The following is a 72089-nucleotide window of genomic DNA, read 5'->3' on the forward strand; positions in this document are numbered from 1 at the left end:
AAATTTGGCATGCAGGTTTCTTGGAGAGACTAAGAGAGGATTTCCCAAAATTGCTATGGGAACGGGAAAAAACGGGATTTTACTTTTTACAGTGGAAACAGCGGAAGATAGAGACTTGACATTTATAACGTAGGTTCCTTTGAAGTTGTTAAGGTTGTAACGAGAGCATTTTCATTTGAAATTTTTTTTCCCGCTTAATTACGCGGGAAATGTTGTAAAAAAGGTGAAGGTCCTGAAAACATTCTCCCAAACAAATATTGTTCATGGTTGTTTCAAGTTTTTATTTTGACGATTGTAATTGTTTTCTTCAACATACACTTATCTGACCTTTTTGTGTTGTTATTTTACTGGTAGTGGAAAGGAGATCGAAAATGTTGTAACCAATTTTCAGGATTATGAAAGGAAAATCTATTATAGTAGGGGAGCTAGCACGAAATCCACTGAACGAGAATGATCAAAATTTTAACCGATGGAGTTCCATTTTGCCCTATCAAAGTATGCTAAAATCGATCGTCTGCCGCCTCAGGTCATACGACTTAAGGCGCTGCGGGTACTTCTTGTGCTACCAATTCTGAAAGATTGTTTTTCGAGAAAATAAGTTATACACCAAATGAAAACGTTGATAATAGCTCTTAAAAAAATATTTAAAAAAATCGCGCGCATTTGATAACTCCGTAAAAAAACAATTCTTAGTCGGTTTTTCACGAACTTTCTACGGATATAACTAGGTTACCGTTGGAAGAATGAAGCTGATTTTTTCTACAGACTAATGATAGGTACAGCCAATGACTATGAGAGTGTTTCTTTTTTAAATTTTTTCTCTAATTATAAGATATCTTATAATGTTAAGATAATATCTAAGATAATCTTGTAATTAGAGAAAAAATTTAAAAACGAAATACCGTTAAGTCATTAGTAGTACCTATCATTAGTCTGTAAAAAAAATCAGCTTCATTCTTCCAACGGTAACCTAGTTATATCCGTAGAAAGTTCGTGGAAAACCGACTAAGAATTGTTTTTTTACGGAGTTATCAAATGCGCGCGATTTTTTTAAATATTTTTTTAAGAGCTATTATCAACGTTTTCATTTGGTGTATAACTTATTTTCTCGAAAAACAACCTTTCAGAATTGGTAGCACAAGAAGTACCCGCAGCGCCTTAAGTCGTATGACCTGAGGCGGCAGACGATCGATTTTAGCATACTCTGATAGGGCAAAATGGAACACCATCGGTTACAATTTTGATCATTCTCGTTCAGTGGATTTCGTGTTAGCTCCCCTACTATTAGGTACGTAAGCAAAAATTCATAAGGGAGGTAAAGTTTTGGTCAAAATTACTTTCCGACTACATACAAAGTATGTATAAAGGAAAGTATTGTAATCGTGATACATTTTCGATGTACCAATATTGGGTTTTCTGGACGTTTTGAAGCACACAGACTCCAAAAAAGTGATTTTTAGATTGACGTCTGTGTGTGTGTGAGGGTGGGTGTATGTATGTGGTTCGTTTTTTGTGACCACGATAACTAAAAAACCCCTGAACAGATTTGGACGAAATTTGGGGTGCATATAGGGTCGTAGGGAATCGAAAACGTCCTATTTTGGTTTTAATCCGGAACCATCTTCATGGTTGTTGAGAATATTTAAAAGTTTAAAAGAGCTATAACGGCTTGAAAAAATTTTTTTACATACACTGTCCAAAATGGTTTAAAAACCTGTACAAAAAAGTTCATTGCAATTTTTTTGTGAGTTCCTTTGTTTTTGAGAAGTTTTGAATTGAAAAGTTAAAATAGTTATTTTATTTTTGTAAATTTGCATTTTTCTCTAAAAGTAAGCATCAGAGTGAAAAATGTTAATTATAAGAAAGATGTGTCTTGATGGGATCTACAAAAAAGGGTTCACACTTTTTGCGCCTGGTGCAAAATAAAAGCGCTAGATGACATTTTCTAAATGTTATACTATGACCAAAGATAATTGCAATGACTTTATTAAAAGTAGTCGGAAAGTCAGGAGTTTACCTGACAACTAGTTTGTAATACAGTGTTGTTGTTGAAATTTCTACCTTCATTAAAAACAAAGCCTCAACCCTATTTGCAACTGACTTTTCAGACTGCTGCATCGGGAACGGGAAAAAAGTGAATTAAGACAGTGTCTGCGAGTATGAAGTCGCGGGCAAAAGCTAGTATCATATAAAATACACTTCGGAACTCCACCCTCCCCCCCCCCCCCCAATAATTTTAACTGGCATGTTGGGTGTCACATCAAATTAAAGGCAATTCTCCCTGTGTTGTTATGAACTCAATCGTAGTAATTAAATATTTTTTCTAGCTATATTTTTCAGTTTGATCGGTGCAATCTTTACGCAGCTGGACCCTGTATGCAAGGTGGGCCCCTCTGTCAGCCCCTGTTTCACAGCTTTTAATTTTCACTTAAGTTTTTCTTATTCGGTGTGTTCAGGATAAGATTGGCCGGCATAAGGAAATCGAAAACCATATGAAATGCACAGTCGATTAAATTGCGTATTTTAGGGCATAGTAAAATGACGTTTTAAAAATTCCGAAATTCAGATCAGTTCCCAAGATATTCGAAAAAAAACGAAATTAGCCTTTCTATCCGAGGTCTTATAGCTACTTCCACAGTTTTGAAGATATTTAGTTCGTTCTTTTTGCACTCTATAGCGTATATGTAGATCTGGTACCTAAGCCAAGGAGAATCTTATTTATTTATTTATCATCCCTCTCTGTTTTGTTTATTCGGAGTAGCCGGCAGAATGCTCGAAACTGGTCTACGGTAATTCCCATCTCTGCCACAGATGAAAAATTCACCTCAACCCAGGTTCGAACATCCGACCTCCGGATTTATAGCCCAATGTTCTACCACTGAACTATAAAGCCAGGTTAAATCTTGGCGATTAATCTGCGCATGCGCAAGCTGCGCAATGTCAACTTTCTTATTTATTAATATATTATTTTGTTGAAATTTTAACCATGGATACTTGTGGTAAACATTGTATTTCCTCTATGGTAAAGGCAAAGATATCGCATATAGTAAAAATCATGTCGCTAACTATCACCATTGAATAATCAACACCCAGATCCAGGGAAGTTCACTTTCACAAAAAAGATTATCTGTACAGTATTTGGACGATCTGTGGTCACTGTTCCATAACGCGTATTTGTGCGGGTTCTAGCTTGCGCAAGTAAATCGCTACGTGTGTGGCAATCTTTGTATTGCCATTGAATAGTTTGCACCTCTTGAGACACCGTGAAAATGAAAACATAAACTCGAAATATTGCGAATATTATACTCGTTTTGCCATCTGCTGCCAATAATAGTAACGTAAAGGACAAATTGGGAGCAGGGAATCTTTATGATCGAAAACCATAAATTACAAATGTTGCTCGAGATGGCGGTAGTATTAACATTCCGAGTTCCGATCATGTAGTAAAAAGGTAATGTTAAAATGCCGTCCGTGTATGCATATCCCGCCAGACTGTAAAATTAGTGAACGAAGTGAATGTCAAGTAAAAAAATCCCATGTGCACATTATGATTCAGCGCATGTCTCCCGTTTCTCAGCCAATAGTAAAAAATCAATATCACCTTCAGGTGCGTCACACTCATGAGATAAGTTCAGATATAATTATTTTAAAATTAAACCTTGCACAATTTTTACAAATGAGTTCAGAATTGTCGTTGCGAATGGGAGAATAGTGCGCGCGCTTGCTTCCGTGTAACTCGCTGTTAAGTTAATTGAAGACCTGTGTAATTGCGGATACGCCACTGCGCTCCTGCAAAGTATTTCCTTTCCCTTTAATGAACAAAATCTAACGGAGTATGATCGTCACGCCTTCTGCCGATCAGTAGGCTGAGAAAATAACAAATTACGTTCTCTCCGTCATTTACGACGGTACGTAACATTAGTCTTGAGATTTTTTACCAATTTCTTTGACGTGCGAGTGCTGTTCGCTGATATGCTCTAAGATTACCAAGTGCGGAACTAAAACTAAATTTTAACTTGAAAAGTGAACGTGCCGAAACGAAATGGAATTCAAATTTGATGTGAGCGATATATTTCCATGCTCAATTGTCGAAATTAATCCCAGCCTCATTCCTCCCGGATTCGCTGGCGATAGAAGAGGATTAACGTAAGTGAAATTTAAATATTTATATTCACCCGCCACCGTTTTTGGGCGCGTTCCCATACGCTCAAACTATAAATTAAATTTGGCGCTAATGCAATTGCTTGTACTTAAATTTAACTTAATTGATGCAGAAGCCAAAGCGCGTTAATTACAATTTAAGGTAAATAAGTTGAGCGGAGGTCGTCACTGCCATCGGAAGGTTGAGGTCTGTCGTATTATAAACTACATGAATCATTTGATGATCCAATGAAAAGGCATCTTAATGACTCTCGACAAAACAAAAACAGTGTGGGAAAGTTATAGCTTACATCCGCATTTAGTGTAAATAATTAGATGCATTTGTGCTTACTGCAGCTAGTGAGAGGTCAACTAATGCTTTGCGTAATGTAAATATATGTCTTAGAAAACGATCGCGCGTTATGCCAGTGTAACCTTTCGACCTGCAACATTTTGATTCGTAATTCAAATCGAATTGTAACTTGACAGGTATCTTCTCAAGGTTGTAGGAGCTAACCTCTCTCAAAAATGAGATACACATACCTACTGACATACACCAAGACCACTATAAAGAATACCATTAGAAAAACCAGATTTTTATACGCAAACACTACTGTGAGACTATACCGAGGTATGGTTCACTGAGCAATGTTCTGCACAGGAATTGTATTCCCAACATAGAATATAAACATAAACGAATACAGTGTAACATAAATTTAATAATACGTGATTTATTTAAAGGTATATGTATATAAAATGAGTCATTATTTATCACTTTGGCGTCGATGTTAAGACTAAGACTAAACACAATGCAATTTGCTAATATGGCAAACAAAAAGCTTCTAGAAAATTTTAGACAGTTGGTGTATCATATTTCAACGCAAGAATGAATCGTATCCGCTTTTATTCTTTATCGCCGGTGACCCATCCTTTATCGACTTAATAACTTTCTAGCAGGTTCGTCACAGTAGAATACAGGGAAAATATGGGGAATGTCCCAAATTGGACACCTTTAGGGGGTTTATGGTCCTTGCGGACCGATTTCCAAATGCCAGGGGCAAATTTCAAGATAAATTAAATCTACGTTTTGGATAAAAGTACAGTATATTATTTCAAATTTTGCAAGAGATTAAAAAGAAAAATATTTCGCACGCAAAACGCTGTCCTTCATCAGTGGACCCAAATTAAAAAATTTAAGTTTTCATAATTGTCTAATGGTGAATTATTCTTAGTGGGTCCACTGATGAAGGACGGCGTTTTGTGTCCGAAATATTTGGTCTTCCGAATAAAAATACTGAACGAAGCTTGAATGTTTGGGCCAATTCACCCTACTAACCTTCATCAAATGTATACCATTTCGCTGATTACCTAGATTCAAATAGCGAGGTAGGTATTATCGAAGGTATTGTTCCGTTGCTAGGAGTAGAGAAGTAAACAAAATTTGCACTTCTCTGTCTCTTTTCCGCTTCTTTGCTTCTTTTATTTCATGTTTGTAAAACGAAAATCGTCGGGGGTAGTGCACTGTGCACAAACACCGTCTCAATCAGAGCTGTTACACGGAAGTTGATGCCAACTTTCTTATTTTAAAAAGAACACCCTGTATATTATTTTATTGTTAGATTCCACGTCAAATTCTATATACTTAGATACATTGTATGTATAGCTTCATTCGAGGCTTCATTATTATATTTATAATTTTATTTATCATTTTGATACCTATATTGAATCGCTTGTGACGTATTTAAATTTTTATATAAAAAATGAGGTTCAAAATGACTTTTTTCTACAACTGTCAAAAAACCTGTCATTTTCTGACGGATTTCGAAACGCGAAGTACTAGATTTTTAAACGGTTAATAATTAAGTAATGTTGCTATTGACAACGTGCGCGAAATCGTCAACAGTGAAAATAGTATATTGAATTTCTATTTCGGTGCTTTAATTAATTTAAAAAACCATTATCAGAAACTATAGGGAACATTAGAACTAACATGTTTTACGTTGGGAACACTTTTTATGCCGTTAAGTTTTAGGTTGGCAGCGTAGTAAGACTGACATTTTGAAGTTCAAACATGGAAGTACCCAACGAACTACCTACTTGTACTAACTAGTAACTGCCAACTTAAGAGATGAGTTACCAAAAAAAAACGACTATAATCACTGTCTTTGTACCACTGTTTTCGGCCGAAAACAGTTGTACAAAATCATCATTGTGACACCGAAATAGAAAAAAAATATTGTATATAGGTAATGCTAGCGCGAAGTTTTTTCGCGCGTTTGACTGAAATTTTGACTCGGCTTCGCCTCGTCAAAATACCTTCAGTCTCAATGCGCGAAATTGAACTTCGCGCTTATATAAATAACTACTGCGTGCCAAATCATAATTGCCAATTTTTTTTAAATAATAAGCTGTTATTATTTAATGGGGGCTGGTTTCCTTTTAGAAGAGGCGAATGTGTTGATATTTTCATTATAAATAAATACAGACTACAGGGGGTTCAGAAACTAAAATTAACAAATTGCAGAAGTACAAAAGTAAGCGATTTACAAAAAGAAAAAGCGTACTTTCACGTTAACAGTCTTTTTTCCGAACAAATTAGTTACCCTAACCCAATTCGTTTCAGCCATTTAATTAAAATCGAGATCAAAATGATGAAATTATATTTTGGATACGACCTGCTGTTAATTTCGGAAAAATCCGCCTGCAACTAAGAAATTTGATTTTGCGCATACACTTTCCATTTTTGATATGTGTTTTCCTCGGTGTTTTCAATTGCCTTTCCAAAAAATGTAAGCATACCATATTACTCTTGATATACCTACACTGTGTCCAAGATAAGAATGCATCTCGGAATGCATGGGAAACTTGGAAACCTACGATCTCGCCTAAGACCGAGCCTAAGACTTATAGTCGGTTAAATTAGAAAAAATTTCGTATTTTAGGGCTTGGAAAAATGAAATTCCGATCAGTTCCGAAGAAAAACGAAATTAACCATATTCTCGTTCTTATTTTTTCTGGTCCTATATGAAAAGATATCAAACACTTCCTTATAGGAACTTTTTAGGATCTACGAGATGGTGCCCACAGATTTTCACAGCGACGTTTCTTTTATGAGAAACCACCATCAACTTCATATTTTTGATAAGTACTTATAGGCCGAAAAATAACTATACAGCCTGAATCAAATTCGAGGGCCGCTGTGGGAATCTCGGGAACTGTAAGAGATAGGTAGGTAGTTTAAATTTGGCAAAGTTGCCTATTTTGACGCTTAACAAAATGCAGTTTTCAAACTGAAAAAATTCCGACTACTTTCGGAGATATCCGAAAAAAAAGAAATTTTGCAAAATCGTTTTTATTTTTTTCCGAAGTTTTAAAAAGATATTTCGTTAGAAGATGCTACTTTTAAATTTTAATTTTGACGTTTCGTCTCCAGTCAACCAACCTCAACTTTTTTTTATGGAAGTAATTTTTGCTTTTTGTCTCATTTGATAGCGAATTTTTTTTCTGATTTCAAAAATATAAACATCACTATCTTTTAATCAGAAGTGTTATTAATTCGTAAAAATGCAAGAAACTACGTACGTACACTACTCAAGACAACATTTTCTAGGCTTAAAACTCGGCTTAATAATTGAATTGAATTGAATTGAAGTTATTATTTCCTAATATCCTCAGTTCTTAGGTCCAACAGTCTAAGAGACTTAACTGTCGGTTCCTATGATTTTTAGCAAAAAAAAAGAATACAAGTAAATTCTTATTTTAATCAGTATGTAATCCTGACGCTTAAAGTTAAGTTTTTATCTTTAATTGGGTCTATGCTGTCGCACTACACATCTCATTAAAAGAAAAACTAAATAAATCAGATCGACAATTCCTAACTTAACATTATTCCAATACTACAAAATACAATAGCAAATTAGGTGTACTGCTCACTAAAATCATCATTCGTACTAAGTATTTAAATTATATGTAAAAATTTCAATGAATAATAATAATAATAATAATTTTTCTCTAAATACTTTCATTGACTACTTGACTACAAACTATAAACAAATGCATTTGATTTTTTTATGTATTAGTTCTCTTGAATGAAATTGGGCTACGTGCTTGTTGCCGAATATTATTGAGGAAGTTTTTTTTAAAATTAAAAGTTACTTGAAATTGTTTTGGATGATAACTAACAATAATTTAATTACTGGGCTACCGGGTCAGGACGGGTCACTGAGTAAAGCTGGGTCAGGATGGGTCACTGGGTCAAGCTGAGTCACCGGGTCAAGCTGGGTCACCGGGTCAAACTGGGTCAAGCTAGGTCACCGGGTCAAGCTGGGTCACTGGGTCAAGCTGGGTCACCGGGTCAAACTGGGTCAAGCTGGGTCACCGGGTCAAGCTGGGTCACTGGGTCAAACTGGGTCAAGCTGGGTCACCGGGTCAAGCTGGGTCACCGGGTCAAACTGGGTCACCGGGTCAACTGGGTCACCGGGTCACTGGGTCACCGGGTCACTGGGTCAGTAAACTAACTGGGTCACTGGGTCACTCTATGCTTGACCCAGTCCAACTCTGACTGTAATATCTCCATCAATAACCCAAGCAACCTCACAAATACAACCTCAAGAACAAAGAAACACCATAAATACAAGTAACGCAACATGTACTACAAAGACAGGTCCATCCAATAAAGTTACACGCCCTAGCACACTTAAAAAACACAATACTTCTACTTCTCAGAAACAACCCACTCGTATACAACCGAAGCTCAAAAACCTTAACAGCATCACAGGCTCACAAAATACTGCAATATCTCCACCAAAAACCCAAGCAACCTCACAAATACGACCTCAGGAACAAAGAAACACCATAAATAAAATTAAAAAACACAAAACTCCTTCTTCACAGAAACACACCACGTTATCACAACCCACTCGTATTCAACCCAAACGCAAAGCCAAAGAAACACTTACACAATAAACTCCATTTAATAAAATTACAGGAATTATAATAATGATTTTTTTTGTTTTGTTTTGTTTTCCTCTTTCCTGATAGCGTTGGCGTTGGTAAGTACGAATTACATACTATCCCTAGATGTCCAATGTGAGTGTGCGAATATTTATTTTATTTTTTAATTTTTATTTTTCTTTAGAACCCTACATAACTTCACTAGACACAGACACTAATCGTTACTTGATTTTAATCCGTGCGATTAGTTAACCAGGCTAGACCTGAGTTCTCACAAGAAACACCGACCATAATAATAATAGTTTATTGATCAACAGAAGAAAAGCTTCCAATAACAGATCAAATCCTTGAAAGTTAAAATAAGAACGTTAGAAAAAAATGTAAAATTTCAAATAGCTTCAAATGAAACTAGAACAGCCTAAACAAAAACAAAAATACCAATTAAAAAATGTCCAAGATATCTTTCATATTAGAGTTATGGTATGTCACATTTGTCACAAATACTATTAAATACTCTACACATGTTCTAAATAGGAGAATTGATAAGAATATTAAAGTTAGGTGTAGTATAATAAAAAGTAGAGGACGATCGAGATGAAAAATATGGAACATGAAACTGCAGTTCTTGAAGAAGACACGCACAGTCAATTAGTTCATGGATGATCTTGAATAAGAATGTCACGCTGGTTCTAGTCCTTCTTTTATCAAGGTCTTCCATGTTGAATCTTGCCAACAGCGCATTTTAACAGCGTTTCATTCTATACCTTTGATATTGATAGGACGGCGACCAAACCAAAACACAGTATTCTTAAAAGAAGGTATTTAAACAATATTTAATTCAATCAAATGACACAAAAATTAAACATTACTTCTATAAGAAAAAACAAAGTAAAGATTTATAATTTAAAACTAGCATTTTGTAGAAGGAAAAAAGTTGCCACAATAATGTGTTATTTATTTTGAAAAAATTTTTCACGAGATTTTTCAAATAACTTCTGTACCTACAAAATAAAAACGATTTTGCAAAATTTCGTTTTTTTTCCGGATATCTCCGAAAGTAGTCGAAATTTTTTCAGTTTCAGAACTGCATTTTGTTAAGCGTCAAAATACGTAAATTTACCAAATTTAAAGCGCCTACTCTCGTACCCACGACTCTTACAGTTTCCGAGATCCCCATGGTGGCCCTCGAATTTGAATCAGCCTGTATATGTCTCGGTATATGTACTGTATTGAGTAGCATTTTGTTGCCCATAGAACGATGTACATATGGCACAATATGATTCTGTATTATGTCATTTAAAGGAACCATCAATGAATTATTTTGGCATTTTATCAGCGCCTACTACACAAAAATGATCGCCAAAATGTTAAAAATTGTTTATTACCGTTTATTACTTAAGCCTCGACTTAAGCTAGAAAAACGGCATTTTATTAAATTTTTAACATTTTGATTAAATAGGCATTGACAAAATCTCAAAATAATTCATTGTGTAGGCAAATTTCCTAGAAAATGGAAAATTTGTCCGATAGGTATTCTCCTCGGTATTGTCGCACGATTAGAGCGTTGTGCGCGAGTGCACCATCCTGCTGAAACCAACGGTTTTCAACTTTTGTTTTTTTTATATGCCACATATACAACAAGTTAAAAAGTAATCGTAAACGATTTACATAAAGCGCATTTCCACTTGCATTCATTTCCCATTTATAAGATGCAACTTCTGTTAAAATCGTAAAAATCCGGCCACAAATATGAAAGATAGCGTTGCACATGGGCAATCCATTGTTGACGTGTTACTTCAATTTCAGTTTATGAGAAGAATTTCATTCAATGCTTTTCTAAATAAGAAAGTTGGAACTGCGCATGCGCAAACCTAAATTTTAAAACTAATGTTAGATTTTCCTTTGTTCCAAGCGCCTAAGTATCAAATTTCACTTAAATGGTGCCATAGATAAAAAAGTTGGCACTGCGCATGCGCAAAAGAAAATGTTGAGACTGGCGCTGGATGATCCTTTATTCCAAGTGCCTATGTATCACATTTCATTTAAATTCTTCCATAAATAAAAAAAGTTGGCACTGCGCATGCGCAAAGTCAAATTTTGGAACTGGCGTTTGATTTTCCTTTATCTCAAGTGCCTATGTATAAAATTTCGTGTAAATTATTCCGCAAATAAAAAAATGGCACTGCGCATGCGCAAAACCAAATTTTGAAATTGGCGTTTGATTTTCCTTTATCCCAAGTGCCTATGTATCAAATTTCGTGTAAATTATTCCGCAAATAAAAAAATTGGCACTGCGCATGCGCAAAACCAAATTTTGAAATTGGCGTTTGATTTTCCTTTATCCCAAGTGCCTATGTATCAAATTTCATTCAAATGCTTTTATAAGTAAAAAATTTTGCAATTCGGTTTATAAATGGTCGAGATGCGAAAAGGGCACTGTGAATTTTGAATCGATTCGATTCAACTTTTGGCATTGCGTATTATATGGCTAAATCTATGCCCATATTGAATTTCATGCAATTCAGTTCATAACTAACGGAAATGTAAAAGCGATCGAACATTTCTAAACAAAGTTATCGTTCACACGGACAGATAGATGGACAGACAGACAAAGGAACAGACGGAGAGATCAACCGGCAGGCGAGAGATAGCAATGCAAAATTATAAACGATCTCTAGGATCGTTAATAAACGGCAAAAGTGTAAAATTATAGAACATTTAAAAAACGGTTTTTTGTTTTTTTTTACAATAACTTTTTTTGTAAGCGGTACAGAAAAAATTCCTTCCTTGGTACAAGACTCGACACCATAACGAACCAAAATAGCGAAAAAAGTAGAACAATAGCTCTTAAGATAAAGAACTAGTAGCGTCGCAAAACGAGCGGACGGACGGACGGACGGACAGCCGGACGGACAGCCGGACGGACGGACGGACGGACGGACAAAGTGGCCACAATAGCGCATTTTTTTTTATTTTTGTGGAAATGCGCTAAAAATAAAGTTGATGATGATTGCTCCGAAATGAAACCGAGAATGAAACGTATTGAAAATCTCTCAACTGTATCTTGTGGAGCTCAAAAATCTCGTCACAAAGTGGCAATGAGAAACTGTTTTTCTTTATTTTCAAATGTTCAAATAACATCGGAAAAAAATAATAATACAAACTCAACAAATTTCGGTTTTTCTGGCATATCTTCGGAAGTAATCGGAATTTTAAGGTTTTCTTTAAAGCATGATAACTTTTTAATTGCGCAACTTTTCCCTAATTGCCATTAAAATGGTGGATGCAGACGATACCTTGAAGATTGATTATTTGAAAACGGTTGGAGCTATGGCAACCCATTTTTATCAGCGCATAGAGGAAAATAGGGCGAGGAATAGGGCTTTCTACCCGAGTTTCTATTTCACTTTCCCAGAAACGTTTAACTTAAGCTTCCAAAAGACACTCTGTTGAGGAAAAGAAAGCGATATGAGGCAACAACCGTGAAAATGTAGCGATAAGGAAGTTACTTACTTGACCGTTAAAAACGTCTGACAATTTGATTTATAGAGCAAAATAGCTCAAAAGCGTAAATCGTCTAAATGGGGATTGTGGGGATGTGAAAACAAGTTAAAAAGTAATCGTAAACGATTTACATAAAGCGCATTTCCACTTGCATTCATTTCCCATTTGTAAGATGCAACTTCTGTTAAAATCGTAAAAATCCGGCCACAAATATGAAAGATAGCGTTGCACATGGGCAATCCATTGTTGACGTGCTACTTCAATTTCAGTTTATGAGAAGAATTTCATTTCAATGCTTTTCTAAATAAGAAAGTTGGAACATGCGCAAACCTAAATTTTAAAACTAATGTTAGATTTTCCTTTGTTCCAAGCGCAAGTATCAAATTTCACTTAAATGGTGCCATAGATAAAAAAGTTGGCACTGCGCATGCGCAAAAGAAAATTTTGAGACTGGCGCTCGATGATCCTTTATTCCAAGTGCCTATGTATCAAATTTCATTTAAATTCTTCCGTAAATAAAATAGTTGGCACTGCGCATGCGCAAAACCAAATTTTGAAATTGGCGTTTGATTTTCCTTTATCCCAAGTGCCTATGTATCAAATTTCGTGTAAATTCTTCCGCAAATAAAAAAGTTGGCACTGCGCATGCGCAAAACCAAATTTTGAAGTTGGCGTTTGATTTTCCTTTATTACAAGTGCCTATGTATCAAATTTCATTCAAATACTTTTATAAGTAAAAAAGTTTGCAATTCGGTTTATAAATGGTCGAGATGCGAAAAGGGCACTGTGAATTTTGAATCGATTCCATTCAACTTTTGGCATTGCGTATTATATGGCTAAAGCTATGACCATATTGAATTTCATGCAATTCAGTTCATAACTAACGGAGATGTAAAAGCGATCGAACATTTCTAAACAAAGTTATCGTTCACACGGACAGATCGGATATCGGATTTATGGCTCAGTGGTAAGAGCATTGGGTTATAAATCCGGAGGTCGGGTGTTCGAACCTGGGTTGAGGTGAATTTTTCATCTGTGGCGGAGATGGAAATTACCTTAGACCAGTTCCGAGCATTCTACCGGCTACTCCGAATTAGGTTTTCCTGCAGTTTTCCTAATTCGTAAGGTAAATACCGGAGTAGTATAGACCATCTTAAGACCTTCTGCAGAGGCACCTCTAAATAGCATTATGCGGGTCACTCTGTAATTGGGCGCATGCCTGTTGAGGGCCCAAAACAAGAGAGGGATAATAAAAAAAAAAAAAAAAAAAAATAGATGGACAGACAGACAAAGGAACAGACGGACAGACCAGCATGCAGACGACAGATAGCAATGCAAAATTATAAACGATCTCTAGGATCGTTAATAAACGGCACAAGTGTAAAATTATGGAACATGTAAAAAAACGGTTTTTTGTTTTTTTTACAATAACTTTTTTTGTAAGCGGTACAGAAAAAATTCCTTCCTTGGTACAAGACTCGAAACCATAACGAACCAAATAGCGAAAAAAGTAGAACAATAGCTCTTAAGATAAAGAACTAGTAGCGTCGCAAAGTTAGCGGACGGACGGACGGACAGCCGGACGGACGGACGGACGGACGGACAAAGTGGCCACAATAGCGCATTTTTTTTTTATTTTTGTGGAAATGCGCTAAAAATGTAAGAAAAGAGTTTGTCATATGCAAACATGTTAATAACGAAATACGAACTAATTTGAAATCTATCAAACAATTTCTGTCGAATTCCATGTGTTTTAACAGAAAATGTTCTTGCAGTAAAGATATTCTGGATTTTTTGCGTAGACTAAAATACTCGCATTTATGTGTAGCAGATCAGTGTCGAGATCAGTATTCTATTTTAGCCTGTTTTAACTGCACCATTAATAAGATCTTGTCTAAGGCTACCACATTCCCTTTGTCGATATCCTCTTCCGACGTCCCGTTCACTCGCAATCCACATTTTGGTGGATTTCGTTAAAACCCTCTACAACATTTTTGGGGCACATAGCTCGAGCTTCTATTGGCGATATGAGAAAGAGAGAACGCGATGATTCGAGGTCTAACAAACTTTTGGGCGCTAAAGTCGCCTACCCCTCGAAGACGCGCACCTTGCAAAAGGTTGTTCATTTCGCCCCTAGGAAAAAAACAAAATTCCGCCACGGAGGAGTTGGGCGCGTTTACAAGATCTTTCCGACGACACCAATTTGAAAACAATCGGACTAAAACTGTAGAAGAAGATAAATTTGCAAAAATGCGCTAAAAATGGACTCACGGAAACCTCCTCTACATCCAAAAATGTTTTATTTTACCGAAAAATGTCAATCTTCATAACTCATCGCACTAGTGGATGCTACAAATTCTACTGGGGGACCTAATTTTGAAATAATTGTATTGACCCTCACCTTGATATCTATATTTTACTCGATGCAGGCCACGTTCACCTTTACATTAAATACCTAAAAAAGGTAATCGAAATTCGGTGGGAAAATCCTACAGGTTTTCTCGGTTACATATTCATATTTAATATCCTACTTTCACCTTCAAAACGAACTTGGCGCTTTATAACAAGTGGTTAATCTGCATAATTACACTTTGTTTGTGCGAGAATTCCAATAAAAATGAAATGCCTCACGTTTACGCGAAAGAAAGTAAATTTTTCCTTTCATATTAGAAAATTCTACGTCATGGGGCATTTCATCGTCAAATTCGGGTCGTACCTGTATGGATTCGGTGACAACCTTATTTACGCCGTTTAAAGGGTCCCCCATTCATTATAATTCAAAGAACGGCGAAGCGTGACTGAAGCAGTCTCGTGTGGTTCACCTTCAACATGTAAACCAGAAATCATTTAATCACATAAACGTCTCGATAAGTAGGAGCTGTTTCCGTGGGTTGTAAATAATTCTGAGTAAGTTTATGAAGTACCTTAATCAAATTAAAATGTACGGTAAACTAAATAAAACAGTTATTATCATGGTTTAAAGAAAACCAGAAAATACCCAGAAAAACCGATTTCGTTTTTATTTTTTCCTGATGTTATTTGAACAGATACATAAAGTAAATACACTTTCTCATTGCCACTTTTTGAGCTATACAAGACACCGTTGAGAGATTTTCAATACAACGTTTCGTTACGGAGAAACCATCATCAAATTTCTAGTCAACTTTATTTTTTATATGCACGTAAGAAAAGTACACACTGTATTGAGCATTTTTTATTACGAATACAACGATATACAGCACACAAAAAATAGTGGGAAACTATTGGTTTCAACAGGATGGTGCACCCACGCACAATGCATTATTACCTATCGGACAAATTTCCAAGAAAATAATGAAACGTAAGATGACGGTTACTTTTGCACATTTATGGAAATAGTACAGCGAAACAATGGCGGAAGAGTTCATGGACTAGAGACGCTTGGAAAAATCTATCGCACCGATAAAGGGCAATTAAATACGGTAAGACCACATTCAACTGATGTTTTAGTGAATGTTTTGACCATTCGGCGTTGGCTAATATTTCGTTTGAAAAGAATCATTACAACATATGCATACAGGGTGTGTTACCCTATTCCGTATTTACATCATTTAGGAACACCCTGTATATGCTGATTATTAATGTGACTCCATGAGCGCGTACACTTCGCTTAGAGTTGTCATAACGAAAACGTATGTAGCTGGCTATCTATCATTTCATTCGCGTTAAACAAGTTTTTTATTTTAATGTCAGTCCTCATCCGGATTTAGGTTTAACCGAGTATTTCACTGTGCTAGTCAAGACCTTTAGTAAGTTTAAAAAGTTGTATTTTTGTACATTTGCCACCTAGCTTTACCCTACATTATATTATATAGAAGTAAATTCCCTGCATTTAATTAGTCTTTGTGGACTACTGGGGAGATGATTTCGTTCGTATATCTAGCTGCAACACTTGCGACGAGACTTGCGGGATCCTGGAAATAAAATTGCGACTGTAAATTGGGTGCCGAGTACTTCATAGAATTTTTGAAAGATTTTAACATGGGAAACGATTCGTCTTATCGCTGCCACTTGTTCGCGCTGCAACCACGACATGCGGCCGCCATTTTGTGGACAGTTATCTCTGAAAAGAACTACGTCAATTTATGTTTACATCAGCCGATATTTATTAACCAAACTTGGCACTGTCTAATTGTCTCATTTTGGAATTCATTTAACTAAAATGTACTTCGTATTTGTGATCGAGTATTTAATTACTCGAAGCTTATCTAATTTTATTTCTTACTCGAGAGCTTCATTTTAGAGATTTATTTGCCGTGAGGTTAATTTATTGCAAATTATAGTACCACTAGTCTAGTCTATTTCCAAGTGTAATGTTTTTTCAGGTATATGAAATAAACATCGCTTTCGTAGAGTTCTAGGAAAGTTCGGGATCTCGGTCAGTATTAATCCTATATTGCTTTCTAATTGTTCAATAAAATATGGGGTGTGGCATTTACAAAAAAAAACCTAAATTTGATACGCCACTGGAATACAGCACGTCATTGGTGACCAAAAATATTTTAAAAACATGACCACCGTAATTGTGCACAATTTTGCTCTTACATTTTATTCGATTCGAGGGAATTATTGCCATAAAAAATAAACTTTGAGGCAAAAACGCAAGGTTGATTCCGAAATGAAATACTAAGTGTTTAGTATCAGTGGTTTTGTAATTTTTTTGAATATCGACAGGCGTAAAAATCCAATATAGCGTCCATTTAAAATAAGGAAGTTGATGTAAATATCTCGAAAACCGTCATTTTGAAAAATTGTTTTCTACGCCCATTGAATCTATCCCATCGATTCTTGCAACTTTTATTTGAAACTTTTTTCGATAGCTATCTTTGTTACTGTGACGTACCCAGGCCAGCCCCGAGAGACTGCGTAACTCAAGATTTAAATTCAAAACTTTTTCTCCCAAACTAACTGAACCCCATGGCACATGATCGTCTAGACAAAGCTACCTAACCTGAATAACAAAATACTAGGACCACTTCTACGTTGTGTTTTAGGAGTCGCTACAAGATATGTGTTGCCTGTTGGAGTGAGGATCAAGTAAGGAATACAAAACAAGTACATGCTTTAAAAACAGAGATTTAATCAAAATTTGCATTGCACTATTAAATTTAGAATATGGTTGGTAGTTCGCCGACAGCCAACAAATTAATATTAAACGTTATAGCAAAGTTGGTTATCTGTAATGACATGATGCATATTAGGATGGTTGTTAAGTAAATTAATATAATATCGAATCATAGACTCCATTGGAATTCCTAAATAATTAATATTTGACACATAACATAAAAAAAAACAATCATTAAATCATTACTAATAAATACCCCCAATTGACAAAAAAACAAAAAGGCACAACGAGAACACGCCGTACGCTTTTAGCAGATCCCTGCGCAAGTGATGCCGAGCTTAGCCAGCGCCCTTATGTACGACTAAGCGGTATCCCAACTCTTTCATTGCCATCTCTAGGGCCAGTGCTACTCTCTAGTTATTAAGTGACGGGTTATAAAAGACCAAACGCCAGGCTCTCCACCATGAGTACTGATAGTAACCGATCAAACGACAAATCATGACATAACAAATTAACAGAGCAACCATCGGCAAACTCGCACGCATACATAATCATAAACAAAATATATAGCATTTCGACAGTTGACATGTTTGCCTTGGCATAACAAAGATTGACACAAACCCAATATTCGGTCACTATGTCAAGGGTCGACTAAACGAATTGATTAGAAATATCGGCAAGATTTCTCTTTTCTAAGACACAAGAAAAACATACAGGGTGACAATTTGAAAACTTACCACCCCCCATATCTTAGTAAATAAACGAGATATTTCAAAAAATCAAAATCCGTTTCGGTAATTCGGAGGGGGAATCACAATGACATAGTTGACGACGCACCCCCTCACACCCCCTGCGCCCCAGCCACCCCAACTTTTAAATCTTAAATAGTGACCCCCCATGTGTGATACGTCGTTGGAAAGCTCTGAAAAAATGCTTTCCAACAATACCAAATAGCATTACATTTAGGTTAGTAATTATCGTGCAAATCAAAAAATAAACTAATATGATACATTTGAAATCTGTCGTATTTAAAACGCAACCGGCGAACATAGACGAACTAAGACAGAGAATAATTCAAGAATGTCGAAATATTGCAAAACCAACATAGGAAAGGTTCGACAAGAGATTGAGAATAGATTATAACTGGCGATCAAAAATGAGTTGCTGTCGAGTCGGCTTTGGAAGTTCAAGTTAAATACGATTTTCCATGTTTATTTTTTGAGTTGCACGATAATTACTAACCTAAATGTAATGCTATTTGGTATGGTTGGAAAGCATTTTTTCAGAGCTTTCCAACGACGTATCACACATGGGGGGTAACTATTTAAGATTTAAAAGTTGGGGTGGCTGGGGCGCAGGGGGTTGGAGGGGGTGCGTCGCCAACTATGTCATTGTGATTCCCCCTCCGAATTACCGAAACGGATTTTGATTTTTTTTAAATATCTCGTTTATTTACTAAGATATGGGGGGTGGTAAGTTTTCAAATTGTCACCCTGTATATCTCTGGTATGTCAGTTGTGAACTTTAGCCACCCTCTGCTACGTCAAAGCGAGATTAAATATCGGTATTAAATATAGCACAATACATATTCGAAACAAGTCACCCTGCCAAATATTAATAATCATAATTACCCGGTTCAATTAGGTACATAGAAGGAGCATAACGTTAAGTATCACATTACAAGAAAACAAAGGAATGTTGTGGCAAAACATTAGTATAAAGTAATTAATTCTCAATGCCAAGTGCAATATGTAACAATCAACGATCTAACGTACGTCACTCGCCCCCAGATGAAGCACCCTGTAAATAAACAGTAATATATTCATGCAAAAGAAAGGAAGCGTGCTTCAACAAATTAATTATAAATTAGGAATGTAGTATCGATAATAATAATAATAATAATAACGGCTTTATTTAGGCGGGGTGTCAGCCAAAGGCTGCTATTAATCCCAACCTTGATACAGAAAAAAGTACAAAAACATGATGGAGTATTTTATTATTATTATTATTATCGATGCTTCCAAATACAGCACCATCTACGAATCGTTATAATATTTATTACATCGTTTAATTCTGCATACTCGTATTGAATATCATCCCTCAGAGAACATACGGTATCTAAATATAAATAAAAACTCGTAAATCGGTCAGAAATTCATATTGTGGGTTGGCAGGTAAAACCAGCACTAGGAACAAAGGGGTACTGTAAATTGAAAAACAACTACGTAGAAAATAATGGAATCTTGCATTTAATTCAAAGTATGATCAGTATAATTATAAAAGGGCAATTTGTATTTAGAATGAGTTATAAATGACAATACCCATGCTGTACGAGAATGCCGTTAATGTGGCAAATAATCTAACACGATCATATAATAATAAAAATTACCTCTGCCCTCAACAGCACAAATACCTCTGCCCAAAATATCCCCCTTTAGGCAAATCGTAGACGAAAATTGTTAATATCGACGCGCTCCGAGTCGTCGGTTCGATATGGAACATTAACTGCCCGCTTGTTATTATTATGGTCGGTGTTTCTTGTGAGAGCTCAGGTCTAGCCTGGTTAACTAATCGCACGGATTAAAATCAAGTAACGATTAGTGTCTGTGTCTGGTGAGGTTATGTAAGGTCCTAAAAAAAAAAAATCTCACACGTACATTTAAATTAAATTCAATTTAATTAAATTATTATTATTATTTATTATTATTATTTATTTACAACTGTACATTTTTTTACAATTTCGTTACCTGTTTTTTTGATACTCTCTACATATTACCGATTACAGTATACATAGCAAAAAAACAAACTACATCAGTATTTTAAGTTCGCCTTTGTCAATTTTACACAGAACATCTTTTTCACACCACATACTTTGAAATCCACTCACGTCCTTTTTTCCCAAAAACCAACCATATTCAGTTTTCAGTCGATAGCTGATTCTGCTGATGTACTCGGTTTTATAGTCCGTCACCTTTCTTCCTCGCATTGCGTCAGTTGAAGATAGATAAATTGTGCTCTTTGCCATTGTTAGTAGGTAATTCGCAATATGATGCTTGGACATTCGCTGAGGAAGACCGCTGTATATTTGGTGTATGCCAATTCGAGTACCAGTAAGTCTGTACACTAACGTTTTTACATAACTCCAAAGCTGTATTGTCCGAGAGCAATTGAAAAAGATATGAAAACTGCTTCCAAGATTTTGACAAAACGGACAAGTGCTATTTTCCCTGTTACCTGCTTTTGTAAGAAATACCTACTGCATCAGCCAATCTGTCTTTTGCCAATCTCCATGCAATCTCACAGTCCTTACCCAATGTCATTTTATTAACAAATGTATTCCAATTATATATAATAGGAAAATGCGGCTGCAAGTCAACTTGTGAGACCATGAGGTGCTCATGCTTACGAAACAGCCTTCCCTGCACCCTACAGAGTTCTAACTGCCAAGAACACTGCAAAAATCGCAGCCGAGTATATGTACATGCTTATTATAAACATGACTGTCAGCGTTTTATTTTTAATGATATTTTAATAATATTTTTTATAGCACTGGAAATCTGAGCGATGATGAGGCATTTCCCTTTGATGACTGATGACTTTTTACTTGTAAATACGTTTCAATAATCAACAATTTTTAGTTAAAAACAGGATTCAATGAATCAGTTTCAGTTTTGCAGAATCTCAGAAACGCCACCTCAACTACGAAAATCGGTCAAAACCTTTGAATCTTGTCGGACGTTAAAGATATCATACAATTGGCCTATATATGATAAATGAAACATGCTTCCCACACAGAAATTAGTTTTGGATATTTGTCATATTCACCGTCGGAAACCTCGTAAACGTCACCCCAAACGTAAAAATCGCGCTAAAAAGATATATTTCCTGAAATTTTAAAAATTGGCGCCATTTTCAATCCTAAGGGACGGAACTTCCGGCTCTGCGACTCAAATCACTCCAATAGGTCTAGGGAACATGTGTTCCAAGTGGCACAATTTTAATACGAAATGCCGAATAATACCAATATTTATCACGAGCCGCTCCCACTAATATACAAAGCGATCAAAAATGAGTGACCGGCGAGTCACCTTTGGAAATTTTGTTTACAAGGGAAATCGTACTTGACTTGTACTTCCAAAGGCGACTCGACAGTCACTCATTTTTGATCGCCCGATATAATATTTCAGAATATCCATCACAACTTTTCCAATTTAACCGAATCTGCAAGTATAATAGTAATAAAGGTAGCCATGATATCCTACTTAATTTAAGACACCCTGTATAGGGGCCATGCGGGGCCATGTGAACTAAAAGTTGTCAACCCCGATAGCTAGCAACAATTTACTCACTACCCATACGTCGCTATTTCGCCAAACTCACTAACACCTCAGATGCTTTACTTTAGCATACGCAACTTTACTGTCCCTTAAGACCTTTGCAATGATCTGTGCACATTCGGGCATCCTTGACCAGTCAGCTGGTTTACCACATTTACCAATAACGTTTGCATCTCAGTTTATATTTTACTTTTTCTTACAGCAATGTCGTCGCAAAAGTGGCGGAGGTAGTCAACGCAATGGGCGACGCGTCTGCCGCCGCTCAAGGATTGTCAAATCCCATCACGACAGCTGAACGCCTTCGAAAAGCCGATCAAACTGTTTACCTTCTCCTCGATCGAGAAGCAAAAGGGTAAGTGCCTTATTACAAACGTAAAAATCCGAGTTTATTTACATCAGCACAAAGTCGCACACTTCCAGTAGGTATTATTCCCTAAGTATGTAGTTCCTTCATAGAAGAGCTACTGACATGAGACATTCACAAATTGCTTCGAATCATTCGAATGTCAATGTACTAGCCGGTACAAGGAAAAATTTGCGTCGAAATTTTACAACGTTGGAAGCGTGGGTTGGGCGAAGGTGTAACCACTATACATAAATGGGCACATTATATCTATGTAGGTACGTATTTAATGTATGTACTTGCAATTATAATGACAATTGAAGTATGAACAGAAATTAATAATCATATAAGTAGGTACTATTGAAATTACACACACTACTTAAAACAATTAACAATCGTAAATGTTTTCGCATAAAACTTTCATTATTTATTGGAATCGATAGGTATTTATAGCATTTGCATACATAACTTCACGCAATAAAAATGCAATAACTCAATAAACCTTGGAAGTCAATAAACTGTAAAAAATTCGTATCTGACCAAAAAGTGCGTAAATTTCGTACTTAATTGGCAATTAAGTGTAGTTATCTAGAATCTGGTATAATCTGAATATCGACAGCACCTTTTTTTATGATCGTAATTCGTATCTTCTTTTTTAAACCTGTGTATTTGTATAACTAACTGTAGATGCGTCGTTTCCTTAGCTTCTGTTTAAGAAGAATTTAAGAATCTTACGATACAATAACCAACACGCTGGATGAATTTCGCAAAATACTGGAACTGGCCCATAAATCAACTGTTTTTAATTCCATGCCTTATCAAGAAGGTTCTCTCTCATGCGAAGTGCGTTTGGTTCGTCACCAACGAAATTGGTTGGAAAACAGACAAAAAGTGCTGGCTATTATGCAAGTATGTGTTACAAAAAGCTTCGAAAGATTTGTAGATACTACTATCTAAATTGTCGATTAGTTGTAATGAACTGATGTCAATGTATCAAGAACCTGATATATATTTAGTCTAGGCACTTGTAATTCCTTATCTCGTGATTTAGTTAACTGTAATTAGAAATATTTTAGCTACAGAGACAAGTTTCCTTTGTTCAATTTTATTTCATGGTTAGTGAACAAAACTGAACGCAAAACCCATGAACCGATTACCGTGGTGCCGCTTTTTTGGGCGCGCACAGTAATTTACAAATTATTCAAACGTATTTTGTCTGGATTATTGAAATGGAGGTTATTCCCATTGAGCATGAAGCATTGTCGGTTCTTTGCACTTTAATTTATATTAACATGAAACCATATACATTACTTTTTACGCCGATCTAGAGGTAATTACCGTGTCTTATTGCAATACCTAGTGCTAAATATGTTTGTATTTTGTAATTAAATTACTTAGGCACTATGTGTTTAATTGGTTACAGCATACGGCCATATATGCCAGTAATGCATAGTATAGTTTGTGCTCACTTTTCTGAAATATATATTTCAATTGATACTCGTAAAGAAGAGAACGGAGTTGTTTGTCCTCATTATATACACTGTTGCCATGTACTGAAAATACCTCGGAAAATACTTTGGTTGGTATCTCGGTTGGTATTGTAGTCCAGTCAAATTAGCTCTAAAAGTAGTATAAACTGGATGTTGTCATTTCACTGAACGAAACCCAGCGTATTCTATGTAAAAAAATCCGCTGAATCGGAAAATCGTAGTCCCCCTGGCCGGAAACGCCCGGAACATATTGTTATTAAAAAAAACGAAGAAAAAATGGGAAAATGTCGTGTTTTTTCACATTTGACTTCGAATATCTCGTTAACTATTGCTCTGAGGGAAAAGTGAATAGAAATGAACTTGTTTAGAATAAAATTTTCTATAAGATACAGTTGGTCCGGAACGCTCATTTTCAACTGTTATTGTTATTTATGGAAAAATGTAAAAAAGTAATCTCGAAAATTAACACTTTGTTATTACTAAGAAAAATTCATCCGATCTTTTTGAAAATCCGTATTTAGTAACTTCTTTTGATAACAAAACAATATGACAAACCAAATTACCGTGGGTTTCATACTCATTGATTAATTAAATAAACAAGTAGAAAAAGGGATACTTTGTCTTTCAAACTGGGTAATACAAGAGTGTTTTCAATTTTTTTATACATAGTTTAACCCGAGGTTTAACCCTTAAACAATCTTTTCCAATAATTGTCCCGATGATTCTTGCAAATCCACGGACTGTGCAATTTTTTTTTCAAAGTCCGAAGAATTTTCTTAGTTAACAAATGGAATAACTCCCGAAATATAACAAAAAATTAACTTTATAATAGGCGAATGGAAAGCTCTCGGAAAGACCTACAATAAAATTAAAAAAAAATACTTCGAAGTCCGATTAATGGTTCACTAGAAATCAGGTTTTGACTTGGAATCCAGTTTTCGAAACAACCAAAAATGATTTTGCAAATCGGGTCGCACCGATTGATTCTTTACAGCGTGGACATTTTTCATGCTTCTATTTCACCAAAATGAATGATTTTTATTAATCCGAGTGCCAAGGGCCGATTATAGAGTTACTTTTCTTGTTCAATCTCGGAAGCTATTCCATTTGTTAGTTAACTAAAAAAATTCCACAGTCCTTTGATTTGCAAGAATCATCGGGACAAGTATTGGAAAAGATTGTTTTAAGGTTCCACTATGTATAAAATAAATTGGGAACGCTTTTGTAGTCCCCCAGTTTGAAAGACAAAGCATCCCTTTTTCTACTTGTTTATTTAATTAATCAATGAGTATGAAACCCACGGTAATCTGATTTGTCATATTGTTTTGTTATCAAAAGAAGTTACTAAATACGGATTTTCAAAAAGATCGGATGAATTTTACTTAGTAATAACAAAGTGTTAATTTTCGAGATTAATGTTTACATTTTTCCATAAAAATCGATAACAGTTGAAAATGAGTGTTCCAGACCAACTGTATCTTATAGAAAATTTTATTCTAATCAAGTTCATTTCTATTCATTTTTTCCCTCAGAACAATAGTTAACGAGATATTCGAAGTCAAATGTGAAAAAACACGACATTTTCCCATTTTTTCTTCGTTTTTTGTTTATAACAATATGTTCCGGGCGTTTGTGGCCAGGGGGACTATGATTTTCGGATTCGGCGGATTTTTTTACATATGATGCGCTTGGTTTCGTTGAGTGAAGTGACAACATCCAGTCCAAACGGTAATTTGACTGGACTATTGTGTTTTAAGTCAGTTGATTGGAGGTTGACGAAAAAACATAGCTGTTGTGCACTACGATCAATATCCTCACTACTTCCGGTTATAATTGGATGAGACGCCGAACGCAGAGATCGTATTGTATTCCTTTGTGCTCGCCTTTGCCCGAATAACGATACAGCAATAAATTTGCAAAAATCTGGTCATTTTATCTGGAAAGTATTTGACCTCGAGAGCCGTGTGGTAACTTGCGAGAAGGAAGGAGCGACGTCTGGTTGGATTTTCCTGGCTGAGCGCTGAAACCAGGAATGTCGGAAGGCGTTTATTGACGCCATGGACTTCCTGGACGTTCTGCCGTATCTGCACTTATTAACGATCCTCGAGATCATTTATAATTTTGTATTGCTGCCTGTCTGTCCGTGTGCACGATTACTTTGTTTAGAAACGTCTGATTGCTTTGAAAATAAATACATATAATATATTCTTCAGGATATAATAAGAAAAGTCGCTATTGTTTTTCGGCTACGTAGACCAACGGGCCAAACAGTTACATCCCAAAAATTACCCAAACCTCCAAAAACGGTTTCTTTTATAACTCTTTTTACAAAGAACAATGTCGGGTTTTCTGTGTTAATAAATATTCATGCGCAGTCGGTTTTTTTTATTTGTTAAGATATTTAAATGAAATTTTGTATGTGGCATCTCGAATAAAAGTAAAACTAATGCCGATCAAAAAAATTGTTTTACAAGCTATGCTGATCTGGTGGGACAAAATCAACCCCTTCGGTGCAATGTAAAAATTATGTAAACCTCTCGCCAGGAAATATTGCCGGTCATAGAACACTTGATCCCGGTCTACAATCTATGTTTTTCTAAAGATGCGAACGACTTCCGGGATAGTATCATGTCAATGTTGAACAAAAAGACTTCGTTCAACATTGGCACGATGCTATTCCGGAAGTCGCTCGCATCTTAAGAAAAACATAGTTTGTAAATCGACACAAGGTGTGCTGTGACCGGCAATCTTGCCTGGCGAGAGTTATATGTGTGAAAATCTCGAGGATCGTTCGGTATTCAGTTGTATCGGATTTTTGTTTTTCTACTTCTATTAAAAAGGTTGTAATTTATGAAAAATCATTTTCCTATTCATGGGTCTAGCTAACAAGACCGCTATGCTAACTTTTTCTAAGTAGGTATAGACGTACCATCATTGCAAAAAATATCCACTATCGAGAATTTGTTAGACTTCAACTTGAAAGCATCTCATGGCTTCTCGTTCATATAGGTACGGCGAATTGACTTTAGAAGAGCCCGAAATAGATTAATTATCGAGTGTTTCTATCTAGGTTTCTATCGTACAAGGCGAAGCGCTCCAAAATCTTAGAAATTTTAATAATAAAAAGGTTCACGAAAATATGACCTAAATGAAAATTATCTGTCTACAAAATGACGACGCTCCGTCACACCTTATTTTACAATGTACCCACAAAAAAAATGGAATGACTCTCCGTTACTTCAAGGTGTTAACAACTTTATTTATTTGGGAAAAATTGTGCATAGAAACCTTAACGTTCTCCCGAAAAAAAAACAACTGATAATTGTATAAAAATTGCCCAATGTTCACCGATATTACGCGTGTCCTCGTTCATCCATGATATAATAAAATAATTATATTACAACACTTTCACCAACAGTAATAAAACACCATTAAATTTGAATGACGAATCGATCGACCTTGTCTCAAATATAACTATGTAATTTGTGTACATCATTTATTATTTTTTCTATTTTTTTTTTAATGAAAGCACTTACCACAAGAATAATGAAGAAAAAGTTCCCTGCTTTTATTGACATACCCATCCCACGCGGTTTATTGTGAATTACAGTGCTCGAATTGTGCTTTTGAGTACATTAACATGTCATTTCGATTATAGGCAAGGTGAGGTCGTTGTATCGGAAAACTATGTAAAGTACATCCACTACACACCACAATGAACCGTTCTAATAGAAATAGAAAATCCGAGTTGAAAATTAAATTGCCAACAGTCCGAGCATAATTCTGGTAAATTCAACGAGTGCGAATATATTATAGATTAAGGATGCTCAGATCCTCTATAGTTTTGTGTTGTTGTCCGTCCGTCCGTCACTGCTATAACTCTTCTTAAAAGTGTCCGATCGTGGTGATTTGATTTGGTGTACGGGTGCTGGTAGGTCGCTATTGATTTTCAGGAAGCTGGCTCAACAGGAACAAAAGCTATAGGACTTCGAGTGAGTCGGGAACAGGAAAAACGGTGGGCCCGATATAATAGAAATCAACATATTTCATTCCCTAGGTTATGTATTGAGTTCGGACTTGAGCTAGATTATTCCCTATTGCTCTTAAGGTGCGAATTAACATGCGAGCATGTCGCGAATCGAGCACCGAACGAGCGGTTCGCGAACTGCTTTTTAGTTCGTTTTTAAGTTTTTATTTCGACGAGCAATGAGAAGCGAGCAACGAGCCGTAGGATAAACACACTTCGCTGCGAACAGCGACCAAACCTGTACCATTTGTCAGCTATGTCTTCGCAGGTAAATTATTGTGAGTTAGCTATGAGTAGTGCAGTTATAGTGTTAGCTTGTTGCTCGAAAGAGAAAAGACAACGACGTTGGGGTCGCACTTATCTATACAAAAAGCGACCCTAGCGTGGTTTTAGTCTACGGTGCTCGTGTCCCGTGTACGTGTACACACAGCTTCGAACCGCGCAAAAATAAGCCAAACGGCGTTGCGAGCGCAATACGAATCCCTTTGTGTTCGCTCAAAAAACCGACAGGAGATGGATCGCCGCGATCGTCGAACGAGCGGTTCGTGAATAGCTCGTTCGCCGCTCAAAACCCCTGATTAATGCGCGAATTGCGCTCGCGAACCGCTTGTTCGATGCTTGATTCGCGGCAATTCAATATAACTCTTCTCTGCGGTGTAGGTCAAAATGTACCCAAAATTATTCTTTACACATGAATTTGTAGTTGTAAAAGCTTTCAAACGCATTATCTTGATGCAGAAAGAGTATATCGGAGGCATATTTGATAGCCGTGTGTGGTTGATTCAAATCGTTATTCAGGCACCAAGATCGTTGCGAAAAAGACTAAGAGCATTATCTCAATGCCCAAGACATGAATTTCATGCATTTTTGGGGACCACATTGATTTTGATCCAAACAAGTTGGCGCTTCTACCGCCGGTATTACATACGACGGCTAAATGTTCCGGCCAGCTATCTCCCGACCAGAAGATAGCTGTCGGTTACACTATGAGGTGTCATACGACTGCAAAGGCAAACCAAGTCATGGCTAGCTATCTGTGTGATAGCCATGACCACATAATGTTTTTAGTAACTTTTCAGACGTGTTTCAGCACGTACGTTGGTAGTATATCGAACTAGAAACCAATGTTAGGCGCAGACTTCCGCTTGGCGCTGTCATATAATTTGATATAAACAACGCAATGATTAAAAATCCATTGAACTGATGGAAATGTGTTCGATGACAACTCACTTTGCGCGAATGACAGGTGTCTAATCGAATAGGCAGCTTATTGGCTACTATCTGTTAGCTCATAGATAGCTGACGGCTATCTCGATAACTACTACTTTTTGTTTGGCTGAGAGCTAGCCTGACTTCGTAATACCGGCCGCTAATGTATCACACGCACGATGTATGTCACATATCCGTAGTGTAAGATTCTTACACTATGGTGTATCGTGATCACACGCCAATACCAATTGTAAACAATGCCAATACCCAGTCAGGATCGTAATCCAGGATTATTTCGAAGAAGCCCACACTCTAATGAGATCACGGGACTTACGGTTGTGAAACTGACATGAACAATGAAGGCAAACGAAGTACCTATAATTCCACTATTAATTAATTTTGGTAATTTACTTTTGTGAATCACAACGGCAATTAAACGATATCATCACAGCCCAGTAATGTTGCTACACTTAACGTGTAAAAAAATGTATAGAAAGCATAACATCTGTTGACCTGCAATCATCATTTTCTTTGTGCGCTTCATTATAGGTACATAGGTACCGTAATTAAATGGTAGCCATGTGCTGCTTGCTCAATTTAAGAGCAAACAAATTTCCTCTGGCTCTACTGATTTTCTAAATGGTTTGCGAACGTAATTGCTTAGGCGCACACGTTCTTTTCTGTTCTGTCATGTTTAGCAAAATTTATTAGATTAGGTACATTTTATGTACATACGTATATGGTTACAAAGTCGGGAAGAGTCTAATTTAAAACCGCTGGAGAAGCTAATTTTTTATCTCTTAACGTCTAAAATGCTTTTGTTGCCCATATCTGAACCGGTGGATAACCTGTTGCCGCAAATAAAAAAAAATGTGCAACTGTTTAGCTGTACCGTTTGTAATATTGCACAAGATGTAATTGAAGGATTAACTGTGAACTTTTAATTATTTCTGCCGACTGCGAAATATTGTAAATTATATAGCCAACATGCTCTCCTGTTGGAGAAGTGGACCACAAAAAATGGAATTCCTAGTTTGGAAGCTAATTGTTTTTCCATCTACCGTTTTGCAAACGGGGTGTTTTGTACTCAAAAGGCACTGTTAAGGTCGATTCGCATTTTGTAACAGTTTTAAAATAATATTAATATGTCTGTCCATATTTCAATTTCCATCTGTATATTTTCTAAATTTTCTCGAGTCATTGAATGCGACCAATTTCTAGTTACTTTTGCATTTCTGTGTTTGCCTCTTCAATTTAACTTGTCTTTTTGTCGTTAGAGGACATTTAGTTTGTCTTGCTTTTTTTATGTTAACCATTAAATTACCTTATATGGTCACGTATCAAATACTGCTCTACTATTCGTCATAGATAACTAGCCGTAGCTTTGGCTTGGGTAAAATTTCGAAACTTGTAGCGTCTTCCAGCAACCTGCAATAGAATTGGTCGTGGTAAATTCCCGAATTTGGGTGTTTGATATATTTTCCAATGGTCGAATTGATTTAATACTTAGCGGAAGCATCTTTAATCAATCGATTACCCGTTGTGCCGACAATTTGCTTTTGGGGGGAATTGAGGTTACCGATGTTCTTTTTTCTATTGTAGGGAAACAAATACCGACCATATACCTAGTAAATTTTGAAGTCATTTGGGACGTATCCAGTTCTTTTCTTTTTGGGTACTCTCTGAATAATAGGTTAGCATTATTGTGGGTTATAACGTAGTCGTAATTAGGTTACTTTTTAGAGTCTTTGCTAGGGAGTTAATATTCAGCTGAATCCGGGGAAATAATCGGCCTACTGCAGATTAGTGTTCTTTAAAACATCCCGTAGAACGTAGATCGTGAGAGAAATATACCTGGAGCACAAGCTTTGTTACCTCCGTAGGAGTTATTTTTGGTTACACCAGGAACCTGTGTAATAGTCAGAGTGCCTGCTGACATAAAGTGCTATTTATTAATACCCTCCTGTAACTTCTTGTATCGCTTCATTATGGCGAGTCTACCACTTTTTCTATCTATGAAATTTTTCGTACTCGCGGCGTTTCTCCTCCATTTCTTTTCGAAAATACTAAATTTTATATCGTACAAAATTTATAGATACTGTGTTTCTAAAAAGTTTAATCGAAAGAGAACCTTGTAAAACCCCTGAAAAAACAATTGTCGGACAAAAATGTTGGAGCGTTAAGGGTGTCTACCGAGTGAAACGTGCAAAAATAATTACTCAAAAAAATTTATAGATATCCAGCTGATATTAGCAACATTTCTTGAGAATTATGTCTATGATGATATTTTAACATTGTCCGACCAAATACTTATACTGATTTTGCAGTCCGACGCGCGAAAATTGACATTTTTACGAGGACCAAAAATTTATTAATACTTGTCGGACAAAAAAAAATTAATATCTCTGAGGAACGTACTTAATACGTGGTACAAGTGTCCGACGAATATATCGTAGCCAAGGTAAGGTAGTAAGTAAAGAGTAAGGTAAAGAGCTCATTACTACGATTGACTTCAACACCTCAAGCTACCGATTATAGTACATCATTTCAATTTTAATTTCTAGTAATTATACTTGTCGTTGCTTAGCGGTACGAGGTGTCACATAAGTTCAGGGGTTGTTGGTGGGTTAATTTTTGTGTTAATAGTTCATGGGAGGATTTCATTTTTTTTTTCATACTCTGGTTAATAAATAATAATTTTTCTTGTGGGTCAATTGCTGACTCTTTTTATTTTGAAGCTACCTTTTCTAATTCCGGTGGCTGCAGATAAAATTGTTAGTGGAATTAGGTGGCGCCCGAAAGACTTGAATCGAAGCATCTGTAAGTATTAGTGGCGGAGATTTACTTGACTTTCTTTGACGTGACGCTAAGCTAATGCTAACGTTCTTCTATTTAATCTGAGCATGATTAGAACAGATGCTCCAGAATAAAAAATACAATCGCAACCATCCTAAGAAACGTAAACGTACAGTGTGAATTGGCAGCAAGTAGGTACGTGACGTTGCCGATCCGTTACGTGACGTTGACGTTCCGTAAAATGCGAATCGACCTTTACTCTCTGTTTATCAATTCAATTGGAATCCCAAGGTAGAATTTTATTTTGCTACTAGATATTCCTTCGCGATTTCGTACGTTCGATATTGACGGATATATGATAATGGAAACCCAGCGTACAAAATCACAATACATCGGCACGGTACGACGCAAGTGAGTTGGCGCATGTACCGACTGGTACACAAAATAGCAGAGTGCGACATAAACGTAAAAAGAAGTTTTTAAAAAAATCCTGGGAAGAGTTCAGTAACGTACAGAAGAATTTTCTATATAAACAAGATGTCGTTTTCTTTTTATCCGAATGTTAATTCCGATCTTATTAAAAATTTGAGCAGTGATCTCGGCAGTGATTTAATTGGAATTTATGGAGTTGGATTGAAGCCATCGGCTCTTTCAGGTTTATAAGAATTTTAATTCATTGTTATGATTTTATTGTTGTATCGGAACCCAGTTGTGCTCTGAGAGAAAATTTAAAAAGAACAAGGAAACTAAATGGTGTAATTTGAGCTAGATAGGAGGTGTCTAATTGGTAGAGTGACCGCATACCATTGCGCACAGCAGCATACAATTCTGCTTATGGCCCTTGCGCAGTCTGACGGCAATAGGTAATAACTTTTATGTCTTACTAACCTATCATAGCACATTTTATATCTGTGATACGCGGGCATAAAGTACCACTTTATGCCCTAGGGCATTAAGTATCACTATAGTAACTCATTCAGACTTAAGACTTAATGACAAAACAAACAAATATTTGCAGGTCATTGAAAATTAGAAACGTCAATTGTTAATTGTCAATACCTACTAAATCACAAGATTGGCCTTATTTCGTATAGTTTCTGGAACTTCTTGCTCATTCACGATGAATTGAATTATTTAAAATTACGTTTGACGTTTGGATGGTTTCAATCACATTAACAAATTCGAACCACGCATACTCGATCAAACATAATGAATTATTTTGTAAACGAATTTTGACGAAGAAAACTATTTGTATGACATAAAATTTTGTATGTACCACGGGCATAAACTAATGTTTATACTCTCGGGCGACTAAAAAGCTCTCGGCCCATAGGCCCTCGAGCTTTTTAACTCGTCGCCCTCGAGAATATAAACATCACTATTATGCCCTTAATACATAAATAACTATTATTTTTGTGAATACCTTGTTTCAACCCTCCGTTTTCCAACATACATAATTTCTCCATTACTACTTAGTGGTACAATCGATATACAGACATTCCGTTCCCGAGATATTCGCATTTGAATTTCTATTTCGCATCAGGTATATAAGCCGTATTTTTCATGAAAACTACGCTTAGAATTAGTATGACCCTCTCCCTGAAAGCCTTTGTTTTGTGTTCATTTTGGAAACTGTATTGCACTGCACTGCAAATTAAAACCCCAGCTTCCGAACTTCGGTAGGTAATACCACAGTCTAGTTTTGTATCGAGACTGATGGTATTTCTTTACAAAAAGAAAACTCGGATGTACGTGCTTACACACGAAGTACCTACCCAGTCGATAAAGGGCGGTGAGTTTAAGTGCCTCACATCTCCCCTACTGAATGCGTCGCGACGCATCGATTGTATTGCACCCCATCCGAATCTGCATCAACACTCTCAACGTTAACTTTCCAGTTTGCGTGAGGGTTCATTTTTCGTGCACGATATGAGGTTGAGACTTGAATTAAATTTCATTAACCGACGCCGTACAAGGGTCAGTTGACATTGATAAAGATTTATTTTAAAAAAACTGCGTGTTCATAACTTTGTGTCGCTTTTTATGAGCAGGCAACAAAATTGAGCACGCGAGGCTTCTATCTAAAGTAGCCTGCAGTGGTTTACAAATTGTTAATGTTATCTAATGACAGTAAAACAATCACACACTCTTCCTGAATGTAATTGTAAGTCATTAGATACATAGTTCCCAAGATTCTAATGCAATTGGCATATCGTATTGGGTAGAGCTAGAGAAGTAGGTAGTAGGTAGAGAATTTAGGTCAGGGATAATAACATCGATGATAGGTTTCTGATCGAATTCGTCCACCCTTTTGCTCATTAAATATGCATTACGTTTATTTTTCCTGTTTTATATTTCAGCAACACGATATGCATTAAGACGTAATTAAAGTAGGTACACCCTGCACACAACTTTTCGTCAAAAAGTATTTTTGGAGCTTCTCTAATTCACCGTATTTCTTTTGTTACAGAGGCAAAGGAGTCGTAACTGGAATGCTCAAAACTGGCAAAAAGAGTCTGTACGTTTTCGATCGTGATGGGCAGCATCATCACGTGTCACCGCCTTGTGTTCTCGATTTTTACGTACACGAGTCCAGGCAGCGAACGGGTCTAGGCAAACAACTTTTTGAGCACATGTTAAAGGTAAAGCAGCCCAATCTTTCAACATTTTCGCATTTTAAACAAGCGCGCGCCCGCATTACCCATAATTAGTCACGACGAGAAATTAATTACCGCCGAGGGGTGCCTACAGGTGCAAAGGGCACCAGGCGAAATTATTTCTGCACGACACGTCGCTCCAGTGTAAACCCTATCTTCGCGTGCTGTGGGCAATGATTGTTTTAAAACAGATTTTAAATTAAAGCAATAAAAGTTCCCTAACTCGCGACCTCTAAGCTACTTATGATGGCAAGGATACTGTGGTACGGATTCGTTCTTCTACGACGATCGAGTTTTATGGACCCTCATTTTTAGTGATGTATGGCACGCTACAGTTTATTTGTTCATCGCGATTGATCTGAATGGATTTTTTCGAAAATGTAACCATTCTGTCAAAGTGAGATTTAAGATGAGGAACACATCATTTTTGTGTAATCTTCCTAGCCATGAAAAAAGACGAAAAGCACTAGTTTTTAACTCTCAGGCAGCTTTAGCATTTAGGGTGGATTTATACAATCATTAAGTCACTATCATGAGATCATTAAGAAATAAATAACCAATAGAACAAAGGCTTATTGTGCGTCGGTAATCAACGAAACCATACAGTGTTTTCTATAGGCTATTTTTTAATGATAGTGAACTAATGATAATGTTTTTATAAACTCACCATTATTTATTTATTTTTTTTAATTTATTTATTATCCCTTTCTTGTTCTGTTGCGCCCAATTACAGAGTGACCCGCATAACGCTTTTTAGAGGTCCTCTGCAGAAGGACTTAAGTTGTTCTATCCTATCCTGAGTAAGTGTTTCTAATTGTGGTAGCGGTTTGAATGCGCCAACCAAATGGCATCCCTATTCGATATTTCATTGTTTCCATATACATAGGGATTTCCTATGTCTACTTTTAAATGACAAAAATCCTTCTGAAAGACGCCTAATTTTATACAACCGAAATAACATACGCACGCATTATGTATTGACATTCTAGATTTTTTTAATAAAAACGACTGTAATCGTATGCTTTTACGTTATGATGAAGAGATATTAAATTCGGTCGTTATTTCCCTTAAGTTTCTTATTGGATTCTCTCCGTTAAAATTGAAAGTTGTTTACGATGTCTTGTGTGGATCGCATTTTTCTCATTTAAAACTGGACATAGGAAATCCCTATGTCTACTTCTAAATGAATATCACTGTATAGTCCGTCAGGCTCTTATGGCAAATGTATTAGAATATGATTTGTAGAAAAAGGGCAGCCCGGGTTCGATTCCCGGCCGATGCAGATTTTTTTAACTTTATATATTATTTAGCATTTCTATATTTCGCCAGAAAAATCATGATCGTTGATGTAGCAGGTCCACAAGCCCGCAGAATCTGCTATACTTCTATATAAAATGAATGTATGTCTGTCTGTATGTTTCTTTTATACCTTCCTAAACCGTTCATCCGATGGCAAACTGGTTGGGCGCAAAAAAACACTTTCGCACGTGAACGGGAAAAACGAAATTTTACGTGTTACAGTCGAAACTCCAGCAGATAGAGACTTGATATTTAGAACGTAGGTTTCTTTGAAGGAGTAAAGGTGTACTCCGAAAGAACATCCCAAAATTACGGGAACGACTGAAAAAATAGTATGAAATATCACAATAGTGTTAATACTGAAGCGTTTTATGGAATTATAATATAAAAGGTGTCCCAAAATGCACGCAAGAAGTAATTTTGAGTAGAAAACAGGTTAATGAATGAATGAATGAATTATGTATGGTATAGCATATCGGGCAAGTGCTCGCCACGACTTTGTTGGCATATATGACCTCTTTTGATGAAATTTCACATAACCGTTTGATATAAATGTGGCTGAATTCAATTACCTCGCCTCGCTCCCAGAATTCCCTCGGACGTGAGGCGATCCAATCTCAGACCAAACCAGATCATTTTGGACCAGAGACCGCAAATCTTGATCTATACCTCACTTTGATTGAGGAACGTTGTGATTGAGAAAAAGAAAATTGGCTTTGTGGGCATCCATTACTTGGGGTGATTATTTATTATATGTACGTTAAAAAAAATCGATTGCGCATGCGCACACCTAACTTTTTCACTATGGATGAATTTTTCTGAAATTTGAAGCAAAAGTACGATTCTTACAAAAATAAATTAAACGAAAAGTAGACTGTAAAACCCTAATATTCTGAACATTTAGCGGGAGAAGCAAATTCAAATACGTGTCAAAAAAATAGGTTGCGCATGCGCGGCACATAACTCTTGTTTGTGGACCTTTTTTTCTGAAATTTTAACTGGAGATTCTTTCTATACAAAGTGTTGTGGGCTGACTATATGCAGCCGGCGTCTACCATTAGAAATAACAAAAACCGAAAGAAATATATCTCTTAAAGTGGTTCACTGAGATACAGCATCAGGTATAAAAACCAGAAATTTTTGAGCGCGTGAGGCAATCCATGATCCGACGAGCGTAAGTGTGTGTTGCTGCCTACGAAGGTCACTTTAAAATCTTGGGCACGAAAATAAAAATTTGATATGAGAAACTATCCGGGTCGCACAAAGGGTTTGCATAAAAACAATTAATTGATTGACAATAACGAACATTTATTCCAATACACATGAAACAAAATCCATGAAAGAAAGAAAAGTTCGCTTGTGCTTGTTTAGACATAATACCCTGCACGCAGGTGGTCGATAATTAAAAATTTACTTGCAATTTTTTTTCTTTAATAATGTAAATAATTTGGCCATGAAAGGGTTGCGATATTCAGGCGCACTTAACAATAACACTCACTGATATCTTCAGGAAACTTCACTTCGTTAATAAACTGAACTCAATAACTCGAATTGACTTGATAAGTAACTTTTTTGCAACCTTTTGATGAAGGTATACAGCCCGAATAAAGCGATTTTTTTAAACTTTTAACGCGTGATTCTGTCTCTAGTCTCTATGGCATTTGGCAACAATCTTTGCTATCAGGACAATTATTTTAATCAAATCTTGTATACCTGCATTATTTGTCAATGGTGACGCATAAAATTGTAATTATCATTTAGTCTTTGCAATTTGTATCGCTGTCTTTTTATTAATTTAAGCCATTTCACTCAGCGCCGGATTAAGCTAAAATGCGCCCAGGGGCATTTTCATAGACGCGCCCCACACGCACACCCATCTCCCAACTCACCTAACCATGCATAGTACCTTTACAAAAAAATTAATACAGCGAAAATATTTAAATTTATATTTTTTTGCACATTTATTGTGATAGGGGAGTAATAAACAAGTTATCAATTACACAATCACAAGATCGTAAATTTTTATTGAAAACATCACAAATCATTCAAAATCATACATTGAACTACTTTTCTCTTGTTTGACAATAGTATATTGAAAGACAAGTGTTACAATGCGACCTATTGTAATACGACTATTTTGTGGCACGAGTGGCGTAGCGAAGCGGAGCCACGAGTGTCCACAAGATAGGAGTATTACAATAAAGCATTGTAACACGTGTTTTTCATACTATTTTTTCTATTTCGGGGCTTTAATTTAATTAAAAAGTAATTATGAAAAACTACAGGAAACTTTAGAATTAATATGTCTTAAGTTGGCAACACCATTTACGTTGACAAATTTTAAGTTGGCGGCGTAGATAAACATAACATTGACATTTGGAAACTTTAAATTCCGTGAATGTGTAATTTTTTATTCGTAGATAAATTTATTTATGGTGGATGTGTAAACTGCTGATTTGGAATGTATTAAGTTCTTCGTGTACCAAAAATCAAGGAAAACACATAAATTTTACGTAATTTGATTTCACATGCATCTGATGATTTGACGTTGACGTCTTGGCGAACTGCCAACTTAGAGATGAAAAGTTACCAAAAACAATGTTACCAATGGAACTCATTGAAACACTGTTTTTGTCGAAAACAGTTGCACAAAATTCTCATTGTAACACCGAAATAGAAAAAAATCTTTCTATTATCACATCTGTATCTAAAGTAATACGGTTTCATACGGAAATATGTTTTCGGAACTCTCAGTTTCAGATTCATTTTTTGTATGATCCTGATCCGCTGCGAAATACCCATGCTAAGTATAATAAACAAATAGGAAAAAGACATACCTTTTAAATGAGTTTGATCTACACCAGCTTCAACTACATTATCAGGATTATTAGCAGCAACACCATCTCCCAGGATGGCTGCTGTTGATGTTGAATTTGAAGGAGCCCCTGCATCCTCGTTTGAAAAGAAAGCACTTAACCATTGAATAAAACTTAACGTAGGCACTTTAACAAGAAATTTTTCTAATTTATCACGTTTGTCTTTTGCAAGTTTACGCCGTTTAGCACCACTCATATTATGCAAACTCATTTCGCTAGCCGTTGATTTAGCTCGGACTATATGTCTATAAATTTTAGAACTTTTAGAACCAAATTATAATTCCACGACTGTACCGGTACCTACGCGTTAAAACTTTAAAAGAACGAAAAGGACGAATTGGTTGCCATGTAGAGTGATGTGATGTAGGACTTATAAAATAATTCTAACTCGCTGTGTAAGAAGAAAGTCGAATGTATTGCTTATTTCGTCGGTCATTTTCAAAACAAAAGCGCATTCATTCGCTTTTGGCGACATTTGATACATAATACCTACGTGTTATTTTTTATAAATGAGTCATGTATGTGTGCTGAGCGTGCGAGACTAGTCAGTAGCCAGGTTTAAATTTCAAGTTTTGTTTAATATTTAATAAGAATTGATATGACTGATATTTAAATGTTTGTTAGCTACCTAATATAGTAACACTATTTGTTCCAAATGTTGCGCCCCTTTTCAAAATGCGCCCTGGGGCAAGTGCCCCATTGTTAATCCGGCGCTGATTTCACTTTATATGCAAATTTTTAAATTAAGGGTTTTGAAACGTGCCGATTCATCTAAGTTTGCTTTATAATCTTAATCACTTTTATGTACACCATTTACTAATTAATTCGCTTTTCACTGTCGGTATAAAATTAAAGCTAATAGCATTGAATAATAAATCTGAAATTCAATGCTAATAGTAATGACTGGGGATAAATTTTAAATAATAAATAAATTAAAAATTTTAAACAGTTATCTTCAAGAAATGTTCATGGTATTAATGAACGCAACTCACTGCAATTCATCCATTCATTTTAATTTAACCTAAGCCCACAGATATACGTAAAGAACAGATTGCTAACCATAATGCATAAATTGCTTAACAGATTTATCCACTTAATTTAAATCACCTATCTCCTTAAAAGAGCCCTCTATTTAGGAATGTTATTACCACAAACAGTTTAGTACTTGGTTCTTGAAGACGGTTGAAACATTTTCTATGCATTTAACGGTAGGTGTCACTGTAAAAGTAATGTTTTATCTTTTTCTGTAGAAGGAATGCATGATATGATGCATGATCAAGTCGACTCGGTTGCGCTTATCTTATCTACGCCAATATTCGTTACGACGGATATGATATTTAACTATTTATAAATTCTTATTTACTACAACTCACTTTTGCTATAGCATTTCGAGTGTTAGACGGAGAGCTGGCTACGGAAGAAAGTGACTTATCCCTACATGGCTGATTTTTTGTCAAGTATGCTGATACATAATGAAGTAGAAAAAGTCATGTCTGCCAGCGAAATCCCGTGCCTTAAGGTTGGGGTTGGGAGGGGTGGTCAAATAAGTCAAATTTTAATAAAACTGCCGATTTTCTGACTATATTTACCTCTGGCGCCTTTATTTTGAATCGGACGCAAAAAATCAATGAAATGTACAGCTTATCAAGGTACATCTTTTTTGTATTTAACATTTTTCGCTATGATGCTTACTTTTCGAGAAAAGTGCAAATTAAAAAAAATTATAAAATCAATAGTTTCTTATCAATTTAAAATTTCTCAAAAACTAAGAAACTCACAAAAAGATGTAATTGATTTTTATGTGGAGTTTTGTATGCCACATTTGTCAGTGTGTGAAAAATGATTACAAAAGAGTTTTTGTTATGGCCCTTTTAAACTGTATGCATGTGGTTCGTTTCTTGTGAACACGATAACTCAAAAACGCCTGAACCGATTTTTATGAAATTTGGAATGTTTATAGGATTGTATAGGGAATGGCACACGACCTATTTTGGTTTCGGTCCGTTACCATCTTCAGGGTTTTTGAGGGTGTTAAAAGTTTAAAAGAGCCATAACGGCGTAAAGACAATTTTTGTAATTTTTTCGCATACACTGGCTAAGGTGGTACAAAAAACTCTACAAGAGAGTTCATAACAATTTATTTGTGAGTTTCTAAGATTTTGAGCAATTTTAAATTGAACTGTTAAACTCTTTCATTTCATATGTAATGGGGGGGGGGTCTATTTTATATGACAACCGGGAAATCGCTAATTAAATTGGAGCTAATTGTTGGTCAGAACTCATTATTAAGATGCGACAAATCTACTGTAAACTCACCTTTCATTAGAAACGTCCCTCTGTAATCTACGCGTAAGGGGTTGGCATGGCAGCATTCAGTCTGACTGGTCGTCTTCCGCACCAAAGGGTCATGTAAACAAACATCGCGACTGCTTAACCGCGATCCTCGCTAATCAATTAGGTAACTCACCGGGGGGCGTTAGCCCCGAACTGTCACTAAGCTCTCCTGGAACTTCCGAACACTCCTGTTGGTGATTGGGGTTGAATGCGTCGTTGGAGATGGCTTCCTGAAGGGTTAAGATGGAGCTCATACCTATTTGGGAAAGGGTTACGCCGCGCGCACGTGTATTATTTAGGATACACATCCCGCCTTGGCCCTCTGACTAGGACCCTCGGCCAATAGATCAGTAACGTCGATCTATGTCACTCATTGCCCTACCTGGGAACGACATCCAGGTCGAGTTCACCCCCGAACTGTTTGTGTTAACAATGAGGCCTTTATGTTTCGTATTGGGTCGACACCATGATCCACTCGAGCGAGTAGATCACTCAGCGGTATAATCAACGGGAGCTACCCGCGGGACCGCGTCATAGGCACATGCACATAATGCACTCTAAAAGCCTAGGAATATATCCGGATATCTGCCAGGGGTTTTACCATAGCCCAACAACAATGCACGACCAGCACGATGGCCTGCACAATACACTCACCACCTACACGTGGGAGACACTCACCACCTACACGTGGGAGACACTCACCACCTACACGTGGGAGACACTCACCACCTACGCGTGGGAGACACTCACAATAAAGAGCTATTACACCAAACTCACTAACGTCCGATGCTCTACCTAGCATCCCTTATACGATCGTGACCAGAGCGCGTACGCAACTTAACTGCCTTAACACGATCCCTTAAGACCCTTGCACCCATATGTGCAGAATCGCGCATACTTGACCAGTCAGCTTGCCACATTTATCAAATAGGGGTTGCGTTGACATTTTACTTTTTCGTTATTAAGGACTACCCTAAAATATGGTTCTTACACATAATTTCTCTAAATTTGCACTTTTCTCAAAAAGTAAGCTGCATAGCAAAAAATGTTACATATAAAAAAAAGAAGTGCATTGATGAGTTGTACAAAAAAGTCTCATTCATTTTTTGCGTCAGATTCAAAATAAATGCGACAGAGGTAAATATAGTCGGAAGATCGGCAGTTTTATTAAAATTTGACATACTTGAGCGCCCCTCCCAACATTAAGCCACGGGGTCTCACTGGCAGACATGACTTCTTCTACTTCACTATGTATCAGGATACTTTACACAAAAAATCAGCCATGTAGCGATAAGCCAGCTCTTAAGACTATAAAGGCTTATTTTCCGATTTGTTATTTATTTTACCCAAAAATTGTTTAAATACGTTAAACAATGCCATTGACTAATACCCCCCCCCCCCACCCCCCAATATTAGTCAATGACAATACCCAAAACGAGCTTATAAAGTTTGCGTTTTTTAGAGAACGTTTGAACGAAATGATATAGAAATCAAAGAAATCAGTATAAAAACCATGTTGGTTGAAAGTACGAGGGTTTTTACAAAAGTTTTAAATTTTAATAAAACACATTAGATATTTGTGAATGCTTTTTTGATAACAAATCTTAGGAGTCCTACAGGAACTAAGTTTTGATTATTCAAAAATATACTATATGTTCGTTGAAACTGTAAAAATTAGCAATAAGTTATTCAGTCCCACAGATGTAACACCCCGAAAAGTAGTTTTATTTAGGGCCTGATTAATCTCGGATTGTCTGAACCGTTTCAATAATACATTCCTGGAGGGATTTCTACAGGCTCTGGTGTGTTTCGAGGATCCACAATTTCTGGCAAATAAACCCCTAAAGCAGATCTAAACAAGTAGAAACGTTTTCGCCCTAAGGCGAGTAACTTCAGTGCATTTTCCATAAATTGATCAATACTACCCCAAAGGCCATACCTATGTGCGCTATGTTTACTAGAGGCATATATGGTTAAAATTTTAAAGAAATATCTTCATAAATAAGGAAGTTGACACTTACTGCGCAGTTGATATTGCGCGTCCTGCGCATGCGCTTATTAATCTGATATTTACAATATGCAATACGTTCGCTTTTACTATAAGCATCTTTGGTTAAAATTTCAAAGAAATATCTCCATAAATAAGAAAGTTGGCATTGCGCAGTCTGCGCATGCGCACATCTGATTTTTACTATATGCGATATATGCCTTTACTACAAGTATCTGTGATTAAAATTTCAACAAAATAATGTATTAATAAATAAAAAAATTAACAGAGAAAGCGGCTGCAATAGCGCACCCAACTTCGTTCGAAAATGCGCTAAAAAGCGGCAGAGCGTCTCGGGTGACCCTACGGCGTCATTGAATTTGACCCAATTCTTATAAGCTTTTTACAACCTAATTGTTCCGCAAAAGATATTTTAACCACAGGTTCATGGGTAATTCCATAATCGGTATATTTTGAAGATGTAAATCAGGCATGTCAAACACGCGGCCCCCATGTCGCTTGTGGCCCACCGTTCTACAATCTGCGACCCGTCAGGATGTTCGCAGATTATAAAATTGAAATATGTAATTGAATTGTACCGCATGTTCTATTTTGGTTGAGAATCAGCTGTTTTTAAAGATAGTTAAGTTTGCGATTTTTCGCGACCCTGTGTCACTTTTTTGTGAAACTACAAACAAAATCAATCTAGCTACGTTTGTTTCTGGGATACAAAGTTGAAAACGAAAGGTTTGACTTTTTGGGATGATATCGTATCTTACTATCCATGTAGGATAGAAAATAGGTAAACACTGTTTATTTTAGACACTGTTACGTAGAATCCAGTGGCGTAGGCAAAAAAACTTTTGGACCACCGTTTCTGAGGGTCTGAGGCCCAAAGTTGGCATTTTTTTATATGTGACACCCTGTATATCTTAACGTCAATTGTTTGCAGTCCTTTTCCTGATTACATTTATGCATCACACAACTGTATATATTTTTTTTAGCAATGAAAATCAATTAAAACCTTATTTTTACTGTAATCAAATAGTATGCCATGAATTCATGGAGATTTTGTTTTGTTTATTGTATCCACGGTAACTAAGGCATTCGATACCAATCAATAAAAATGGCTGAAGGTAGAAATATGCCATTTCAAAATTTTGAGAAATATGATAGAATATATAATTAAATAAAAAATATAGAATGATACATCAATGTAATCACGAAAAAGAATGCAAAAAATGGACGTTAAAATATACAGGGTGTTACATTAAACAAATTCCAAGTTTGGGTCGAATCACAGAAATTGTTTTTGCCTACGCCACTGGATTCTACGTAAAAATATCTAAAATACGCAGTTTTTATCTTTTTAGCGCATTTCCACAAAAATAAAAAAAAATGCGCTATTGTGACCACTTTGTCCGTCCGTCCGCTCGTTTTGAGACGCTACTAGTTTTTTATCTTAAGAGCTATTAATTGTTCTACTTTTTTCGCTATTTGGTTCGTTATGGTGTCGAGTCTTGCACCAAGGAAGGATTTTTTTCTGTACCGCTTACAAAAAAAGTTATTGTAAAAAAAACAAAAAAAACCGTTTTTTACATGTTCCATAATTTTACACTTTTGCCGTTTATTAACGATCCTAGAGATCGTTTATAATTTTGCATTGCTGTCTGTCGTCTGCCTGTTGGTCTGTCCGTCTGTTCCTTTGTTTGTCTGTCCCTCTATCTGTCAGTGTGAAAGATAACTTTGTTTAGAACTGTCCGATCGCTTTTACATCTCCGTTAGTTATGAACTGAATTGCATGAAATTCAATATGGGCATAGCTTTAGCCATACAATACGCAATGCCAAAAGTTGAATCGAATCGATTCAAAATTCACAGTGCCCTTTTCGCATCTCGACCATTTATAAACCGAATTGCAAACTTTTTTAATTATAAAAGTATTTAAATGAAATTTGATACATAGCCACTTGGAATAAAAGCAAATTTAACGCCAATTTCAAAATTTGGTTTTGCGCATGCGCAGTGTCGACTTTCTTATTTATTTACAATTTTAACAAAAGTTGCATCTTACAAATAGGAAATGAATGCAAGTGGAAATGCGCTTTATGTAAATCGTTTACGATTACTTTTTAACTTGTTTGTATCTTACACTGTAAGTACGTGTACATTTTCTTGAGCTGGTACTAATGATTTTATGATTATTTCTACTTTTTCGTTTTATTGTATTATTATTTTGTATACTTTTTATGTTAATAATAAGAAATTAAAATTTTCTTAATGTAAACTTTTTTGTGATGTGGCCCGCAGCTATCTGTGGAAACCTTAAAATGGCCCTTGATGATAACATTTTTTATTTCCGCATTTATCTTTTCTAACTTTTGGACGAATAAGGCTTTTTGAGATTGATATATTTCTGGGTTTGCTATTTCAGCAGCTAATGGACCATATTCTTCAATATCAAATCAATAAGAATTATACACCACAAATAATCTTCATGTGTAAATAAATTAAGCCTTTTCATAGAAAGTTTTTATTATTAGGGAAATAATATTACAAAGACAGTTATCAGTACCGTAGTTTGAATATCGAAGGTGCAGTTCAAATAAAAAATGCCTTATTATACCTGAAAAAATTTAGGAACCTTATTTTTTACACAATCCTAGTACATACAACTACGTCAACTGTTTATCTACCTATTAAATAGCAAAGGAATAAATCTGTAAGTATTTGCACTTGATTCGCGTACTCAACACCAAATAAATAGTTAAAAAATTACTTAGTTCAGAGAAATACTGCGTATCTGCCCCACTGACCTAAATAAAAATAGGGGTCAGTGATCTGCACTTGTTGATGTACTCATAATCCACCAACATAAAGAGGAGAAATCTGTAGATTATTGAAGAATGAAGATACCTACGGTGGGTTCGTTCATTCGTTGTACCCTGTCCTCTAATAGAGAAAATGAATACTTTCGAAATTTGCATTAGGGATTGCGTCTTTAATAAAGCAAATTTAATTTCCTCAAATTTTTCCTACTTGTAGGCAACCCGTTATACTTATTTGCATTACAGCTGCGTTTACTAAATTTCCATTTAGTTAGCTTAATCTGTTCTTTACGTATATCTGTGCTAAGCCTAAAGATGTAGCTAAAGCAGGCCTTCCACGTGCATTCATTTCATCGAACTTGGAGTGTACACTCCTGCAAACAGACCAAGTTCGAACGTGGAAGGCGTCATCGAGCAAAGTTTGCATCGTTCTTGGTGCGGAGCGAAGAGTTTTGCCAATCCTATTCTTGGCGCGGAGCGATGCTGGGCGCGCGTGTGGATGTGGTTGTCGCTCCTGGAGTTAAGACATAAGTGAGATAGATTTACGCATTGTAGTATATGAGCACAGACAACATATACTACAGACGGTCAATCTTAAGGGGAAAAAGCACGCCAAGTTTTGTTTCAAATGTCCCCTTATTTAAAAACCTGCTATCCCTCTATTTTGCTCCATCTATTAGCGCATACAACAATGTGTTGGTTCTTCTACAGATTTCTTATTTTGGAATGGTTTTGCAAATTGTCTAGGGAAAGAAGTATTGACACTTTATTGTTAGAAAGCTGTCCCACTCTCGCAAGAAATCCCCATATTTACATCTGGGCGAAGTGCTGATAATCTTTGCAGGTACACATACAAAGCAAATATCACTTCATATTCGCAATTACGTATTACTCGTTGTCTTTGGGTGCATAAGAAACGATATAACTTGCACCACTTTTCGAATTCTCGAAAAAAGTGTAATCTCCGTGTTTTTTTATATACCTACGTACTCTACTTGCCTACTTGTCTCTCCGTTTGTGGAATAAATCTTGCAATCAGCAATTTAACTTCATTTAACTTGGATAAAGAAAACCTAAACGTAAGCAATTTTCGAATGAATATTTGCCTCATCATATGTAATAAATCCCATTTGAGGTGTGCAATTATCGGTCAATTACGGCGGTAATTGCATTGTAGAAAACGAAAGAGCCCTGCGATAATTGCACATTTCATGGGAATACACTTAACAATTTGATAAGTAGGTAAGATGAGTTTGTAATGTTTATTCGGGAAATATTCCCCCGAATTACACTCGTGCATCAAAATAAACCTGATAATTTTTAGCGCATTTTCCAACGAAATTGGGTGCGCTACTGCAGCCACTTTCTCTGTCCGTCCGTCTGTCCGTGGCCTTAACTACTCCTACAGTTTTCAAGATATTTAGTTCGTTCTTTTGGCATTCGGTAGCGTATCGCTCTGGCACCTGAGTCAAAGAAAATCTTGACGATTGAACTGCGCATTCGCAGGCTGCGCAATGTTAACTTTTTTATTTATGAATATAATTTTTGTTGAAATTTTAATCACAGATACTTGTAGTAAAGGCAAATATATCGCATATAGTAAAAATCAGATGTGTGCATGCGCAGACTGCGCAATGCAAACTTTCTTATTTATGGAGATATTTCTTTTAAATTTTAACCAAAGATACTTATAGTAAAAGCAAACGTATTGCATATTGTAAATATTAGATTAATAAGCGCATGCGCAGGACGCGCAATATCAACTGCGCAGTAAAGTGTCAACTTCCTTATTTATGAAGATATTTCTTTAACATTTTAACCATATATGCGTCTAGTAATGAAAAACGTAGCGCACATAGGTATGGCATTTGGGGAAGTATTGATCAATTTATGGAAAATGCGCTGAAGTTACTCGCATTAGGGCGAAAACCTTTTTACTTGTTTATTCAAATATCTTATCAGTAAAAAACTGCGTTCGGTTATTTTCATAATTTGTTAAAAGAGCATTTTGATGAACTTGTGCAATTACCTACGAAAATTGTCACAAAGCAAAGTTTTAATAGCGATCCTCGAGATGGTTTATAGTTTTGTATCTATTACTGTCTGCCGGTTTAGTGTGTTGTCACTTCACTCAACGAAACCATGTGTATTGTATGCAAAAAATCCCCTGAATCCATAATGACAGTCTAGCTGACCGGAAACTCCGGGAACATATTGCTATACACAAGAAAACGAAGAAAAAATGGGAAAATATCGTTTTTTCGCATTTAACTTAATTAGGTATCTCGTTAACTATTCCTCTTACGGAAAAAATGAAAAGAGCGATTTTTCTATCAGATACAGTTGGTATGATTTTTATTAAACAGAGTGCCAAAGGGCCTATTATAAAGTTAGTTTCTTGTTCTATTTCTGGGGTTTCCACTAAACTAATTCCACAGTCCGTCGATTTGCAAAACTCATCGGGACAACAGACAATTGTTGGAATAGGTTGTTTTACGGTTCCACCATCCATAAAAATATTGAAAACGCTCTGGGAGTCATCCAGTTTGAAAGACAAAGCATCGAGAAGGGCGTATCAACAAAAACAAATGTTAATTTTTGGGATTACTTTTTTTGTATTTTTCCAGAAAAAACAATAACATTTAAAAATGAACGGTTCTGTACCAACTGAAAATTCTATTCGAAACAAATTCATTTCTATGAGCTCGAGCATTAGTTGGCGAGATAATTGGAAGTCAAATGCGAAAAAAACTGCATTTTTCCATTTTTTCTTCGTTTTTTTGTGTATAGCAATATGTTCCGGGAGAATCCGGGCAGGGAACTACTTAGAATACACTTGGTTTCGTTGTGTGAAATGCCAACATCCAGTTTAGAATACTTTTGGAGCTAATTGGCTGGACTATGTTGACCCTACACATTGACATAAAATAAATAAAGTTCGTTAAGTGCTCCCTTTTGTGATGGTATTATCACAGATCATGGTATAATAAAAATCACATATACATATAGGTAGGCAAGGCCGTGCGAGGGGGAGGGGCGAGGCGGGGCCCAAGCCCTGGACGCCAAGTCTGGGGGGCGCTGAAGTGAAGTCGCCCGTCGTCGCCTTCGTCGGGACTCGGGAGCGTCAAAGGCGTGAGTGAAAGATTTACCTCGAATTATATAAACGAATCCGTACATACTCTTGTTTCGTATTTTATAAATTCAGAATCAATAAAATTTAAAAATTAAAAACTGTCGCGTTTATAAAGTCGCCGGTAATTCCATGGAGTTAGGAAATCAAACAAAAGCGCCTGCATTTGCCATGTTTGATCTCAAATTGCCATGGCACCACTGATTTTCTTAAAAGCGCCAGTTTTTAGTTATCCAATTTCTTGGATTCAAAGTTCAGAAAATTAAATTTTTTTCCCTACAAAAAACCTAAATAGACTTTCTCTCTAAAATAATTAGAGAAGTCAATAATCAGAAATGAAAAAATTACTATTGCAATTCCTATGGTGCGTTGTTCAAGTCACCACCCGGTATAATAATATATTTATTATGGAAAAACAAAAATTATGTTTATTATTCTAATAAAATCTTTCCTTGTCCAACCTCATAATTTTATATGTGGAGGCCAAATTTAGTTTCCGCCCTTGTATAACCAAATTCGCCCCATCAATTTTTTAAATGTTTGGAAAAGAGAAAAATGAAGAATTAAAATGTATCCTTTTCATGTAATTTATGATGTTATACAAGTGAGCGGTGAGCGCTTATCTTATCTACGTAAAGGCCGGCGTTGAAGCCGAGGAAGTAAGGTTTGAGTATATGTATTTTATTTTTACAAAAATGACTCCATCTATTACACACTTTTACCACACACAACAGTTTTCTGTGCGTGTACCACATTTTACAACAAATTATTTCGACTGCTTCAAGGTAGACAACACACTAACCGTACTCTATTAGGTGTTGCGTTTATTTCTATAGCATTGCATTGACCGTCTGTAGTATATGTTGTCTGTGATATGAGAAACCGAAAACGCATATTGTTTTCGCGTGCACAATCGTACCTTTATTTGTTCGCCAAGTTTGTACGAACCATGTGCGAACGTGGAAGTGGTGTTTCAACATTCTGTTCCAAGTTCGAAGACATGGTGTTAATTCAAAGTTCGATGGAATGAATGCACGTGGAAGGCCTACTTAAGGTGTCTAACGTACGTATCACTCATTCAATCTAACTTAGAATGTGAAATCGAAAACATTATTGTTGTAGGGAATATCCCGTATCTTATCGTTGGTTGTTTGAATCAGGAAAATTTCAACGCACTTAATTTGCGTATTATTTTCTTTCAGAAAGAAAGTGTTGAACCAGCAAAACTGGCAATAGATAGACCAAGTGAAAAACTATTGTCCTTTATGACCAAACATTATGGTTTAGAGGCTCCCATGCGGCAAATGAATAACTACGTTGTCTTTGATGGATTTTTCCCAGAGGTTGGATCTGCAGATGTCAATGGCGATACTCCAGAAAAGTAAGTAGCTAACAATGTGGCGAATGCCACATAAATATATAATTACCTACTACATTTGCTAATATTTAACCATGGTGACAGTGGAACTAAACAAGCAGCAAATGGGCTACAGACATATACCGGACCTTTGGGGAGATATGGGGCGCCCAGGCCACCTTGTAGCATGGGGCAGGTAATTAACTTCCATAAAACTGTAACCAATGTAACACACTAAATTGGGCTTATCTTTCAGATAATACATAATCAATCATCAATACAGTCAACTGAAACGGCAGGGTAAGTATCAGAGTAAATTGTGCTTGTGCATGCACTAAGGGTGTGATTCTAAATAGTGCTAATGCGCCCGCATCACCAGCCGATACTACTAACCCAGTCCAATCTCCTATTGAACAGTCATACAGGTAATTATTTTAGCATGAGTTTTTATCTCTAGGTATAATCATTTAGTGACGTTCCTGCTCCAACTACTCCCTCCAATATTGCGTATCAGCAACCTCAAGCACAAGTTGATCCCCAAGCTCATTTTTATCAGCAACCTAATGTCTATCACCCTTACCCTCAATCACACACTTTCAACCCACATCCAGTGTATTCTCAACCACAAATGTACAATTTACAACCATCATATAGTCCCACAAACTTGCAGCCCTATCAGCCTGCATCCCTTCCTGCGCTTTATGCACCCTTACAGCCTCAACCACCCCCGCATACACCCGTTTATTCGCCGTATGTCCCACCACAAGTCTATCTCCCTCCTCCTTCGGCAACATATTTACCTCCCCAAGCCTCTTACACAGCACCAGCTCAACCAACTGTATACCAAGCGCCCGAGCCGCAAATCTATCCCCCACCGATTGCCCCAGTCCAATATCCTTCTACCATTTCGCAACCGAGTCAGCACTACCTGCCACCAGTTTGTACTCCAATTGTACCTCAACCCTCATCCGCTGTCGAACCGGTTATTGCACATCCCACACCTCCAGATAAGACACCATCACAACCTCAACAAACTACCCAAGCGCAAGAAGCTCAACCTTGTCAGCAGTCATTCAGCACGGTTTCCTTAACAAACGGGTACCCATCACAAACTCCTCCCGCTCCCAGATCCAGCTTCGTCACGACTCAACCGTACAAATATTACGACAGGTATAAGCGTTACATCCAGAATACGGTGAGTGCACTTTTTGTTTTAGCACGCAGCAGGTTATGCAAACTGAGTACATTGATTCCAAAGTTGCTCATTCATCTCCTGCAGGGTAAGTATTACTAGCCTTAGATAGCAGATCCTTTTTTATGTAAATTCAAAAATATAATATTACACAAACACTTCTCTGAACACCAAACAAAACCTTTTGTTAAATTCATAAATATAATTAACAAATTTCAGAATGAAAAAAAAACAAAAAAACAAAAAAATTAAATTTAATAACAAAATAATCCTGCAAATTACCAATAATAATTAAAATCACTTAAACCGCCGACCGTAATGCAGATGTGTTATATAGTACATCTGCCAATTCTATCGTTCTCCTATTAGTTTCGCTTCCCACCGTTCAAACTACCAAATCTTACTATGCAACGGACACGTAGACCACTGCGATAATGCCTGCTATTACCTTTTGCGCAATTCTCTGATAAGCCAACAATAAATTTAATTTTTACCTAGGTATACATTCTAAATTCGGCCCTTTTGCAAGTGTTGGTCACTTTTTCGATTTTAGTCTCGGTGTGTTTCTCCAATTTAATTTTGTTTTCTTGTTCCAAATTTTCGTTCATTCTTTTCATCTGTTTCCGTTACAACTTCCGCTTTTAAGGTTAAGCTTTTCCACAGATATCATTTACACACCCATAATAATTCCAAGTTCCTTTTATGCATACAAAAAACCTTTGAAAAACACTTTCTTTTACCACTTAAACGCAGCAGCTTTTTCCACTGTCTATTCCTCCCAAAATAGTATGCTAGAATCGACTCGTAGACCACTGCAAGAAAGCTCATTATTCCTTAGGCGGGTTTTCACACTGGTGTGTCCGAATTATCAGACATCGTTTTCTTGTCTAATGAAATGTTATGAAATATGTAGGTATGTTCTTTGCATTGTGTCTTATGACTCACGTCTGATGCCTGACCGTGGATACTGAGAAAGAGAAGGACGCAGCGTGACAGCTGCTCGTGATGTAGGCATCGATGTATAGAGTGCGCATGCGTGCTCTCATATGATAGAAGCAGACACAAATATTATATATTAATTATGGGTAGTCTTGACTTAATTTTTTTAGCAACCCATTTGCAATGTGTTTGTTGACATATCAAGATTGCTAAAAAATGTATTTCACTCAGTAAAAAATGGGAGAAAATCGACCTTATGTGGGACCTTACATCTTATACTATAAAATGAGACGCTTATTGTTTGTTTTACTGCTTTATTCCATCTATGATCTATGTGGAGCTCCCCAATTGTTTAAATGCGCGTTTTTCTAATAAATCCCGGATAATTTAATTTGTGTCTCATTCTGACCCCCGTCCAAGATATGTAATCGATAAAACAAACTTTTTAATTAAACCACATGATGATTATACTTAGAGTTCGGAACACTAACAAGCTTTTTAACTTATTAGAGACACGCTGGTTACAAATGAGCAGTCTCCGCAAGGACATTTGTAAGTTGGCAGTTTAAATTTTTATTTAATATTCATAAGCCATTTTTAGAAGACCTGCACCTTACACACAGAGGTTAGTATATCTTTAATAATTAGTAATTAATAGACATACCACAACAGCTCAAGCCCAGGCCAAAGTGGAGACTATCAACAGCAACCAGTAAAGTATGTTACCTTATGATGATCCAATTGCTAATATCCTCTCCTTCTCCTAGTGTGACTCCTACTCAAGATCAGTCAGGTCAACTGTTGTGTCAAAGCACGCCCCTTCAGATCCAGCTGCCGGGTACGTAATCCCCCTTAATTTGTCGTATCTAAGATTTGATCATCAATTGACCTGATGTATCTTGATCACGTTTCTCTTTTGTTGACTAATTTTAACTTATTTTACGCTTCCGTTAACTAAATCTTAGACTTTTTGGTTTTTTAATTTCGTTTTGTTTATTTATTCGTTTTCCACCCGCAGGCCCCAAATAGCATCCCAATAAGTTATAAGTTACTTAGAGAATCAAATATTCCAGTGATACTAGAAAATCCCTTGAGGAGTCTGTTAGTCAATCGCCAAAATTGGAGCGTCCCCGTTCTTTAGTTATACAACGCACCGAAGATATAATCGATGTCTTAGATCAGCAAATTATAAGGAATGTCGAAAGTGAGGTACATTTCGACGATGTTGTCGATTACCAAAACGACGAGGTTGACGAAATCAAGGAGGAAGAAGTGGCTGCTAGTAAACATGTTCATCCTCTAACTGATACGGATCCGCCTAGCTTAGGCAGCGAAAATTCTGAGAACCGGGGTAAATCACCAAACTCGTTGACCGCTCAGGGTTTCTTTGATCTTAAATTTTATCACTCTCGTCTGTGGTAAAAGGCATATCATTCCCAGCTGTGCTATACATAAGTGATTAACCATTATTTACGTGTTTGTACCTTTGATACTTGTGCAGCTATTCTTTGTGTGATTGAAATGTACCTTGCTTTCGCTTAAGTTTTAGTTCAATTTTACAAAAGACATTTTTATCTACTTGTACATACTATTTATACATATTTATATTTGTTTATATCTAACTGTTTATTAAATTTTAAAGTACAGTTGCACACCTTTTTAGTTAGTAATATTAGGGCTGGGAACTGCGATAGGTAATCGATTTTTTCTGTCTATCATATTTATTTCAGAATATTGCAGGAATATTCTAAATGTTCATATTTCCATGTTTCACATCAAATGCTTCCGAATATTTAAGGGATATTGCAGAAAAACTATTTGAATACTGTATAAACGTTCTGTACATATTAGAATATTTTGTAACTAAACTGCCAGGAGAAAATTCTGTACAAATTATTTGAAAAACTTCTTTTTGGGGTAACGCATGAATATCCCATGTAGCTTTAAGTAACATTCCTATATGTCAAAATATTCAATGGGACTATTCCAAGCATATTCTAATTTAGTGCAATTTACTGTATTGTAAATAAAAACATCTGAACATACATTAACATGTCAATTTGTTCATGAATATTAGCATTGGTGTTTAGCCTTGCCGACTCACTTTTGTATACTACTTTTCGCTTCTTGGCACATCGTTTGCTCCATACTTTTATCCAAAAATACCTTCTTCTGTAAAAAGTGTTTGAAATGTAAACAGAATCACATTAGTAACACTATCAGTATTGGAGAGACTGCATGATTTTCATTTCAAAATTAAAAATGTCTAAACATCCAAGTAAAATACACCTTGAAAATTTTATACCTGGAACATCATCGAAGTATTACGGAATATTCAACTTGGAACACTGAACTATAATCATACTGGACCGCGCGCCAAAGTGATCCGAGTGAGAGAGCCACAAGGTGGATCTCTGTCCTACTCTACTACAGAAATCCCCCTTGCACTATCTTTCACGATGCGCTACGCTTTTTGAATAGTCTGATTATTAAAAAATTAAATAAAATTATTCAGTCCCAGCCCTAGTTAGTGTAATACAGAGGCATCGCTTACATGTAATAGTTATTTAATGTACTAATTAATGTTAGTCAATCTGCAGGTCAGTAAAACGTAGATTTTTGTTGTGTTGGTGTATTTAGTATTTTTATATTTCTCCATTGTTTGCACATTGCTCATTTTGTCAATTTTTATTTCAACCATTTTTAAATTTTAGCAATTAGTGTTTTTTATCACCAGTTACACTAACACTCTCAATTAATTATGGAACAAATGTCCTTATTTCTACTGACCTAAAGAGATGCGACTAGGCAGGCTGAGTTATGAAAGTCATTTTATGTCCAAACTACATGGCCAAATGCAGTTTGTTGAATCACGTAAATGTTTCACTTTGCAGTTTATAATTAAATCAAACCTAAAATGATAAGGTTACCATTAAGTGTGTACGTATGAATTGCAGCTGATAGCTTTAAATTGTTATATTTTTATATTTATTTGCTATTGTTAACCAAACGCAATAAATTATATACTTAGGTTCTATACCAAAATCCTAGTCTAAAAGTATTCTTGATTACTTGGTAGAAAATGCGCATGTTAGATTGTGATTATTATCCATAGTTTTTTTATTAAATTATGTAGGAATATGGGATAGGGATAAGGTAATTAATACTATCTGAAATGTTGCGACCTGATATGGTGCTCTCACCTACTACACTGACAATGCACAGAAATAAAAATGTCACAAAGTATTAAATTTAAGTTTCATGTTATAATAAGTAGGTATGTCTGTTGTGAGTGTTCGTAATATGGCATTTTTTAACGCGAGGATGTACTATTTTAGTTGAGTAAAATTTGTAACTGTAAGTATATTGTTTTTTCCCAAGAAGAAAGTAATTTTTTCTCATTCGCTATGAAACGAATTCTTACAAACATAATAAAAGTATGCGAAATTGTTCAGCAGTAGGTATATTTTGGCTATTCCATTTCTTGACAAAATTTTCCAAGAAGTCGGATAGTGAGGAGCTCCCATTTTCACTAATTAAAATGTCACAAGTTTTATACATTCATTTTCCATATGTATCCTTTTAAATAGACCACATCAAAACATTACACGTTTATATCAGAGTTTAGAGAACTTAGGGAGCACTCTGACCAGGTCAATGTCACTTAACTAAAAAAGCTTGAAGCACATTTGTCCAGACGGAATCGGCCCGAACCGGACAACAAAAATTCGGAGTCTGGTTGTCCATTCTGGTTCAAAATGGGGTTTCAATTATTAAATATAGTATATTAAGATACAAGTGTATAATCAAGTCTTTAAAGCACGCGCAACGAGTTTAAGGGCACGACGCAAAGCGGAGTGCCTTTAACGTTGCAAGTGCTTTAAAGACCAATTATACACGTGTATCTTATAGTATTTTTTATTATACCTGCAGTATAATTTAAAAATAGGAAATACAATGAAGTCATATTGACGTTATACTCGAATACATGTCTAATTAAGTGGGCTGGGTGTTCGTAATTTCACGATTGCCAAGGAAATGTCACTTGACGTTTGCTTATAAAAATCATCGTCTTTGTGAACCAAACGATTTCCGTTGAAAAAGATAATACACCGTCCATTAAATCGATTGTTGTAAAATCTAAACAAACGTTGGTAGGTGTAAAATCCAACTCCAGTAAAGCCTATTATAAAGAATATGAAAAGTTGTTTCCATGGATGGAATAGGAAGTTACTTACGAATAAAGTCTTAAATGCATCCATAATGCTGGCATATATGAAGGAAATGTCAAAGGTATTTAAATCTTCCATATTTTGGTGCATTAATTCAAAACTTTAAAGCAATGCTGCGATTAAAAAGTGGAACAGATTTGGAAGCATACCCTAAATTACGCGCGTTTGTGAAAGCTTCAACCAAAGGATAGGTACAAAAGCCAAAGAAATGTTCTGCATTTACAGAAAGCGACCTAAGAGGATTTTTTATTTCACCCAGATGACAGTTTAAAAAGTCATACTTGAAGTATCGTTACTTAGCAACTTTAAAGCACGTGTGTTTTAAAGGCCCTTTTTCGCACGCATTTGAGTGTTTAAAACGGAGATTGTGATTCAGGTATAATAAAAAACTGATTATACCTACCTTCCCCATGTAATTTAATAATAGTTGTCTATTACAGGGTTTCTCAACGGGGGCAATGACATATTTCTTGGGGGCCACAAACGAAAGACAGAATATTGGTAGGCCACGAAAATTCACGTCTACAATATCTTGCAGAAATATTAGAATTAAATAAATTTACCAATAATGCTCAGCACAACAATTATACCACAATAACCCCCTACCCTTGTTTGTGATATCTCAGTGTACCTTTCCTAGAAAGCAATAACCTCGGTCCCCTACTGTTCTTAATCTTCATAAATGATTTGCCTTCTCTACTTTCCTGTAACACCTTATTATTCGCTGACGATTTAAAGATTTTTACATCCATTTATAGTAGTGATGATTGCGTTTACCTCCAAACACAAATAAATAAACTTGGTGAATGGTGTTCAAAAAACAACCTTCACTTAAACATGTCTAAATGCAAAGTAGTTTCGTTTTCAAGAAAATCTCAACCTCTTTTACATCCTTATCAATTTAATGATATTCAGTTTAAACGATGTACATCGGTCACGGATTTGGGTATTATATTTGATCTTAAACTTTCCTTTTCTGAACATATATCGGTGACTATTGCCTCTGCTTTAACAAGTTAAAAAGTAATCGTAAACGATTTACATAAAGCGCGCATTTCCACTTGCATTCATTTCCCATTTGTAAGATGCAACTTCTGTTAAAATCGTAAAAATCCGGCCACAAATATGAAAGATAGCGTTGCACATGGGCAATCCATTTTTGACGTGCTACTTCAATTTCAGTTTATGAGAAGAATTTCATTTCAATGCTTTTCTAAATAAGAAAGTTGGAACTGCGCATGCGCAAACCTAAATTTTAAAACTAATGTTAGATTTTCCTTTGTTGCAAGCGCCTAAGTATCAAATTGCACTTAAATAGTTCCATAGATAAAAAAGTTGGCACGGCGCATGCGCAAAATAAAATTTTGAAACTGGCGCTAGATTTTCCTTTATTCCAAGTGCCTATGTATCACATTTCATTTAAATTCTTCCATAAATAAAAAAGTTGGCACTGCGCATGCGCAAAACCAAATTTTGAAATTGGCGTTTGATTTTCCTTTATCCCAAGTGCCTATGGATAAATTTCGTTTAAATTCTTCCATAAATAAAAAAGTTGGCACTGCGCATGCGCAAAACCAAATTTTGAAATTGGCGTTTGATTTTCCTTTACCCAAGTGCCTATGTATCAAATTTCGTTTAAATTCTTCCATAAATAAAAAAGTTGGCACTGCGCATGCGCAAAACCAAATTTTAAAATTGGCGTTTGATTTTCCTTTATCCCAAGTGCCTATGTATCAAATTTCGTTTAAATTCTTCCATAAATAAAAAAATTGGCACTGCGCATGCGCAAAACCAAATTTTGAAATTGGCGCTTCATTTTCCTTTATTTCAAGTGCCTATGTATCAAATTTCATTCAAATACTTTTATAAGTAAAAAAAGTTTGCAATTCGGTTTATAAATGGTCGAGATGCGAAAAGGGCACTGTGAATTTTGAATCGATTTGATTCAACTTTTGGCATTGCGTATTATATGGCTAAATCTATGCCCATATTGAATTTCATGCAATTCAGTTCATAACTAACAGAGATGTAAAAGCGATCGAACATTTCTAAACAAAGTTATCGTTCACACGGACAGATAGATGGACAGACAGACAAAGGAACAGACGGAGAGACCACCCGGCAGGCGACAGATAGCAATGCAAAATTATAAACGATCTCTAGGATCGTTAATAAACGGCAAAAGTGTAAAATTATGGAACATGTAAAAAACGGTTTTTTGTTTTTTTACAATAACTTTTTTTGTAAGCGGTACAGAAAAAAATCCTTCCTTGGTACAAGACTCGACACCATAACGAACCAAATAGCGAAAAAAGTAGAACAATAGCTCTTAAGATAAAAAACTAGTAGCGTTGCAAAGTTAGCGGACGGACGGACGGACGGACGGACAAAGTGGCCACAATAGCGCATTTTTTTTTTATTTTTGTGGAAATGCGCTAAAAATGCTTGGCTTTATTATCAGAAATTGTCGTGATTTTTCCAATATTTTTGCTATCAAATCTCTATATGCTGCTTATGTGCGATCCAAACTAGAGTATGGTTCTCTAATTTGGTATCCTTACTATGACTGCCATAAAACAACCCTGGAAGCAGTGCAGCGTAAGTTTCTGAAGTTTTTATCGTTTAAATTGGACAGAGTTTATCCCGCGATTGGTACTGATCATCAAATACTGTTATCTCGATTTCAGGTACATTCCTTAGAAGTTCGCAGAACTCTGTCAAGCCTTAACTTTCTCTTCAATTTGTTACACAATAACCTAGATTGACCATCTCTTCTTTCCCAAATTCGGTTCCATGTGCCACGTTCTTCGGCTCGTAATGTATATACTTTCAATTGTGCTAAGGCCAATACAAACTTACTTTGTAAATCACCAATATTTGTTATGGTAAGCAACTTTAACAAAATTGCTAATATGTGTGACATTAACACTTGCTCAGTATCTGATCTTAAAAGATTGATGGAATATTTTTAATCTTATTTTTAATCTTGTTTAAGTTTAATACCATTTAATTTGGTTTTTATTAGGTTAGCGGTTAAGATATTAGTATATTTAGTTATTGTGCTTTCTTAGATTAGTAATTGTCCTATAATTGGAATTTGATTCTGTTGGGCAATAAACCATATTATTATTATTATTATTAATACCTAAATTCTAATCGCAACTTTAAATTTAAATGTTTATGAATGGCAAACGCACAATGCAATCCATAGACGCGATACCGAAAAATGTTTGTTATTTTTTTCTAACACGACTCAACCGCCTACCAGAATTATTTTTCTATAGAGATTAGTTTTTCTATTATACAACTTAAAGGTGCATTTAAAAAAAATTCAGCGTCAAAACAAAATGACCTTGAAAATGGTTTCTTGATAACTAAAAAATAACTCAATCTACATTAATTTGATCTAATCTACAGTGAAAATATTGAAATGCCACATCTAATGGCCTATATTCTATACATTTTTGTGCAGTCTGAGAGACGTAAATGAGTCTAAAAACACGTATAAAGCCACAAACATTTCTCGAAGAATGAACTCACCTCCGGGGGGGGGGGGGATTCCATACCACCGGGTCGAACGCGGAGGGGGCCACAGAGATAATTAACATTCACAAGTAGGCCAACAGTAAAAAAAGGTTGAGAAACTTTGGTCTATTATAGGTACCTTTGGATTTATTTTTTTATAAGATTATATTATTGTGATGGAACCGAATTAGCCCGCTAAAATTCGATTTAAATATTCCCGAAACCGACCCTGGCCATAATTTACAATAAAAGTGTCAAATACAATGCTATGCGAGGGAACTTAATGATCCCTATCCACTAGACGTCTCGGAACACGGTCGATATTAACAATTTTCGTCTAGGATTTGTTTAAAAAGGGAAGATTGCGGGAGAGGTATTTGTGCGTTTGTTGAGGGCAGAAGTAATTTTCCCGTTGTGAATAGTGAGTGCAGCTTCGACAATTACAAAGGTGATGTACTCGTTTTTTCATCTGTACGTCTAATGCATCCATCTAATAATGATATGATCGTGTTCGATTATTTGCCAATTTAATGCTATTCTCGTACAGCATGCTTATTGCCATTTATGACACATTCTAGGTACAACTTGCACTTTTAATTATACTGGTTATACTTTGAATTAAATGCATAGAGATTCTACATAAATATGTTGTTTCCCAATTTGCATTACTTCTTTGTTCCAAGCGCTGGCTACATGAATTACTGACCGATTTATGTGTTTTATTTATATTTAGATACTATATGTTCCCTTAGGGGCGATATTCAATACAAGTATGCAGAACTACATTTTAATTTATAATTGAATTTATTGCAGCACATTTCGCTTTTGTTGGCATGAAGATGTTACTGTTTATTTACAGGGTGCTTCATCTGGGGGTGAGTGACGTGCGTTAGGTGGTTGATTGTTACATATTGCACTTGGCATCGAGAATTAACTACTTTACACTCATGTTTGCCACGATGCTTAGTTGTAATGTGATAGTGCATAACGTTATGCTCCTACTATTTATTTGAACCGGGTGATTATGATTATTCATATTTGGCAGGGTGACTTGTTTCGAATATGTACTGTGCTATATTTGATATTGATATTTGATACCGATATTTAATATCTCGATGTGACCTAGCAGAGGCTGGCTAAAGTTCAGAACTGACATACGCAGAGATGGTTTTGTGTCAGTCTTTGTTATGCCAGTGCAAATATGTCAACTGTCAACGCCTACATAAATTCTGTATATTTTGTTTATATTATGTATGCGTGCGAGTTTGACGATGGTTGCTCTGTTATTTTTGTTATGTCATGATTTGTCTTTTGATCGGTTACTGTCAGTACTCATGGTAGAGAGCCTGAAGTTCGGTAATTTCATAGAGTAATATTTATTTACTCTATGGTAATTTATAACCCGGCACTTTATAACTAGTGGGTTGGACTGGCCCTAGAGATGTGTGAATGAAAGAGTTGGGGTCCCGCTTAGTCGTACATGCGAGCGCTGGCTAAGCCCGGCCTCACTTGCGCAGGGATTCGCTAAAAGCGTGCGACCTGTTCTCGTTGTGACCTTTTGTTTGGTTATCAATTTGGGGTATCCTTCCTATGTGAAAGGCTCTTCTGAGAGGCCAAGTCCTAGCGATTTCATACAATGCTGACATGTCATGACCAGAGTAACTAAAGACCACTCGGTGTGGGATTTTGACTGGCCATCAAATATCCAAACCTATTATATGAATTATTTATTGTAATGTTTTAATGATTGTTTTTTGTTATGTGTGTGAAATATTCTTTCTTTAGGAATTCCAGCGGAGCCTGTGATTCAACATTATCCTAATTTACTTGACAACCATCCTAATATGCATTCATGCGATTACAGACAATTAATTTTGCTATAAAGTTCACTATTAATTTGTTGGCTGGTTTTTTTCTTGGTCAGTTCTTTTTTTCCCAATCTATTGTTACATTTGTACTCGGTGAACTACCATTTTCTAAATTTAATCTTGCAATGCGAATTATTTGGATTAAATCTCCGTTTTTAAAGCATGTACTTGTTTTATTTGTATTCCTTACTTGATCCTCACTCCGACGAGCAACACATATCTTGTAGCACAAGAACACAACAACAACACAACGTAGTAAGTGGTCCTATTATTTCGTTATTCGGGTTAGGTAGCTTTGTCTAGACGATCACGTGCAACAAAATACGTATATCCCTGTCTACTTCTTAATAAATACCTCTGTATAGTGTATATACTTTGTAAATTTAATGCGTTTTTTAATTGCATGGTCTAAAACTGCAACTAATCAAATTGTTCAAAAACTGTTATATTTAAAATCGCGCAAAACAGTTTCGGAGGTATCGAGGGGGGCCAGAATGACGTTATGAGTGACAACCCCCCAGCCCCCCCCCCCTCTTCAAAAATCCTAAATGGCAACCCTATACTTGTGACACATCGTTGGAAAGCTACTGAAAAATGCTTTCCAGTGGTACCAATAAAGTCAATATTCATTAAGACAATTTAACAAAAATTTAATAATTAACAAAAAAAAACTAAATGTTGACATTGAGTGATTTATGGCAAATTGACCAAGAACTTCAACCTGGGCTGCTTCATTAAGCAATCTTGGTTGCTTTCTTTTTTTATTGATAGCAGATCCCGTTTCTTCGAATTTAGCGACCAAATTTTGAACATAGGCATTACATTCCTCCCAGGATGTCTCTCATTAAACGTTCTAGCTGTTCTAAAAGGTAATCGATTTTCGGAGCCATAAATAAATATTATTTCCACACGTTCAGCTGTACTGGAAGTCAATAAAAAAAGAAATCAAGATTGCTTAATGAAGCAGTTCAGGTTGAAGTTCTTGGCCAATTTGCCATAAATCCCTCAATGTCAACATTTAGTTTTTTTTGTTAATTTTTAAATTTTTGTTAAATTGTCTTAATCAATCATTGACTTTATTGGTACCACTGGAAAGTATTTTTCAGTAGCTTTCCAACGATGTGTTACAAAGATGGGGTTGCCGTTTAGGATTTTTGAAGAGGGGCGGGGGCTGGGAGGTTGTCATACTGGTTTTGGTTTCCCCTCGATACCCCCCGAAACGGTTTTGCGCGATTTTCAATATCTTCTTTAGTTTGGAAAATATGGCTGACTGCAAGTTTTAAAATTGACACCCTGTATATTCTATTCATTGGTAGTAATGCTATACCTATAAATAGAATGATACATCCTTGTGGTTTCTTTTATTGCAACTTTATTTAAAATTACACAAAATAAATATTATATTTTAAGTGTTGCAACCATTGTGAGTATTCTTCTTGGTTCTTGGTACATACAATTAGGACCAGAAGTAATGTATGGAATTACAGTATTATAGTTATATTTTTGGCTTGGCCAACAACATAGATGTTTGCATATACAGATGTAGTATAGATGCTTATAAAATATCGCTAAAGCTGCACACATTACTTTTGACCCTTAGAGAGTTTCAGACAAGCTACTTGTGAGAAATGTATTCACCCTAATCACAATTTTAAAATTTATTTTATAACATTAACAACCCTGTACTAGAATAAATGGTAACATACAATGGCTACAATTCAAACATGATACGAGCCACCATCTAACTTCTCATCGGAGAGCGAAGACCACATCCATTGTGACGTTTCTTGACTTACCCACAATAAACCCAACAGCCAACCTTCAAGTATACCGAATAAAACTCCCGCACCCACGTCCAACAAATGGTGACGACACAACAGAATTCTGCTTATACACACCGAAGTGGCCCACGCCAACAATGGAGGATAAACGAAAGCTGTCAACGGATACAAATTTATAAAGAAGTACACAACGAAAACAGCACGACTAGCGTGACCAGAGGGAAAACTAAATTTATCTGGCCCTATCTGTCCCAATGCGTCATCGGTATTCGCCACGGGACGCCTACGTCGCGTGTATGCTTTGGTTAAAGCGATAAATATCACATCTATGATTAGGCCTAGTAACAGATTTATCTGCATTTGTACTAACGAGTTATCCGTATAAATCCACATAAATGCTAGCACACAAGCGAACCATACCACTCCATGGCACGATATCTGCAACGAAATGCACTAGTCACACAAATCCGAAGTACACATGTACAACCTCTAATCCTTTGTAATGTATCCGAAGGGTCCGCAGTGGTAGGTATTGATTGGCCCATAACACAAATTTTTGCGTGTAAATTTTATCGTACTCTAATAATGTTTGTAGATGTGATGGAAGCTTACGTTTATCAGCCTGAAATGAACAATATTATTCAAATGAAAATCAAAAATCACATTGTAACCATCTTATGGAGAAATCACACTTGAAGCGTGTAACCAAATTCCTTATCTAATGACGAGACATTATCATTTATCACAGCCTTTGTCCTTTTTTAGTATCATGTGAGCTTCTATTTAATGCACTATATTTCCTTTTTTGCATTCATCACATGCACCAAATTTTTATCTCATTTTTATGTCATCAGTAACCTAAAATTAGTCAACTTGTCATGATAGTAATAACCTATACAATAGTGCAGTTACTATACAGGGCAATAATCATAACGAGCTTCATTTTGGTTACCCCATTCGCGATTTAGAGGCGCTGCTGGTGTAATTTACAAATGGCGTGTATAGGTGGTAGCGCTTTTACCGAAATTGTAACAATTTGAAGTGAGTTTTTGAGACTTGACTCTTTGTCTTGAATTTTAGCTTTAACACGCAATTAACTTAATATTCTAATTATAAATAAAGGTCACAATGGGGTCATCCCGTCTTCATTTTTTATTTCTCATCCACAAAGTACATTAAAAATAAAAAGACCCGTGTGTCCTCAATTTTTATTTGCGAGTAAAATAAACCCAAAATAAATTATTGAAAAGCTGTGTTTTTAGTCCGAATTTGAAACGCTTCAGACTAAATACGTCACAAACCTACAACCAATTACGTAGAAGTGAGCTGGCAACCTTACGCGAGGGTCTGACGTTTGTCACATTTGACGTTTTGAGAGGGATGTTTAACTGCATCTAGCACGAAAGTGACAAGTGCCTGTGACAGATGACGCAAGTTATAAATGCCATTCTCCTGCAATATTGCCAAGTGGTTATGTCATCTGAATGGTTCTAGAGCTGATTGGTCGGGCTTATTACGTCACAGAGCCCGCCACAATCATATCGTTTTGAATAAACCTTTAAAACCGCACATGTTCATTATTTTTTTGCTAATCAGCCTCTATTTTTAAATAAACTTTTACTGTCCAAAAAAATGTTTTATGGTTTCAGGTACACGCTTATTAAATTAGAACTGCGGAATTCAAGTTCAACTATACTGTAAACCCCCATTTATCATTCAAGTTCTAACGCACTCGTAATACAACTTTACAACTCGCCGAAATTCCCTTACGTCGATTATGCTGTAAAACAGCCTTACTATTCGTGTGGATAATTACACTAATCACAAAATAAACAATAGCTATTTTTCGATGTGTCGTGCTTTAACAAATGACGATTTAAATTGTTTTTAGTAGGTTTTTGCGGCATACCTAATCGCACAGACTGCACGTAACATCTTTTAATGTGGTAGGTATGTATGTTTTAAGGTATTCCACTTTAAGGATAACTCCTTACCGTGAGTAACGAAATTACACTGGCCACATGTCAAATTTTTGAGAAGTTGTGTTGTGTGTTAAGAAGTGACGCTTTTAGCGTAATTATACTGATAGCACTGATAGAAAGTTATTCAAAGCGGAGTGTGTCAAAGAATGACGTATATATTTTCGATTATTTGTTGTGTAATTGCACTGTTTACAATATAAAATCTTGAAAGTAATATGATAAAATGGACATTTTAAACTATCCTTGTTGCTCGGGACGTCATAACGGCATGACGCCCCACACATCTAGGGTGACAACCGCCCTAGTAGTGCTCCCTGATTGTCATAGAATCGATTAAAACTGGTGATTGCTAAATTGCTTTGTAAGAGTGGAGGTGAACGAAAATTCATTTTTTTTTCGATTCTGCGTCTCTACTAAAAATCCAAACTCAATCTACAGCATATTTGGAAAATTGAACTCAAAGTTGAGTAGTGTAACTAAACTAAGTATACATTTCCACCGAAATGAATTTAATGTGAAGCATCATAGGAATATACTTTCAAAAATAGAGTGAACTCGGTAATGAGAGTACAGACAGACAGACCGACATCGAGATTTTGTTTGATTCGGATTCCTCGTACTTCAAAACCTGTATTTGTCAAAAAAGTGGAGGGCCATCTTTTACCCCTAAGCCAAAAATTAAGCATCCACCGCCTTATACACTCCAGAAGGGAAGGAATACCTCTCGCATCCGCCATAGATCGACTCTTTGCAGTTAACAACCGCCGCTTAACGAGGAACTCCTTTTTTTGTATCAATCGCTGCTTAGCATCCACCGCCTTATTGACGCGAGAATGTAAGTAATATCTTTGGCATCATCAATAGATCGCCTCTTTGATAACAGCGGCCCAGGGACGGACGGAGCGGTTTCTTAAAGGGGGGGGGGGGGGAAGTTAAAAATTTTTCAACTTTCGAAATGCAAAATGCCAACAGATAACCGTACACTAAAGAAACGTTACAATATTAATACTTCTTTTAAATTACGTTTATCGTATTAAATCTGTCGAAAGTTACCATCTTCGTCACCCTCATTTTCTCTAAACGCCAACCTCTGTTTTCCTTCTACCATAGCATTCCGTATCTTCATTAACGAGCTCCTAGCGAGTTCATGACTTTGGATTTTCTGTCCGTCCGTTCCGAAGGGTTTCGAATTTTCCAATTCTGTTTTCAGTATTTTGTTTATCATCACTCAAGGAACGACTGATTAAATGCTCAGTGACCCAGGAGCTCGTTTGCTATGTTTGTTACAAGTTTATTAACGAGCCACAAAAAGCGGTTTTATGATTTTGGACTTTCTGTCCGTCCGTCCGTTCGTTTGTTTTTAGCAATAGGTAGACAATAGTTAATCGACTCTAATTCATTAAATTTTGACCAATATTCGTCAACCGGAAGTGACTTTGTAGCTTGTTGTCTATATTGGTAGGTACAGTTTATTTTTAGTATCTACAGTGGTGTATCCATCAGCAGTAGAAAAGAAAGAAAGATAGATACCTCATTAGATTCTGTATTGTTTGTAATCATGATTTAAAATGCCCTCACACACTGTACCTACACTGCACCTTGTATCGCTTTCCAACATGTGGCTTCATTTTCTGACCAATAAAATATGAGCCGTGATTTCCAAATAATGATACGCTACAAATAAGCAGATCGAGACTGGGTCACTATGAAACGTAATGACTTTGCTACCTATTTCTATGTGGTGAGTATTTAATCGTTCATTTATTACTCCATGAGATATGCATTTAGTGCGAAATGAAATAGTTCTGAATAAGAGCAATTAAATATGATATGGTCTACTGCCTGATATGAGAATAAAATTCTTTGTTTGGTTGTAAAAATGTGTGACAACTTAATATGGTAGATGAAAAATATAAATAGGCTTACTTCCGATTAGCTTGCTTGCAATTACAAAATTACCAACTCAGTTCCAGATTATGCCAACTACCACACAAGTGAGGAGGTGCCTCCCGCTCTCCCCCTTTATCGGTTCGTCCCTGCAGTCGCCGCCATTGACTTCGAACACATTTTTCGTACCAATCGCTGCTTAGCATCCTCCGCCAGAACGCGAGAATGGAAGGAATATCTCTCGCATCTTCAATAGATCGCCTTTTTGTTTACGACCGCCGTTTAACTTCGAACGTCTTTTTCGTATCAATCGCTGCTTAGTATCTACCACCTTATACACTGGAGAGGGGAAGGAATATCTCTCGCATCTTCCATAGATTGCCTCTTTGTTAACGACCGCCCACTAACTTCTAACGACTTTTTTATATCAACCGGTGATTAAGCGCCACCACGTTGTAGAAAATCTTCAGAGGTACGTATAGTTTGTTAATATTTCAAGCTTGAAAATTGCTGCCCGTCTGATAATGTGAATTATGTAAAACATGTAGAGAACTACTTACTGCTATTATGGTATAATTAGAAACACATGTATGGTTGTACATCATTTTTTAACTTTTATTAAATCGTGGAAAAATAACATAACCTTTTAAGAAATTGAAGTTGGAATGTTACGCACTTGGTACACCCTTACCAACTTAAAAGTAATCTTGAAATTTGGAGTAATAATACAATATCGGCTAGTGTTCTTGGTTCTAGTAGACTCCTGCAGTTTTCAAGGGAAAGATAATCTAAGTAGTTTCCCGTTGCTTTCTGGGATCGCAGTGAGTTGAAAGATTTACTTTTGCACGGTACGATCTCCCCGTGTAATGCAACAGGCACCGTGCATCCTGACAGCACACGGCATGCTAGATTTGATAAATTTTCCAAACATTGAATACCGAACTTCTCTATTTTTTAGAACGGGCGATCAAAAATGAGTTGCTGTCGAGTCGCCTTTAGAAGTTCAAGTTAAGTACGATTTACCATGTAAACATAAATTCCAAAGGTCACTCGACAGCAACTCATTTTTAATCGCAGAGTATGCATATATTAACCATATGCATATTTTATGTTGTCGTATACAGCAAATTGGTTGCTCTTTTCAAATATCGTAAGAAATGCATTGCAATTGAAAAACAAAAGTTGCATCGATTTCTGGTTACACAGGAAGTGATACCGGAAGTTTGAATATGCCATCAGATAGATCGTAATGTCACATATAAAATTATATTTAACACATTTTTCGTATCTCGCTAAATGAAGGAGTTATTGCGAGGTGCCCCTCTTATCTCGAACGCACTGTACATGTATATTTTTGAGTAATATACCGTTTCTGATTTTGTTGACGTATTTCCAAAATTTTTACCAACGATAGTCCTTCTCGTCAACCCCTTATCGTGATCGGATATAATTCTTTCTTACGAACAATTGTCGGGGAGACGATCTGGAAGGAACATATCCATGATTGATGAGGTCAAAACTTTAAGAGCGAATATCTCCAAAAGGGTTTGTGGGAGGAAGAAAGGCAAAATGAATCGTCTAGACGAGACATATCTATTGGTGAAGTCGAAGCGAATCTCTTCAAAACGAAGTGTCGGAAGAGGGTACTCATGAAGAGCAAGTGGAAGGTTAGGACGAGACATATCTATTTGTGATATCAAAACTTTCAGTGAAGAGCGGAGTGTCGGAGGAGAGTACTCTCAAAGGGCGAAAAATGCGCTTTATCTGCACAAGAGTTGTGCACAATTTATGCTTGCTTTAAGTATTTTTCCATTTCTCTTTGAAAAATACACAGAAAAATGGGCGGTCATATACTTACAGTGGATTGGTTCCCGTGAAGACGATTTTCAATTTCCCGTAATGAAAAACCAACCTCTTACCAAAATCGCTTTAGGCATAATTGCACTCTCCAAACAATTTAAAATAAAAGTACTACAAGAATAGACAAAAACCTTTGCGATTTAACACTAACGACACGTCAGATCGCAATGTAGTGATCTTATGGCATGTCCATGCAGTATATCTCGTATTATTGGTTTTTTGCCCACCTACTTCATAAGGAAGTGAAAAATAAAATATTTAACAGAAACAGAAGTATAGTCAGTCCTGTAGATTACAGAAAAACTTACAATATAAATGGAACGTGTTTAGTCAGAAACGAGTTCGATCGTTGAAAATTTCCCGAAGTGAAATAACACATGTTGACCGATGTGTTCCACCATTTGGACTGCAAGAGTTTTAAACTTATCATGCAAGCACTCTCATCTGTACACATCCTCTTTAAACACGAAACTATTTACTATAAAACTCTGATGAATTGCAGAAAGCAGAAATTATTAATTTGTTGTAAAACACCTGAACAATTTACATATTTTCTGAACATGGAAGGCCATATCCATCACCGCCTTGAAGGTGTTTCTTGATGAAGTAGGATTATTAACACAGATACCACAGCAGTAGTGCACTCAAGACGAAATATTTCTAGTTGATGTACGGTGGTCTCCGGTTGTGGCCTTTGGAGAGCTGACCGAGGGTTGGATTATTATGATTTATGTATGGTTTCCATATATTCGCACAAATATTATGCTGTTATATTTCAATATTTATTGTAGGTTTCATGTTTAGTAATTTGGCATCCTCGTGTGTCCACTAAAATTAATTCGCCTGAGATTTTATCTCGCACTTTTATATAAAAACGTCTCCCATACGTTTCGGTGATTTCTGTTCATTATTGGGTTGTTTAAACTGTCCAGAGAACTATTTGCTTGCATTTTACGATTTGTATCTATCAGAGATTGAAAATTATGATGTTACAACTATTTCTTAAATGCGATTTTCATTGTTTTACCCAAAATCGTCCCGAAACCTTAATTTCCGTGCCTACTTTCTGTCAGGAAATTTGAGTTTCCATGACAGAGGCAGAGCAGACTACGTTTCCTGCCGCTTGTCACTTTATTGACCGCAAATATCACTTTCCGGCCCCACCGTCACTTTACCGGTCGCATTTGTGACACTTATAATGTCTATAATGACTCCTGTCATCACTGACAGATTGACAAAGGTTTTATATACAAATTGAAATGTTATATTAGAATACGATTTCGGGTAAAATTTAATACAAAACTCGTCAGTAAAATGACATTATCTGACTCGGAAATTAAAGTACTCGACCCCAAGGGGCCTCGCACTTCAATATTGACTTTTATGTAAATAGAGGAAAGTACCCTAATATCGCACCCTTTTTTTCTAGGACTTATATCACGGAAGAGAAATATTTTAGAGATGCAATGTTGGGCTCAAAATATATTGTGATGAGCAATAAAACAACATCTGGTATCAAAAATACCTATATTTTTTCCAACTTGAAACTTTTTGTAACAAAAAATACAAAAAATGTCACTTTTTGTTGCCACTGAATATGGTATCCTAATGCGATATTAGGGCACATTTGGGTGTGCGAAACACCTTACCCAGATAAACAGAAATCGCATATGAACGTTTTTTTCTTATCAGATTGGGCACATTCTTCGTGTCCCCATTTGTAGCATTGGCAACATCTTATCCATTTTACTCTTATTTGGAGGCATTTTATCTGCCTGAAACAAAAATTTATTATTTTTTTAAATGGTTCGTAATATCGCACAGTGCAGTATTAGGAACCCTTAAGTGTGCGATATTAGGGCACATGACATGTTGAGGTTAGAATGGTAAAAACACCTTCACAAATAGTTGCAGTATAATTTAATGCGATAAAAATTGAAGAGTGGAACTCCTAAAGGGAGGGTACAACCACATTGTAGGTAATATTTCACTTACCAGTTTTGAGTGAAAGTATACGAATTCATGGACACGGGAAAAACTCTATCATATGGAATACAGCGTTGGCAACACTATCGCCATTATATAATTTTGCGGGAGAAGTATACCTACGTTATATGGCTTCTGTAGGGATCGCCTACGAAACTAAAACCAAAGAGTAGGTACATTATGGTTACTCTTTGCTAAAACTACAGAAAACTTTCCTTCAACCTTACTAGATTAGGAATTAACCAAGGGTGCGATATTGGGAACCTGTGCGATATTAGGGCATTTTCCTCTAACTATTGTTGCATTCCCATTGTTGATTTTCAAGCAACCGTTTGTGTGCAGATTTTCCGGCAAAGTTCGTCTCAGTTCCATCTGACTGTTGGTGTAAAGCAGTCGTCCTGATCTTGCGAATGCCCCACAGTTGAGATGGGCGTTGAAATAGCTCAAGATTTCGTCCCTGGTCAGT

At 36.2% G+C, this 72089-nt stretch overlaps 2 protein-coding genes across 4 annotated transcripts; one reads left to right on the top strand and one right to left on the bottom strand.

Annotated features, from left to right (window-relative positions):
• The first annotated feature begins 3483 nt into the window (after positions 1-3483).
• LOC116175155 (alpha-tubulin N-acetyltransferase-like) lies at positions 3484-53718 on the top strand. 3 transcript variants are annotated; one of them, XM_031493269.1, is made up of 14 exons: positions 3484-4146; positions 22241-22390; positions 34374-34545; positions 50217-50395; positions 50477-50567; positions 50628-50671; positions 50728-50796; positions 50843-51541; positions 51589-51651; positions 53013-53054; positions 53104-53127; positions 53175-53219; positions 53270-53340; positions 53521-53718. In XM_031493269.1, exons 1-14 carry the CDS (start codon positions 4043-4045, stop codon positions 53529-53531), a joined length of 1764 nt encoding a protein of 587 aa, XP_031349129.1. In that variant the 5' UTR covers positions 3484-4042; the 3' UTR covers positions 53532-53718. The 3 variants fall into 3 exon arrangements, with proteins under 3 accessions (XP_031349129.1, XP_031349131.1, XP_031349130.1); XM_031493271.1 differs by lacking the exon at positions 50843-51541 and having other exon boundaries at positions 3491-4146; XM_031493270.1 differs by lacking the exons at positions 3484-4146; positions 22241-22390; positions 34374-34545 and adding exons at positions 49874-50077; positions 50137-50160.
• Positions 53719-63770: 10052 nt separating this feature from the next.
• Positions 63771-64784, bottom strand: LOC116174746 (phospholipid phosphatase 6). Its single transcript, XM_031492720.1, has 3 exons — positions 64580-64784; positions 64396-64530; positions 63771-64346 (listed from the first exon to the last, which is right to left on the bottom strand). Exons 1-3 carry the CDS (start codon positions 64580-64582, stop codon positions 63846-63848), a joined length of 639 nt encoding a protein of 212 aa, XP_031348580.1. The 5' UTR covers positions 64583-64784; the 3' UTR covers positions 63771-63845.
• Between the last annotated feature and the right edge of the window lie 7305 nt (positions 64785-72089).

This window comes from Photinus pyralis, unplaced genomic scaffold (genome assembly GCF_008802855.1).
Source record: "Photinus pyralis isolate 1611_PpyrPB1 unplaced genomic scaffold, Ppyr1.3 Ppyr1.4_LG6, whole genome shotgun sequence".
Lineage (NCBI taxonomy): Eukaryota > Metazoa > Arthropoda > Insecta > Coleoptera > Lampyridae > Photinus > Photinus pyralis.

Coding starts and splice junctions, on each gene's coding strand:
- LOC116175155 (XM_031493269.1), top strand. CDS start 4,043: ATGGAATTCAAATTTGATGTGAGCGATATATTTCCATGCTCAATTGTC. Junction 50,396..50,476: donor AATGGCGATACTCCAGAAAA/GTAAGTAGCTAA, acceptor CCATGGTGACAG/TGGAACTAAACAAGCAGCAA. Junction 50,672..50,727: donor CAGTCAACTGAAACGGCAGG/GTAAGTATCAGA, acceptor GATTCTAAATAG/TGCTAATGCGCCCGCATCAC.
- LOC116174746 (XM_031492720.1), bottom strand. Junction 64,347..64,395: donor TACATTACAAAGGATTAGAG/GTTGTACATGTG, acceptor ATTTCGTTGCAG/ATATCGTGCCATGGAGTGGT.